Genomic DNA, 72,089 nt, shown 5'->3' on the forward strand with positions numbered 1-72,089 from the left:
CGCTCCTTTATTATCTTTGATGGTGATGTCAAATTCTTGCAAAAGTAAAATCCACCATATTAATCGCGCCTTAGCATCCTTCTTTGTAAGAAGGTACATAAGGGATGCATGATCTGTGAAAATAATAATAGGAGAACCAATCAAGTAAGCATGAAACTTATCCAAAGCAAACAATACAGCTAGCAACTCTTTTTCAGTGGTGGAGTAATTCATTCTTAGCACTATTGAGAGTTCTACTAGCATAGTAAATGACAAAAGGCTTCCCCTCCCTTCGCTATCTAAGAACATCACCTACAGCAAAATCACTAGCATCACACATGATATCAAAAGGTAAAGTCCAATTAGGTGACTGCATTATGGGTGCTGAGGTAAGCTTGCCAATTAGCGTTTTAAAGGCCTCTTGACAAACTTGTGTCCACTCAAATGGGGCATCTTTAGTTAGGAGATCACATAGTGGCCTAGTTATGGGGAAAAATTCTATATGAACCTCTTGTAAAAGTCTGCATGACCAAGAAAGGATCTCATATTCTTTACTATCAAAGGTGTAGGCAACTTAGAGATTAATTCACTTTTAGATTGATCAACCTCTATCTCCCTAGAAAAAATAATATGCCCTAAGATAATACCTGAAGATACCATAAAGTGGCATTTTTCCCAATTCTCCTACTCTTCACAACAAGTCAACACTCTCTTTAAGTTCAATAAGCATGCATCAAAAGAAGATGCAAAAACAGTCAAGTCATCTATAAAAACTTCCATGCAACTTTCAACCATGTCACTAAAAATGCTCATCATGCAACGTTGAAAAGTAGTAGGTGCATTACACAATCCAAATGGCATTCTATGAAAAACATAAGTACCAAAAGGACAAGTGAAAGTGGTTTTATCCTGGTCTTCTAATGCAATTTCAATTTGATAATAATTAGAATAACTATCCAAGAAACAATAGAAAGGATGACCAGCCACACGCTTAAGAATTTGATTGATAAAAGGGAGAGGAAAATGGTCTTTTTGGGTGGCAACATTCAATTTTATGTAATCAATACACATCTACCACTCAGTCACAAGTTTTATAGAAACTAACTCTTTCAGGTTATTCTTCACCACAGTAATAACACCTGACTTTTTAGGAACAACTTGTGTAGGACTTACCCATTTACTATCAGCAATAGGATATATCATTCCTACAACTAATAGTTTCAACACTTCATTTTTCACCACTTCTTTCATATTGAGAATAAGCCTACGATGGGGGTTTCTACGAGGGCTAGTTCCTTCCTCCAAATTAATTTTACGAGAACAAACCAAGAGACTAACACATTTTATATCAGCAATGCTCCAACCTAAGGTTGACTTATGCTCACATAGGGTCCGAATTAATTTCTCACCTTGAGACTCAGACAATTCAAATGAGATAATAATAGAAAAAGTATCACCTGGACCAAGGAAAGCATGCTTTAAACCCTTAGACAGAGGTTTCAATTCAACTTTGGGTGTTTCCACACTTGAAGGAATTTATTTTTCACTTCTCTCAGACAACTCCTCAAACTTCGGTTACCATGTTTGAGTGCCATAATCTTGAGTTCTATAAAAAATAGCACAAATATAAACTACATCAGATGGATCATTGATAGAATCAAACTCAGAATTAACAAAAAAAATACTTAAGGGGATCAAAATCATGAGCTATAGAAACTCCCTATCCATGAGTGAGTCAATCATGTATGTCTGGTGGCTCTCGTCATCATCTTCTGGATGTTTTGTAATATGAAAGATATTCACCTCGAGAGTCATGTTTTCAAAAGAAAACTTCATAAGCTCATTCCTGCAATTAATAAGAGTATTATCAGTGGCAAGGAAATGCCTACCTAAAATTAAAGGAATTTTAGAAGTAGTATCAACAACAGAGCTAGTGTCAAGGTTAGAAAATCAACAGGATAATAAAATTTGTCAATTTGAATTAGAACATCCTCTACCACACCCCGGGGTAAAAGTACCCCGGGGTACTTTTACTGAATGGTCAGCAAATTGCAATACCACAATGGTTAGTTTGATTTCTCCCAATCCCAACTGCAAATAAATAGAATATGGCATTAGATTCACGCTAGCTCCTAAATCTAGCAAAGCTTGCCCAAACTCATGATCTCCAATGCTGCATACAATAGTTGGACAACCAGGATCCTTGTACTTGGGAGGAATCCATTGCTCAATTGGAGCACTAACCTTCTCTGTCAGGAACGCTGTCTTCTTCACATGGTGCTTCCTCTTAACTATACACAAATCTTTGAGAACTTTTGTATAAGTAGAAACTTGTTTAATCACATACAAAAGACGAAGATTGATTTTTACCTACCTTAGATTCTCTAGGATTTCATTGTTAGGATCTAGAGTTCGCTTACTTAATTTTAAAACTTGAGGGAATGTACCGTAACAGGACTCTTTGTCACCTCAGGTTCCTTGAGCAGCTCGGTATCACTGCTATCTTGATCCTTTTTCACATCTTTTGATTTGTTCGTTGTTGGGATGTGTAATGATTTACCACTTCGTGTCATAATGACATTCACATCCTTCAAATTCTCTTGCGCCATGTGTTGACCATGGGGCACGGATTGAGCTTGAGAAGTGAACTTACCTTGCTTATTCACACTGAAGGAACTCATCAATTTGGATACTTGATTCTTTATCTCCTTGTTTTCTTAAACAACCTACATAATTAAAGATTCAAACTTTTAGTTAGTCTTATATTGTGCCTCAATAAAAGCATGCAAAGTATCTTCTAAATGACTCCTAAAAGATGAAGGTGCATGATATGGTGCAGGATATGATCTAGGAGGTTGTGCAGGCACCTGATTTTCAGACTTCTAGCTAAAATTGAGGTGATTGCACTGCCCCGAATTATAGGTATCGAAGAAAGGTGTAAAAGGCTTCTTGTACATACCTAAGGCATTACATTGTTCCTCATACATCCCTCTCATCTCAGCAAATGTGAGACACTCTTGGGCGAGGTGATCTACCCTGCCACACATAAAATATGGTCTAAAAGACTCTGCATGATTAGCCACTGTGTTGGTTTTAAGTCATTTGTCTTTAACACATCTAGCTCCCTAGTGAGCATCTCAACCTTAGCCTTTAGGTTATCCTCTTTCCTGAGATAGTAAATTCCACCACCATTTAGGTTTCTTGCAGGTCGTGACCTATTTGTGCTATCAGTAGCACTAGGTCAAGTCCAAGTGTGAGTTTTTTCAACAAGCTCATTGAGGTATTCTATGGCCTCATCAGAATCTTTCTGTAAAACCTCACCATTACACATCATCTCCACAAATTGGCACTCTCTAGGTGTAAGTCCCTCATAAAAATAGCTCACTAAACGTCAATTCTCATACCTATTGTCAAATAAAGGATTTAAAAATTTTGATTATGACTCTAGCACAGGCCTACAAGCAAATCTACCCAAAAATAAAAATACTATAAAAAATAAAAATAAAAATACTGTGCATGCAAGGTAAAAAATAAAAATACTCTTTCATCTCTTACTCTTTCAGTCTAGTTCTCCTCGTGCAACCCACCACCCCCCCCCCCCCCCCCCCCCCCCCCCCCCCCCCCCCCCCCCCCCCCCCCCCCCCCCGCGTCGCGTGTTGCGTCTCAAGCGTCCCAAATACACTTGGCCCAGGGTACGTCTCGCGTACAAGAGATTACCATCAGCTTCAAAGCTTTTTACCAAGTCAAAGTCTCCCATAAAATCAAAAGGGCCCCGCGTACAATCCTTTAATTCAAATAAGTGCCGTATTGCATGTTGATTCCTTCGTCTCTTTTTTGAGCGAAGCTACTCTGCCGTCCAATGGTATCGTTTGTTTCTATCACTTATTTATTTTTAATTTATTTTTATATTTTGTTAATATATTTAAATATTTTAAAAAATAAAAAAATATATATTAGTATATTTAAAATCACTTCTTTAATCATTAAATAAAAAATATAAAAAAAAAATTATAGCAATACACTAGATCAATACATTCTAAACGACATACAAACTTTTTCCTTTTTTTTATTTTTTAATCCTTCATTTCACGTCGTACGAGGATAGTTGGTAGAACAAGTCCAAGTCCTCGAAGTGATATACGGCTGCTCCAATTCTTTTCGCCTATATATATATATATATATATAATGTTGCCATGCATTTTGCTCCATACGGCTGCCATCAAAATAAAACCAAATATAAAAGCCGAATAATAAAGTTTCAAAAATGTCAAGTGTAAAATCCAATTGTAAATTATCTCTCACCAACCAATAATGTAATATTTGAGATTTAAAATATTATAAAATCATGCTCAAATATATCTCAATGTGAATAGATATTAAATTTAATAATATAAATTATATCTCATTATTTCTATTCATATTTTAACATTTTAATCTAATAATAAAAGTATTTAGAGTGTACTTTCGCACACTTATCAATGTGCATCTCATACGGTTGGTCTTGAAGGCCAGCCTTTAATTACTACAATAAAATAGTCGTTGCCACTTTTATTCACAAGCATGCGTTACATGCTGTGGCCCGTTATAACATAAGAGGGGTTTGCCCACATCCCTCCATCTTACATCCCCTACTCGCACACAGTGGGCATAACTTCATGTCTTGTATCTCTTTAAAGTTTCCAATATTGTTCATACAAGCAAATAGGTTGTGCGACCACCAAGCATGCCTGCAAAAAGAAATGTGGGAGCACTATACCGAATCTCTCCCAGAGAAGACCAACATAACAACATCCCTAAAATGTCTTGTCATGTCCTAGACTCATTCGATCGCATCAGATCAAGTATTTTCGAACCCTATTGAGTTCAAAAAAGAAACTCAGAATAATGCTTGACTACCTCAAAATCATTTCGATGTGTTCTCAACCTTAATCGCCACCAATGTATAGCGTCATAGTTTGACGTAAGCAAATACTATTGAAGATACGATATCGAACAGTCTTTCCTTTGCCCTCATGTCATTCAATTTTGGTCGAACCGTTTTCCTAGCAATGTCTCTTTAGATCATATCAATCATGGTCATAGACAGCACGCCATAGTAGCAAACATCACAACCTCCATCTTATGACATAATCAAAGGTAAATAAATTACACTTAATAAAATATAAAACTGACATAATGAGAAAGAAGGGAACCATTTACTCACTTGCTCATTTGGTCGAATAAGCACATGTATGAAATACATGCTACGGTGATTTACTCTTCCTCAAAGAGCATATGTCTATATTAACATCGTACAGATCTTAGTCTAGTCATTCTTCAAGCGTCTAACTCGAGGTCCTCCATTTGCTTGCGTCTAAGTCATCAAAGAGGATCTCCCATCTGGCTAACCACAGGCTATATGGATTGTGGGATACCCATGCATGGTCCTCTCAATACAATTGACCTCATCTTAGCTCTTACTAAGGTGACATGTCTTTGTGTCAACCAACTTATCTTCTTGGACAAATACCTAGGGACAGAATGTCTCATCTCTACTCACTATTCAAGCACCAGAGGCGATCGCTCATGTGAGTGAGCCGACCTAAGCTTGTTGACATAACTGTTGTGTGTGTATCTAGATAACAATACTATAAAGACAAGAACTGAATAAAATCATATTGCATTTATATCCCAAAAGAAAGTTTACATCTCAATGTCAACTGAAACACAAATTATATTCACAATCTATGCAGTCTTAGATTCCTAACATGAGCTACAAAAACATTTATTACTATAGGCTTTGCTAGGGGATCGGCAAATATGCAACTCGTAGAAAGGTGTTTCAGGACCACTTTCTTTTGTGCTTCCATGTCTTTGATATAATGATATCTGATATCTATGTGTTTGTTCTTTCATGATATTTTAAGTTCTTAGCATATGCGAGAGCTACCATGCTATCCCAGAATGTCGTCACCGGATCTGAAGTATCCGTGCCGATGTCTAAATGACTGAGGAACCTCTGTAACGAAACAGTTTCTTGAACTGCTGCTGAACAAGCTATGTATTATGCCTCCATGGTGGATAAGACTATACAGGATTCTTTTTTGTTGCTCCATGTAATGGCGTCATTATTGAGAAGAAAGACATACCCAGTGGTTGATTTGCACTCATCTAGGTCACTGCCCCAATCAGCATTGCTGTAACCTCTCAACTGCAAATCCGAGCCTTGATTGCACAACACATAGTTTGCAATTCTCTTGAGATAGCTCAGAATCCCCTTGACTACTTTCCAGTGGGCCAATCCAAGATTAGATTGAAATCTACTTATTAAGCCAAATTGCATAGCATATGTCTAGCCAAGTACACATAATTGGGTACATCATCCTGCCCACAACATTAGCATAAGGGACACGAGCCATCTTTTTCATTTCTCTTTGAGTCTTAGGACACATCTTTTTGGATAAGCTCTCGCCTCTAGCAATAGGAGTGTCAATGGGTTTACATTCACTCATTTTGAAGCGCTCAAGAACTTTCTTTATATAAGTCTATTGAGACAAATACAGAAGTTTCTTTGATCGATCTCTGTAGATCTTAACTCCCAAAATGTATTCTACCTCACCTATATACTTCATCTCAAAATTGAAGGATAACAACTTTTTTATGGCGACTATAAACTCTTTGTCATTTCCAACCAGTAATATGTCATCAACATACAATGACAACATAATGAAGCTCTTCTTGGACCTTTTGATATAGACACAATGGTCCACTGTGACCATTGTAAACCCATTCAAGAAAATGGCTCGATGGAATCTGAGATACCATTGTCTAGATGATTACTTTAGGTCATATATAGATCGTTTAAGTTTGCACAACTTGCGCTCTTGACCTTTGACCACAAAGTCCATGGGTTGATCCATATAGATCTCTTCATCTAGTTCTCTATTGAAAAATGTTGTCTTAATATCCATCCGATAGAGCTCCAAATCCATGTACACTATTATAGCTAGAATCAAGTGAATTGAGGCAAACCTCACCACTGGTGAAAAAAATTTCTCATAGTCTATACCCTCATGTTCGGTATATCTTTTCGCCCCAAAGCAAGTTTTGTATCTTTCTATTAATTCATCCGACTTGCGCTTCACCTTTAGAACCTATTTGTTCCCAATAACCTTGCATCCTGACAGGAGATCTACCAAATTCCAAACATGGTTAGTCCCCATAGACTGTATCTCATCATTTAGTACTTTCATCTACTCATCTTTAGTAAAAGACAAGAGAGCTTCATGAATTGTCTTAGACTCGTCATCATCTTACAAAACTACCATGAAAGCTTCTATTTTAGTCTCAAAACGACGACATGGAACACTTTCAAAAAAGGGCATGTATCTAAACAAATAAATCATGCAATTTTTTTTAATTTACTTTTAAAAAAATAAATGTATAATAAATACACGAGCCTATGACCCATGCAATGCGCAGACGATTATTTATGCTGAATTATATAACTCTAAATATTTCATTATACATAATCACTAGCACAACTATTAAAAAAATGTATATCAAATATATATATAATGGAGCATGCATATATAAAAGAGTTCATTTTACCAATAAATATTTCATGGTCAATTTACAATATTAAAAATGTAATACATATATATATATATATATATATGATTGTTCAATTTAAAACAATGTAAAAAAGATACAATTAGCATGAGACACGATTGTATATTTATATTTTACATTTATAAAAAATTATATCAATCTACTATTTTTTCTGGATTTTTTTCCTCTTGGATGTAGCCTGAGTTTTATGATTCTCTTCCTCTGTATTTGAGTTGATGTCGAGATCGATGTCTATAGTAGTTTCCTGAAATAAAATTAATATCGTTAATAAATATCTATATATAAAACATTTAATCATTATAAATATAAAATCTGATATAAAATATAATTAAATACTAAATCGTGTAATTTATTGTTACCTTTTTAATTGGCTTTGATTTTATAAATTCGGGATCAAGTATTCGCTAAATTGTGTAATTTTTCCATCAATATTTTAAGTTGTACTCATCAAGTCATAGTAGGAAGATGTATTCTTTGCCAACAATTTGTTGTAAATCATTTGGGAAACCATCATCATTCTAGTCCTACACAAATACAAATATATATGTTATAATAATGGTATATCTAATATTTAGTGTACTTATTATACTTTAAATATTCATTTTAACAATATCATATCGACTATTTTGTTACCTGATCTTGTTTTTCTGTAAGTTTTTTTGCAGTTTTATGTAAGATTTTCTCAGTCTCTTTGTCAAATGGTACCGACGACACTGATCCTAAATCATCAACCAACTCCATATTTATCTGATATATACCTAAATACTAAAATACTTATTAAATAAACTGCACATTTAATTAAAATATAGATGTTCGTGTTTGTGTGTGTGCGCGCACAAATGAAAATATACATGGAATTTATTTTGTAAAATTACCTTAGTATAATAAGTTTTGGTTCTGTCTTACATTGTTCACACCAAGAAGTTCATTCAATGAATTTAACTTTTGTTTTGCATATAAGACATGAACTATGATACCATCCAAATTTGTTATCTATCATATTAAATTCAAAACACAAAATCAATACCTTTGTCTCTGCAATCCATTTGAGTTCTTTAATTTCAGCAATTGTTTTCCTATTGTGGAATGAAAGTTCTGTATTAGATATCAACGGTTGCTCTGGTTTTATGGTTCTGACTTCCATTTGGAAGACATCATGCAACCTATTTCAATGAAAATAAGTTGATAGATATAAATAATATGATTGTTAAATATATAGAGAATAAAAAATAATAAATGTCATTACTACTTTTCCCGAATTCTTGATACGTCAGGAATCTCAAGATTTATATACAATTTTGTCGCATTTGTTGATGAGATATTAAACTCACCTAAAAAAAAAAACATTATTTCAAGTATATATGCAACCATAATATTAATTTTTTATGAAGATTTTCCATTTCAATAATGTAAATGTTACCTCTGAATGCTTTGATTATTGTTGAGGTAACTACCACCACAGATGGTTTTGGATTATTCTTATAAAAATCATCATTAATTTGCATTGTGGTAGACCCCCATAAAGTTTTCTGTATATATTTATTCCTAAAATTTAACATGCGCGAATTAGTCATTTTTATTAGTAATATTATTTAATAGTAAATTAATTTATCTATAATTTAACATTAAATAGATTGTACTTACTCTTCTAATAGTAACTGAATTGTTCGTAGCATGACAAGATGGCCCTTTGCATTTCTCTCCTCTATGGCTCCAACATATTCTAATATTCAAATTACATCTGATAATGAGATGATAATATTTCGTTATGTCGAAAATAGTATTTAAACTTAAATTTAATATATGAGATGATAAGAATTTATTACATAGAAAATAGAATACTTACCAATCAAATATGTTGGTCATAGCAACGTTTCGCTATAGTTTCATAATTTGCAAAATCAAACTGGAACTTAGGTACTAATTGACTTATCTCATTAAGCTTAGCGACCAAAGTCATTGATGTGAAGAGAATCTTATAGTTTGTAGTCATTGGACGATACTTGCCTTTACATTCTTCAACAACAAAATTCTTTATTGCATATGTAAACCCTTCATTCAACAATGGTCGAAATCACATAACCAAATTATTCTTTATACTTGTATAAATTAGAGTCCCCTTTAAATAGAAATGAAAAGATATATTACCTAAAATTTAGTACGATAAACTATTTAAAAACAACATACATTGGTATTTGTTAGTATCAAGTCAAGGCTAAAAAGTTCAAGTTGATTTGCTATATTTGTTGCATCCCACATATGTAATATTCTAACTTCAATATTCCATAATTCCTTTTCAGTTGATAATTTATTCAAAGGTGTGCAATTCATATTCATCTCAGTCATTCGTACCTACAGAAATTTTAAATTAAAACATGTTAGAAAGAATACAAATTATTATATATTGCAAGTATAAAATATATAAAGGTAATATAAGAAACAAATATAACTGAAAAATAGAAGAGAATTAAATACCTTTCGGTAGATTGTTGAAAATTTCATTATATACAATATTTTTTGTACAAAAACAACCATCGTAATTTCTAGATATTACGACATATAGTTGACCATGACTAAAAAATGGTTTTTCAAGAAAAAACCAGACATGTTCTAATGTTTGATCTTTACTTTTGTTGACTGTCAATGCAAAGCATACAGAGATTGGAAAATGTCTTCTTTTCAATATAAAAGCCAATTTAGAATCGGAAGGGGATAAAATGATGCGAGGAATAAATATTTTTTCTCCAACATGCATTTCAGTCATGATTTGTGCCTCAACAACCCATTTTGATAATGAATAACTATAAGTTGAGTGTCATTACAAAGACCATTACTCTGATTTAAATTTCGAAGTAGCATTATTGGTACCCCTACTTTCAATCTTAATTTATGATTTGGAATATTGAGAAATTTCAAAGAATTTAAAAGTTCTACTGGAAACATCGTTTGTTATTCTGAAATATTGTCTCTGGCTTTACATATCAAATCGACACTGAAAAATACTTGTTCATCCAAATAAATGAGTTAGTCTATTATGTAGTCATTGATATCCTGCACAACATCATTTGTAGATGCTAGAATTACTCTCTCTTAAGTATCTTAAATTATTACATTTATCTCTCAAATCTGGATAGGTAGCATTTACGATATCGGCAATATTAGGCTGAACAATCAAATCAGGTGATATCTCAATCATTCCTTCACTTTCAACACAACTCTAGTCACCATCACCCGTTCTTAAGATCCAATTTGCAAAATCTCTTGTAGCAACATCCCCCATATTTTGGTCGAGTCTCAAATTTTGAGTCATTGTAAAAACTACACAATTCCTCCACAATGAAGATCTGTTAATAGTTGCCTCAACTATTTGCTCTCTTTGACCTTTGGATACAACTGGTAATATTTGACGAAAATTATAGCCAAGAACAACTGTCTTCCCCCCAAATGGTTTTTCTACACTATTTACAGTAGTAAATCTTACAATATCTATCAATGAACAATCCACAGCTTCAAAACAATTTCGGTGAGCCATAGGAGCCTCATCCCAAGTTATGAGACTGGTTCTTACAATTAATTCTCCAAGTTGAAAGCCCTGTTTAAAAGCGCAAGTTGAATTATTTGGTACATTAATTGGTATTTGAAATCTTGAATGAGCAATTTGACCACCAGGCAATAATAGAGCCGCAATTCCAGATGAAGCACCTGCAAGTACTATTTTTCCTTCTGAACGTAATCGAAATATCAATGTTTTCCAAAGATATTTTTTTCCTATACCACCATGTCCGTATACAAAAAAGAAACCACAATTTTCACCATTACAGATTCAATGGCAGAGTCATATATTTTCCTCTGTTCAACATTAAGATTAACAAATAATTTGTTATGTTCCTCCTTTAACCCAACCCTATTATAGTCCAACTCCTCCTGTAGCAATCTGTTATTGCTTTCCCCTAGTAGTAATACATCTGGATACGACATATTTTCAAACTCTCTTAACTATCTTCCACTTCTTACCAACAACTGTTCAATTTCACAAAGTGCCTAAGTTTTTTATTTGTATCTCGGTAAGATGTAACTTTCACAATGTAAAACTCTTCTTTGGTGATGAATAATGTCTTCAAATAACAACTTCCAATTAGTAATTCAAAATTTATAAGGATCTACAACCTGACAAAAAATTAATATTATGACAAACAATTCACGTAGTTGCTTCCCAAATGCCCATTGTGAAGCATGATTTAGAGCTTCATGCCACTCCTTATCATCATCAAGTAAATCAAGGGTATAACATGCCGACTTGAAATATGGGTGCAATACATTATCTACTGTTCTTATTTCTTCAAAAGATCGAGGTCCTTTGACTATATTAAAAAGCATCCATAAATAAAGTCGTTCACCACTTCCAGGATGTGAGTAATATATTCGGCCTACACATCATCCTTGCTTTCTCATATTTCATTCGTTATTTCTATTATTCCAAACCCATTTACATGGGAAATCTGAATATGTTAAATTTCTTGCTTCCTCATACATGACATTTGCCTTCATCCATTCACTAAATTTTGTTTGTAAAATACTAGGTCGATATGAGTACATTATCTAATTCATCTAAGTCTTCAAATATGATTGACTGCCCATTTCCAAGATGGAAACTTAATCTCTCCACTGCCAGATCACGATAATGATTGTCAAACCAAAATATTCTCCAACATGCTTCCGTTGCAAATACATATCTGCAATCTGAAAACGATTTAATTTCATCAGTATTAGTAATATGTTGTGACCATATAGAACCATCTACATGAAGATTTTCTTCCAGAATTACAGTTGCACTGTCAAGTCCTTTATTGATGTATTTGAACAAATACTATATAGATCTTGAACAATTGTACCAGTCAACATTTATATGTGCTTGATATTTCACCAACAATTCCACGTTGTAAGGAACGATAAATCTGTTTTCCAACTTAAGACCATTCTTTTCAATATACATATCAAGATCATCTTTTCTCCTATATAATGCAAATCCATCTTCATCAATTGATGTCTCCTTACAAAATTTCTTCAAAAAATTTTTGCTACTCTTGTTATTAATCATACAACTTGCTTTTGGATTTATAAATCGACATGGACCATGAATCATATACTGCTTCACCACATCATAAGCATTTTTATCTCTGTTAACATCTAGGGTCTCTGTGGATATTATTCTATCTATTTCTATCGGGTTTGGATGCTTGTCATCATAATGTAAAAAAATGAGTATATGTGCATGAGGTAGTCCTCTCTTTTAGTACTAATAGTGTAGATAACTGAAAATACACAATATAAATTTAATTAGAACTGCACATATTTGTCTAGTTTAGGATACTAATGAATATAACAAATGATAAAGGAAGTATTACCCAAGCACCCTCCCGAAGTGTTGATCATATTTTAAGTCATGTAGAAGTTGGTCGAGTTTAATTTTTAAAACCCTTGTGACTATATCTAGTTGATCCATACTTTTTGTCCAGGGTTTTTAGATAGAAAGCTTTCAATTTCTGTCCATTTTGCATTGCATTTTGATAATTCTTAATCATATATCTTGGGCTTCCTGTGAAACTTGAAGGTAATATAATTCTCTTTTCAGTAGATGCAGTGGTTGTATCTTCTCTCAAAACTGCATCTCTCAATCCACTTAATTTATGTTGGTTTCTTCTCACCCACATCAGTCAGGTCTCTTCAATACATGTGTTTGTATCAACAAAAAATTGTTAGAATAAACATCTGCCATATATTAATGTGTGTCCTTCTCGTTCACGTTCTTGCAATTTGTATGCATAATATTCCCTCATAATAATGAATTATTTCTTTCTTAATGTACTTCTATTATTAGTCCTATGTAAAATACCAAGCCTAAATCCATCTTCCCCATATGCAAAAATAAGAGGATACTGTGGTGCCATATATGATGGATGCAACTCATTAATCCTTTTCAATTCACCTTCTTTATATTCGACAACAATATCTCGATGAACATCCTCAATAACAATATCACCAATAATAATTGTAGCAATCTCAGAACAGTTGGACAAATTATGTTCACTTCTATCTGTTGTTCTTGAACTAATAAGACGTCTCATATGATGAATATCATCCTCTGAGAAACGATCCCTTACCATACGAAAAGCTTTCACCAATTCATTCGTTTCATTAAGCATCTGGACCAATACAATTAGAATTGATGACTCAATATTTTTATTAGAGTTGTTGTGATTTAGGACACTCATTCGATTTTGTACTTCATTCTCAGAATTATAGAAGTATAACTGTGCAAATCGAGGATTAGAACTATCTATTGGATGTAAGGTTCCAATTTTATGATGATTTTGACCATTAATTCGAAAGATGTATGGACCGCCTCCATCATTGATATAATTGTCTACATTTCCACCCATTGAAGTCATTGCAAGAACAACATTATAACTTCATATTTGTGTCTTAAATCTTTTACAATTTTAACCACATATAGGACTTAACAGTTCTTCTAAGAGAGAATGTGAATTTTGAAGTAAAAGTAACACAACTTGACCCTCCATACGACAAAGAGAAAATCTTGGTTGAGTGGGCATCCTTGATTTTTGAGTTTTCTCTTCATATTATAATATTTCTCCACAATAATCACATTCATAAGATGGAGGACCAAAATTCTAAGGCTCTGTGTATTTTCCTAGAACATAGAAAACAAAACCAAAAAGTTTCATTACTATTAATCCTATTATAAAAAAATTTGTTATTATAAATTAATTATATAATTGAGTCATTTACTTGGTTGTTCAACAGTTGTACTTTCTTTGCTTCGTTCACCATGAACACACATCATTGCTCCACTTCTTATATCATCTATTATCATTCGTCTTCTACGTTGCTCAACTATGTCATTATTTATACTCTCACTACTTTGTTCATCATCAAGATGCATTCTTGCTCCATTCATTTTATCATTAATAATCGTTCGTCTTCTAATATGTGCTAGTCTAGCATTTTTCATTTTTTATTTTTTTGAAAAATAGAAATGGTCACAAACTCAAAAATGAATATAAATGCATCAAATAAATATCAATAGTGTAATTAATATAAGCAAATGAATTAAATCACGAATAAATGCATAGGAATGATCACCATGAAACAAATTATCTGAGACAAATTAAGAACAAAATAACTAAAGATCAGAAGTGAACATAAATGCATCAGATAAAAATCATTCGTTTAACTAAATGTATGCAAATTTTAATCAAATCATGAATAAACTAAATAGAAAAAAATGAACTCATCTCCTAGCAGTAAATAAAACCAAGCAAACATATTTTTTGTTAAGTTCACGTTGTCCATAACTCTCTAAGTTTTTTTTTTTTTAATAGAAAACAACTATCAATTTTTCGTTTTATTTAAAGAAAAATAATTAATCTGGTGTGAATGTTTTAGCTGTTTTTTTTTTTTAATATAAAGTAAGTTTATGTAATTGGCTTCTTTCTATTTTGACTTTTTCAAGGGGAGGGGAGTTGTAAAGTAGGATAATTCTACAGCCCACACTGCCCCCGTCCCTCTTGACATGGATGCCCATGTGGCATCCCTTTTAATATTAAAAAAAATGTAAACACGTTTTGAAACTTTCGTTTCGTTTCTGAAATCAAAAACTCGACCTCTCAGAACCTTTCCTGCTCCATCTCCATTTTAGAAAAGTCGCCTTCCTCCATCGCCTCCTCTCGCACGGGCATCAACTCCACGCGGCGAGCTAGCCCCTCATCCCCGTTGAGCATATCCCTTAACCGATTTTGGTCGCAGCGAACCCCCTCAAAGAGACGGAGTCCCAAACGCAGCATCTCAACCGCTGCTCCTCCTTCTTTTCTGTCGCCTCCTCCGGCACTGACATCGTGTCCGCGCTGCAAAAGCCTTTTTTTTTTCTTCTAGGAAAACCTCAACCTCAGCCTCTCCCAAAAAAAAAAAAATCCATTTCCGTCGCAGCCCCTATCAAAGAAAAACCCTAACTCCCAAAGAAAAAAAACCCTAACTCCACTCTCCACTTCGTAGCATTTTCCCCTGCCCTGCGCTAACCTCAGCTTCGAATCTTCCATCCCAACTCAGTTGGGCTACTCTTGTTGTTCTTCGAAGCTTCCATCTCAAGTCCACATCGTAGAAGGCTTCCCTGTTTTGTCTCTTCTATATCATCTCCTCCACCTCGCCAAAAACAGTGTCTCTACGGATGATCATTTGGTCACAACCCAAAGCCTCAGGTGAGAATCAACGTACTTTCCTTTGTTGGGTTTATTTTTCTACAATTCTGAATAATCCATGGGAATTCATTTAATTTTGGCTTATTGGGATTTTGTAAAGGTAATTTGCACAAAAACGACTGTTTTTTCTATGGGAATTAAGGTGGTTTTGTCTACTGCAATTCCTGAATTTTCTGTTGCTGCAATGGAATTTTCCAGGTCACGCGTTGAGGAATTATTCTTGTGGGATGGATTTGTATGGCTTGAGTTGATAAGTTATGCTTTTATTGGCACATATTCTATATTTTGTATATATATGCAATTTTTTTGGCACATATTCTATATTTTGTTTATACTATAGTTGATTTGTGTTTGCATTTGTATAGCTTTGTAAGTTCAAAATTATTGATATCCCATATTTGTTCAAACTATTTTTGCAATGAACCTCATAGTGTTGTTGCCCAAAAATTGAGATGCTTGTACCTTAAGGACAATTGAACTCTAGTTATATAGTTTGTAGATCTTATAATAGATCAAGAAGTTGCAGAGAGAGAATAGGCTAGATGACATTGTTGGGTATATTTTTTCTGCAATTCTGAATAATCCATAGGAAAGAAAAAAAGTTGCTAATATTATTCATACTAAAATATGGTTGGAAAATCGTATGAGTAATCTTTGTTTGCTAATATGTGTTGGTTGGTTTTGTAGCTTGGTCATTCTTGCAGGTTTGTTTGTTGGTATGACCTGGTAATACCACCATATGGTGAGAAGAGAATCAACCGTTTAAAAATCGAAATTCAAAAGATACAACTAGCAATGAATATCGAAACAACTCGACGTCAACTAGAAATAGAGACTGAGAGGCGCAAGAGAAAGTTTGAGAGGGTCAGTGTAGTTTTATTAATTTCAATGTCGTGGGTACTTTGCTTAGGCATTCTTGTTGGGAAATTCTAAAAAAAAAAAAAAGATGTCCGTTGCTTGGTATATGTAATATATGGTTAGTTGGTTACTTTTTGTATATGTAAAAAGTGACGAAGGATGTATAAACTTGTTGGAGCAGATATTATTTATTTTGGCTGGTTAAATGATATATAAATTTGGTTGGTTAATTGCTTTTTGTATTAGTAGAAAGTAAAAGATGTATAGTCTATGTTGGTTAATGGCTTTCAGTGGCTGGTTGATCTCATGCAATTTTTTTATAGGTGATACCGAAATTTTATTCATAGGAAAATGAGTTGGCCTAATCATTTTAAACATTTTACGACCCATGTATGTGGACTGCACACAATACCGAAATTGCTAAATTCTTTGTTCCTTAGCACCTGACAACACTGAAAGCCAAAGAAAATATTACCATTGGTCCCTCCAAAAATATACAAAATATTTCCATCAGTCCCTCCAAAATATACCAGTGGGAATAGAGTGACCAAACAACTGTAGTTTCATTACAAAAGCAACTAGTCTATCTTCCCAAAGCATGGCGTCTCCCAATCACCATATCTGCATAATGTATCATTAATTTCTCGGATCATTATCTTGGTTCAAGAAATTCAATCCCCTCCATTGTCCCTAAATGAACAAAAAATACTCCTATCAAGGGAAAAAAAATCATCACAACTAAATATGATATTTCATAAAATAGACTACCTGCATTATAAGAGCACTCGGTTTGATATTCAGAGCCTTCGTAGTGTATACTTGATCAGTTGTGTCCTAAGGGTGGCATAAAAAAATGTTAAAAGGGGCATAAAGATGTTTAAAAAAATAATACCAAAATAATATAATTCGTAGTGTGAATTACCTATGAGGGAGGAGCAATCTATCCAATACGAAAAAGATCTATAGAGTATATTTGATGAGGCATGTATTGTGAGTGGCATAAAATTGTTAAATGAACTATGTTAACAATTTCTGCATGCTAATGTTCTTTGAATTACCTATGAGGGAGGAGTAGACTCTCCAATGCCAGAATAATCCGTACCAATTGAATGAGTAGTAAAGAAATTTAGCGCATGTGTCCAAACTTGACTTTGTTGTATTTACGTTCTCATTGGATATCAATCCACATCCGAATAAGATTGACTACCCATGGTGGTTCACATCCACAAATGGTACAAAAGGTATCTTGTACGCATTAATCAGATATATTGTTTCAAAAGTAATCACATCTCTGAATGATTAATACGTAACACTACTTCAGGGGTCTGACCAAAACACATTCTTTAACCGCATCTCATGGTCAACGTCTATCTTATAATAAAAATCTAGATTTCTTTTTTGTATATCTTGAAAATAGTTACATAGAGCTGCATCACCTCCAACCCCGAGGCCGAAGTTGTCATGCTTTATCAATGTAGTTTTGACACACATTCTCTCCAAATGGCACAATCTCGTAACCCCATATCTCAACAACCATAGCCTTGAAATTTTTGAACAACTTTATTCCTGCCTCGTTATTTATTTCAAGCCTCTTAGCTACACAAGCATCAACCTTATTAAAACATCTGAAATGTATAGACTTTCCTGGACTATAAACATGTGTGTGATCCAAGGTCACTTTAGATAAGGTATATCCACTTTCATTATTCAATATTGCGTTAATCCTAACCATACACCACATCTTCTCTATCTATCTTGGTTTCATAACATTGGCAGCCTTACATCGTGAACTGCCTCCTCGCGCACATGCCAAGCATAACCATCTGATATTCCTATCGTCATCATGTCTAGAATTCTTTTTACACACCCCAAATCCCTTCAGCTGACCATACTTCAAATAGTAAGACTCACTTCTTCTACAAATGAAAATTTCATTCCGACCATAGGTTCTTCAATACTTTCATCACATTCAATCTCCTTATCAATTCTAACCTCATCACACTCATTATCTAAATGAAGCATGTCACCAACCATTGTCTCAATCCAATGTTCAAATTGTCTACAAAGATCCACTACGTTTGAATACAAGGGAAAGGAAATTCTCTACTTAAATAGAAGCAATAGATAAATGAGCATAATTTTTAATAAGACAGAAGGAAGGGCAGCGGGGTACTTCGATTGGGACTCGGATTTCTTCACCAGAGGCTACGACAGAAATGAGGGGAGGGGCTGTCGAGGGGGATGAAGGGCTACCTCGCAGCGCGGACTCGATGCTGGTGTTGGAGGAGGCAACGGAAAGGAATAAGGGGCAACGGTTGAGGTGCTGCGTTTGGGACTCCATTTCTGTAAGGGGTTGCGCTGCGACTGAAATGAGTTAAGGGATATGCTCGACAGGGATGAGGGGCTACCTCGCCACACAGAATTGATGCCCGTGCCAGAGGAGGCGACATTTCTGAAATGGAGATGGAGTAAGGAGGGTTTTGAGAGGTCGAGTTTTTTATTTCAAAAGCGAAACGAAAGTTTCAAAATGTGTTTTACGTTTTTTTTTTTTTAGTATTAAAAGGGATGCCACGTGGGCATCCATGTCAAAAGGGACGAGGGCAGCAAGACCGGCAGCAGGGGCTGTAGAATTATCCTTTTGGCTACAACCTCTATTGGACCGTTGGACCGTTGTAATCTAACCTGAAATAGTGGTTGTCAGTTTGCTGATTACTAGTTCTAGGAACTAAACATTTGTATTTGCTTAAAATAGTACTAATAGCCTTTGCAGTGATTGTTCTAAAGCACTTCTAAAAAGAATCCAAGTCTAATTCTACTTACTTTTTCTTTTCTTCTATTTTTTTTTTTACTTTTTTTAATTCTTTTATTAGGATTCTAGCATCTCTTTCTTTTCTGATGTGCTGAAAACCATCAGGCTATGTATGTATAACTCGTGATATGTTTGAGAACATTGTTTAACAATAGTTTGGGACAGTCTCTTTTTGGTGCTCGAATATCTTAAAACTGGTCCAACTATTCCTTTTTTCTTTTCCTTTCTTCTATGAATATGAAAGGAACTACTAAAACAATGAAGAAAGAATATGACTGTTTGAATACCACCCAGATGGTGTTGACTATGGGAAGAAAAAATTAAAGTGTCCAAGTAACCAACTTTCCAGATACCGTGGATGATGATGGATCATGAAGACAAAGACTAAATAGATAGATAGTTGGGTCTCAATCAAAATCAAAGATAGTCGGGCAGTTGTGGGACTTGTTCTCTCGTGTCTTTTTGACTGCTATCAATACTATTTTATTTCCACTTTTTTCCATCCTCCTGGTAAGTGTTTTCATGTGCATTATTTTCGAAAAGTTTATTGTTTTCATTGTTATTTATATATTTTTTTAATTTAATGTTGCAGGAGAACAACAAGGCCAAGTTCCTATGCATATGCATATTAGGCTTTATCTTGCTTTTTGTTATTCTTGGAGTACTCATCAGTCAAATAGAAATTTCACTTTCCATGAATTGGATGCTAACAAAGTTAGTTATGTGGGGAGAATGCATTTGCACTGATGAGTCTTAGGCGGGTGGTGTTCTACTACAAACATTGTTGAGCCGCAATTTAAAGCATGCACCTCGTTGTTTTTTACTTATTGAATTTTCTGACATTTATAGGCACCCAAGCAGAGTATGGAAAAATGTATAAACACATTTATAAAGTTGTTTCATAGAACAAGAAATACCAATGCATTTGCAGGTAAACAAAAATATCATTTTGGGAAACAAGAAATCACTAACCGTTATAGGATCTGAAACAAAATTCTTGAGCTGAGGTCACGACACCTCCACACCCGAAACACAATTTAATGCAGAAATATACAATGGCTTGGCCTCGTGATCGAAGTGGTATTGATTTGAGAGAGAACGAGCAAAGAAGAAAGTGAAACAAAAAAAGGTTTTTTTTTCAAAACATATATGGTTTTAAGCTGTTTTTTTTTTTCAATCAGTGTTGTTTCACTTGATACCATCTCAAATACATTTTCGAGAGAGTTTGAAATCTGCTTCTAGATGGTTACTGTCAGTTATTTTATCATGCACTCGGTGCCAATCACTCGATGCCATATAAACTTGGGTTACCTGGTTAACCCGTTGGGTGACATCGTTTGAATGGGCGCGCTCAACCTGCTAACTCACACACTGCTTCACCACTTTTGCCTCTCTTCTGTTCTGAATTGACGTGATTGTTTGTCTCATGTGTTTGAGAAGTTAACGCAATATATTCCTTTTGAGTAGGGTTTCACTTTCTCTATCTTTCGATAAAGATTCCTTGACCCCATGATCTCTCCATTTTTCTGATTCTTGGGGTCTTTGAGATTTCTTGCCTATCTTTGAAGCTCGAGGCTTTAATGGAAGCTCAAGTTGGTGTGGTTGTCGAATGAGAGCAGAGAGCTCTGAACTCTGCTCATGGTAGCGTCGTCAAAGTTTTTGCAGCAGCACAACCACACGAACCAATCACTGAAACAGAACTCTCAGATTAGCAATGTCCAACAGCTTCTCGCCGGTGGTATTGCGGGTGCTTTTCGAAAAACCACCTTTTTTTCTATATAATATGTCTTACACTACTGCAGGTTTTGGCTGACACGTGAATTTTCTTTTCCTTCATTTTCTTTTGATCTTCTTTTCGTTTCGTTTCATTTACTAAGTTTTCTAAGTGGAGGCTATCTTTTGGGTTTTGGGCTTTGTTTAACTGAAATGGTAGCGTGTAAAGCATTATGAATGCGGTATATGTGGAGGAACTTTAACACCGACTAATGCGTATGAATGCCAAGTCAGGAAGTCAAAACTTGGCTTTTATATAATTAAATAGATTTATAAACCCCACCTAAGCCAAGAAAAACTAGCAGCCCAGTGGTGCACCCAGCTCTTTGGTTTTAGGAGGTGATTAGGTTAAAAACTCAGGTGTGCCACATTTTTGTTTTATTTCAGTGTAAAAGGAAAAAAAAATGGGTTAATGAAAACAGTGGGCCACGAAATTCACCCAGCATTCCATTTTTTTTTTAAGAATAATGGGTCGAAAGGCCAAAGCCCATTTCATATGACTCATGTCATCTTTAACTTCTAGTTAGGGCATTGTTCACGTGAACAATGCCATTTCATAGTACAACACATAGTTGCCGCTACAGATACACTCACAAGCAGTCATTGCTGCCACCGCAGATGATAAACGACGTTTTTCCAACAACTGGATGGCATTGCACCACCTCTTTGGTGCGCGCAGCACCCCCAGAGTGTGCACAGTGCCACCACTGTGAGTGTTGCACCGTGTAGTAACTCCATGGTGGGCGCTACACTTCCATGGGTGTGAAGCGCTACTGTTGGTGCACGCAGCACCGCCATTACGGCACTGCTAGTTCTTACAGCGGCTTTGCCGACTCATGCATGAGTTTTTTCAAGCATGAAATAAAAACAAAAGAATGGCACCCATGCACAGTTTAAAAAAAAAGTACGACAAAAAAAAATAGGCTTTATAAACTGGAAGCAATTTAAATAATGCTCTGACACCAATGTTAGAAAACACAACAGAATACCTCAAGCACAACTTATTGAGTTTCTCCACAAGTCTATCCAGCCTGAACAAATAATCCAACAAGTCTCAAGTGTCTCCTTTTGATGGTAAAGTGTATTACATAGAATAAACTAGAGTAACACTCAACACATCCACATCCTAGATACTTTCTCAAGAGAGAACAAAAAAAGAAAGATTTTGTATTTTTTTTTAGAATGTCAGAAAATCATTTGAGGGAGGGCTATATATAGCACTCCATGAGCATCTCATATGGCTGGCCTTTAAGGCCAACCTTTAATCACTGCAATAAAGTGGTCATTGTCACTTTTATTCATGAGCATGTAATACATGTTGTGGCCCGTTACGGCATAAAAGAGGTTTGCCCATATGGTGCCCATCCATCTTATAAAAAAAAAATTTATATTTGAAAGAAAATGGAGCTCAAAAACATAAAAAGATGAAAATTAAAACTCTTGATTTCCTCTACATTTTTATATTAGTGTTTTTAATTTTTTTAATAAGTCACGTGATACCAAACTTAAATTAGAGAGCATAGTAGGGTTACTCTCAAGACATAACTTAAATTTTAAACCCAATTTAATAAATATGTTGGTGACTAAGATCTCCAACCAATCTAAACCAAATTTAATAAATACTAATAACTTCAATGAATCTATATTATAATCCGTATCTAAGATCTAGAATGTGGCAAACATCTTGAGAGTAACTCAATCACATTGAGCCATAACCTTATGTAGTGTGTCATATAATATTTATTTAAAGATTTGGATTCCTTATCAAATTCTTAGAGCTTAGAATGAGAGATAGACAAAAGAAATTAGTTTTAAAAAGAAAAATATTTTAATCAAACTCGCAAACATATTTTAGAAAGGATTGACTCTCTCTCTCTAGATGAGTCCTCTCTATCTCAACAATGAGTTAGGCCCCTCACAGTAGTCCCTTTGTTTCCAAAAATCACCCACTTTAGACTTTCCTTTTGAGGAAGCTTTTTAGTCAACCAGAGCCTTTACCCTTCGTATCCCAGAGAACAACCTATTTCCCATCCTTTTCCAGAGTACAACCTATTTCCCCTCATTACTCCGAGCCACCAACCAGATCCTCCCCTCACCATCCTTTTCCAGAAACCCTTGCATCGAGTGTCCTCTCTTCAAACAGAGAATTCACTATATCTGCAACAGAGGAAGAAACCAACAGTCTCATCAGTCAAGCACGGGCTCTTTCATGGGAAGATCTTCATCTAGAGCCGGAGATGGTTACGGCGAAAAAATTCTCCAATCTGTCCTTGATCGGTAAGCTTGTCTCTGCTAAGCCTCTCAATAAAAATACTTTCCATGTGATTATAAAGTTTGTATGGAGTTTCGTAATAGGGCTTATGATTCAGGATATTGAAACAAATATCTTCCTCTTTACTTTCCCGTCTCAACAAGATAAGGAAAGGGTACTAGAGAATAGACCCTGGAATTTCAAAGGGTTTCACATGGTCCTGAAAAACTGGACCCAGGACAGTTTGCAAACAATTTGTTCCTCATGCATCATTGCCACCAGTTCGGTTTAGGGAGCCCTCCATTAACATGTCTCAATCAAAAGCATCAACAGAGAAGACTTTTTTCAGTAAAGGGAAAGGAAAAATGTTCGTTGACAAAGTTAAATGTTATTCAAAGCTTCAGAATAGTGGTAACACAATAAACATTTTTGCTGGGGTCTCTAACGCATATGCATGGAGTAGTCAAGCACTTGGTAAAGCTCCAATGGAGTCTGTAAACCATCTGGAACAGTTGAAGCAAACCGGGAGAGAAGATGAATAGTGGGCTACAAAAATCTCTGCCAACCCAATTAATTTCCCACGCCCAAACTTAATTCACTCAAGACAACAAACCCATCTCGAGCCTACCCCAAGAGATCCCTGGACATTCAATTAATTCTCCAACGCAGCAGCCCTCCCATTTACTCCATCTCTACAACTACACGGCTTTACCACTGAAGCAGCCTGCTAGGAGCCTCTTAAAGTCCAATAAACCAGAGCCCGTGATGTTAAGTCAGAAGCCCACCCTACAGCCCTGTCAGAGCCCTTCGATCTACCAGCAGATACTGAGGAACTTCGATTTTTTACAAGGCCCAAATGGAAGTGAAATTGAGGAGCACACTATTCAGAACCGAGGGCCCACTTTCAAGAAAATGCAAATTCAGGTTACACTCTCTGACCCAACTCCACTGGGCCCAAAATTCTGGACCCAATCAGTCCCAAACAATACCTAGAATAATGAGCCCACCTTAGTCGTACCACCCCATTCCGAACCCTCTCATGTCCCAAATACTCTTAAGCCCAAGCACAAAGGTTCAAGCCAGTCCAAAACAAAGCCCAAGCTCAGAGGAAACCAATGATGGGTCTGGCCTAAAGAAAAGATACATTTCACCACCACTTGAAAACCTAACCCCAATCCCAAACCCTCTGGAATTCGATCTAAAAATCCCTTCCTCTCCTTTCACAAATGAAGAAGGAAAAACCCTACCCATTGCAACTAATCCTAAATCCCTCTTGGAAACATGTGGGAGGACTGCAAAAAGGAGCCTAACTCATTCGGAGGTGGAGATTCCACTAAAAAAAAAGGGCAACTGTGCTGCGTGTGATAGTAAATTGTCCCAAGCTGTAGACCGAAATTGGAGATATTGAAGATGCTGATTAGACTCTAGCAGCAATCATGAAATCGAGCGGTGTAAGGAAGCCTGTAAAACTAGAGAGAATGTCGGTGAAATCAGTTGAAGCAGTTTCAGATGGTTCTACAATGGTTGGTAAAAATTTCACTCACTCTGCTCAGAAAGATACTTGTGTCGGTTCAGTGATTAAGGTGGCGGGCCACAGCTTGTCACCTCCTCAGATATGAGGCTTTTATCATGGAATTGTATAGGTATTGCCCGACCTCTAGCAATTCGAAGTTTGAGGGCACAAATCAGGCAACATCACCCTGATTTAATATTCCTTTCTAAAACTCTGTTAAGTAATGGTAATACAGCTAGTATTGTTCATAGGTTTGGTTTCTCTATGTATATGCATGTCCCTCCCCCGAAGAAATGGGGAGGTCTATTATGTATGTGGCGTATGGGTAGGGATATGGAAACAATTTTTGTTAATAGTATTGTAATGGCTTTATTAGTGTACTCGGACCTGTACATGTGCCTTGGCTTCTTCTGTAAGTTTTCTGTCCAGTGCAACCTCTAGAAGTTAGGGGAAAACCTTTCGCTCCATCCTCGCAGCTTTCTGGTCATAGTCTTTTCATGAATCAGCATGGTTTAGGAGACTTAGGTTATGATGGTTCTAAATTCACTTGGACAAATAACAGATTTGGGAGGAGTCATATTAGGGAAAGATTAGATTGAGGGATAGCAAATTCTGATTGGACTCTTCTTTACAAAAATTATGCACCTTCCAATTCACACATCTGATCACGCTCCTCTCCTGCTTAATACCTCAGTTGCGAGAAAAGCTCCAAGTTCTTTTAAATCTGATGAATTTTGGGCCCGTGACCCAAATTGCCTCGAGGTTATCAAAAGAACTTGGGAGAAAGCCTTCACCGGTCCTCCTTTCTGTTTTCTCTCTCAAAAATTAAAAGTTGTGAGTATCGCACTCAAAATTTGGAATAGAGAAAGTGTTGGACATATTCAATCCTCCATTAAAAGTCTCAACCATCATTTGTCCCAAGTTCAGTCAGAAAATCCTTTTGAATCTTTGATCCTTCTTGAGCAACACCTGAAAACTTGTTTGTCTGAGCAATTGAAAAGGAAAGAGATTCTTTGGAGACAGAAGTGTAGACTTCAATGGTTAACAACTACGGGCTTCAACATGAAATTATTTCTTGTGACTTCCACTATGCATAGAAGGAGGAACGATATTCAATTTCTCAAGAACTCTTCCAATCAGTGGGAAAATAGTCCAGCCACCATTGAAACTATGGTCCTAGATCATTTCAGTAAGATATATTAATATTCCAATCCCAGTTTTCCGATTGATATATAACAGCTCTTCCCCCAAAAGATTTCTTCTGCTGATAATGATATTCTTTGTGGAATTCCTTCTGAAGAAGAAATCATGGCAACCATCAAGCAAATCCCTTCATCTAAATCCCCAGGTCTTGATGGGTTTACATGCTTCTTTTACAAGAATTACTGGGAAGTTATTCGTGAGGAGCTCATTCATGCTATAAGACACTTCTTCACTACGGTTCTCTTCTTGCAAGAGCTTAATCATATGCGTTAATTCCAAAGATTAATTTGCCTATCAATGTTCATCAGTTTAGGCCAATAAGTCTTTCAAATGCGTGTTATAAGTTTATTGCAAAAATCTTAGCAAATAGGCTCAAAATGGTCCTTAGAACCTTTATTTTTGTGGCAATCTGCTTTCATCCCCGGAAAAGTCATTCAAGAGAATACCATTGTGGCCCAGGAAAATTTTCATTTCAGGAAAAAAACTCGGACAAAACAGGGATTGATGGCCATTAAAATTGACATGGAAAAAGCCTTTGATTTTATGAAATGGAACTTTCTCCTAGAAGTCCTAAAGTGTCTAGGTTTCCACCCAACTTGGATTAATTGTATTCGAACCTACATCACAACTATTTCATTCTCCATTCTTATCAATGGGAAGCCATGTGGGAGATTTCAACCTGTTAGGGGTTTGAGGCAAAGAGACCCCCTTTTTTCTTTCCTCTTCATAATAGAAAGCGAAGTTTTGTCTAAATTGATCACTAGAGAGGAGAATATGGGGAATATAAAAGGCATCAAGATTGGTAGACAAGGACCTCAAATATCTTATCTTCTTTTTGCGGATGACTTAATTCTTTTTGGATCTGCCTCAAGTAGAAATGCAACTTCATTTCTGAGATGCCTTGATGAATATTCTGATTGGTCTAGCCAAAAGGTTAACAAAGGAAAATCTTTGATCCATTTCTGCAACTTTACTCCCCCTTCCATAGTTAGGGAAATCAGAAATTTCTTGGATCTTAAGTTGTCTCCTAATAAACTCAAGTATCTTGGCCTTCATCTGAATTGGGATAGAAGTAACAAAAATCCTTTCGAGGAAATTCAGGAGAAAATCAATAAAAAGTTGGCGGGTTGGAAAGCAAAGCTTCTCTCACAGGCAGGTAGAACCACCTAGCAAAATCCCTGCTTATACAATGTCAAGCATTCTCCTTCCCAAGACTGTTGCTAGCAGTATTGATAAATCTTTTAAGAGATTTTGGTGGGGGTTTGATCCAAAGAAAACTCATAACTTCACCCCCCCCCCCCCCCCCCCCAAGGCTTGGATCTCTATTTGTAAGCCTAAATTGATTGGAAGATTAGGCTTGAGACTTAGTGCTAACTTTAATAAGGCTCATATGTGCAAGCTTGGTTGGTCCCTTCTCAACTCCGACACTAGTTTATGGAAGTCAGTGCTTTCCAGTAAATATCTCCTCATCAATTCTTGGCTTCAAACTTCCATTAAGCCAAGTGATTCCAAATTCTAGACAGGTCTGGCAAAACAAAGGAGTTGTCTGGCTACTAGCTACTGTAATCAAGTTAACAATGGCTCTAATACAGTTGTCTAGCTAGATCCTTGGATTCCCTCCATTCCATCTCATATCCCTATTCCTTCCTCTACAAGTATCATCAAAGACCCTACTTTAAAAGTTTATGAGTTGGCCAAGGAAGAACCAAGAAGATGTAATTCTCTTCTTCTTCAGACCCTATTCTTCGAGGACGTAGTTAGAGAGATTGATAAGATTCCTCTTGCTCAATACAATTTCCAAAAACTCTATAACAAGATTAAGTGGCTCCACCATTCGAGCGGCAACTTCTCAGTCAAGTCAGCTTATGATGCCTTAATCTCCCTAGCCTCCCAATCCAGTCAATCTTCATCCTCCACAAACTTGGAAGAATCTTTGGGCACTAAGGATTCAAGATCGCCTCAAGCTATTTACTTGGAAGGTAATAAACAATATTTTGCCTACTTACTCCCTGCTTATGTAACGTTCATCCTTGTGGTGAGACTTTTATAAAATGATTTTAGAAATGACGACGGAAATTACTGTTCGTTTTAAAACTTTTTACTTCCATATCCAGGGTGCAAGACTCTACGTTATAAAATAAAATGTGATTTGAGAATAAAAGAGGTTTATAGCTAAAAACATCAATCTTAGAATAAGAAGGTCTCTCATACAATTAAAACTCTCATGCTTAGACTTCCATGCTCTTCCCCTTGGGTCATGTTTGTCTTGACATATACTACTCATTTAGTTCCTGTGAGGGGAGGGGCACACATAAAAACTAAAATGAGTCGAATACTCAATAAGCATTACTTCATACAGTTAAAATATACTAACATAAGTTTTCATTCATGCATTCATCACTGCATACATACTATACATACATGAGGCATACATTCGTTTTGAAAATATCACTAGGCAGGGTTTTTCTTTAAAAATGGTTTTCTTTTCGTAAAACGTTTCTCCCGTCAGTGCCTTCATTTTTCAAATGGTTCGATACATTCATACATTTTCTCTTATCACTTTCTTTGGCCGGTACACACTTTTACACCCCGTGTGTTGGGGTTAGGAGTCTTCCTTTGGACCTGGATTCCGCCCGTGGCCACGGGTTGAGAATCTCTTTCAGTCAGAGGGCAGCACTACGTGCACTACTAGTACTACTTACCTGGCATTGCAATCTGCCCAGTCCTTTAGTACCCTTTCATTCAGTCATGGCCGTTACGGATTTTCATGCATTGAAACGTTCATTTCCTTTCAGTCAGTCCTTTTCTTTTCAGTTCTTTTCATTTAACGGTTCATTCATGGAAAAACGTCATTTAAAAGCATGAGCTTAAACATCGTCTTTCATGGCATCCATAAAGCATCACTTCATAGGGGCATTTTAACATCAGTTCATAGGGACGTTTAAAACACTTTCTTCACATCATTTAAAGCATCACTTAAAGCACAAGGCATAAGCCTCACATCTCATTTCATGAAAATATATACAATAGATACTGCATATAGTTATCCATTCACATGCATACAATTAATACTTTGGTTGTATAAAAAGGGCCTGCCAAGAAAGGTCATATATACATATACCTTTAAACACTTAACATGCTTTCATAAAACATCATTCCATTTCGTTGCGTAAAGTATCGTAAAATAAAAGCATTTCATTTTCATTTCATACCTTTTAGAAAACTCTAGAAGAGTATGAACATAATATTTACACGGACTCCATGCTATACTCATTTCATGCAGTCCATTCATGTGCATGTCAGATGGCAACCTACATGCATACACAATCTTAGTGTCATTTTCTATCTAGTGCATAAGCAACAAAGCTAGAAATAGAACTACACTTCACTTGAAACACTCCCTTTTATCTCGTGTTCTTACGTCTCCCTTACTATGCTAAAACCTTCGGGGACCCACTTATGATCACTACCTCTTCCAAACTCAACATTTTACCTCGAGTGCTCATCCACTAAAATGAACCCATGATTCACATTAGGGGTTAAGACACTAAGACCTTCGTCTTACTCTTCCTATTGACCACATTCTGATGCATGATTCCGACCGACTGAGTCACGCATCCCAATTCTAGACAATACACCCGTCACTACCTTTATGCATCTTAGCTCACAATAAATCATCATTTCCATCCATACACGCCACACGATGTTAAGCCAACTTTGAGGCTTAAGCACCGTGTAACCATGCTTAGGACAGATTACTCATTACATATGGTGAATCCGTCTGGCATATGTCTAACCAGATTACACACGTACCCTACCTCGTTATCACTTAAGATCAACATATAACACATTGATCACCTGCTTGTATAAACAAGCCCATATTCCGAAACCAACCTTCTTTTAACTCAGCTAGGATGACTCTTCATGCTACCTATCCCTCGTGACAGTTCATCACAACACTTGACACGACAAGACTCTATTCATAATTGCACCTTACGTCATGTCATATAGCTCGAGACTACTTCCAATCTACATCATGACCTTGTCACGTCACTTGACTTCCCGCTACGTCATTCTTACACTGACTCCTAACTCATCATGAGTATGGTCCCTCACGTACTCCTGTCACATCGTGACATCTCATCAAGTTCCCATTGCGCCATTCTTACACTAACTCCTCACTCATCACAAGCACGACTTTTTGTTTAACCATGTCACTTCGTGACATTCCCACATCATGTTTCCGCTGCGCTACTCTTATACTATTATGCCACTTCACACATACTCTCAGCCATAAGTCAACTACACAGTGACATCTGTCACCTCCAACTACAGGCCACATCATAGCTACTTCGGGACACTGTTCCACAGTTCCCGACACTTCATATCACGCACTACGCTTATTATCTACGCAATCATCCTTATCTTCATGACACACCACACCGTGTATCGCTTCACCTCATGGAGTACACTCTACGTGTACTCTCTTCATGCACATTACGCCGCATCACCACTACGGCATACATGTCATACGGTGCATCACTCCATCACATGGAGTACACTCCACGTATACTCCTTTCATAACATGCTACGCCACATCACCACTAAAACATACACTTCACACCCACACTTCACAACACAGTCCACAACACTTCACATCACGCTACACAGTTACGCTTAACACTTCACATAGACAACACATCACATCTCCACACTACACAGCAAACTCCATAATACAATGAATTCCACAATTACCAACAGCATAGTCCACAACCTAACCAACCAACTAACATAATAACGAGGATAAAAAGGAAAGAGAGTTATACCATCAACAAGATAACCCGTGTGTTGCTCGCTGTCAGGCATGGCCAGTGGCATCGGAAGCCACTAGCTTAGGCGATAGCAATCACTATCGTGACCTTACGACATGACTATCTCGAGGGTGGCCGACATGGTGGGAAGTTCGTGAGTGGCGGCTAAGGCCGTGTACAGTGGTGGTTAGCCATGTACAGTGGTTGTTCACCATGTATGGTGGTTGTCCACCACATAAAGTGGTGGTTTGGGCTTAGGGCTAGGCTAGGGAAGGTCAAGGGAGGCTGAGCGTGGTCTCATGGTGGCTGGGGTGGTGGAGCACTACGGAGCCGTGGGTTTCCAAAGGGAATCTGTGTGTCTCAAATAGGGCAAATGGAGGGGGGCTCAGCTGGTCGTTAGCTGGCCATGAAGGGCTTAGGGGGTTGTTGGTGGAGCTATGGTGGTGAGGTGGAGGTGGCCTACGGTGGCAGATCTGTGCCAAATGGGTGGAGAGGAGCCGTGGGAGAGAGAGAGAGGGCTTGAGAGAGGTGGAGGGCTTGGCTGGCATGGAGGAGTCGTGGTGGTCATGGGTGGTGCTCGGTGGGGCTAGAACCGATGCATGGCAGCGCTAGGGCATTCGGTGGTGGTGAAGCCGTGTCAAAAGAGAGGCTGTTGGTGGCTGTGTGGTGGCCTGAGTGGCTGCATACGGGGGCGTAGAGGGAGAGAAATGGGTGAAACCCATTTCAATTGGGCTACAGCAGGAGGAGAGAGAGAGTTGTGCGTGGGGGGGCTCAGTGGTGGCTGGCTTGGTCGTCGGCGTGAGGGGGAGTCATCGGTGGTGGCGGTGAGGCTGAGTGGCGCACGGCGGTGCCGAATTAAGCTGAAGGAGATTCGGCTAGGGGAGAGGGGGTTTGTGCAGCGTAAGCTGAGAGAGAGAGAGAGAGAGAGAGAGAGAGAGAGAGAGAGGAAAGGGAAAAGTGAGGGAAAAGAGAGAGGGGACTGAGTTTTTAATCCTAACCTTTTAACTCGGAAGTCTTCAAAACGATCTAACCGTGGGCTTTAAATATTGATTTGAAAATGCCTAAATATTAGGTTAACCAAAAACACTGAGAGGAATTAAGATAGAAATATTATTTAAACTAAAATTTAGTTTATAAAATAATATTCCTTCATCATTAATAAAATGATGAAGTTTTGCTAATTACTTTAACAGAATAAAACCATCTAATTAATTAGAGTTTTCAACATAATTTAAATTCCATAATATTTTAAATAACTAAAATCACATTGACAAAATGATTTTCTACAATTATAATATTTTTGGAGCTCTTCAAAAATATTATAATTGTCTTACTTAAAATCAAGTTTAGTCAAATAACACTAGGAACATCCCATTTAAAATACTCGTGACTTTAAAATACTAAGCTAGCTTTAGAAATCACATAATATCTTTAAAAACACGCCATCGAGATTTGGCACACATAATGAGACTCACAGTCGTTAGAGAGAAGGGGCGGACTGTTACTTCCTCTCCTCCTTGTAATAAATTTCGTCCTCAACATTTACTCACGTCAGAAAGAAAGAGTGGGGTGTTACAGCTTAGGCCGTGCATTGCTCTTAATGATGATAAAGCCCTTTTATCCTATCTGTAATTATGAGGAGGAAACTGTTTCTCCTCTTTTTCTTAGATGCTTTTACTCAATGATTCTTTGGCGTCAGTCCCCTTGGCCCTTAAATATCGAAAGATTAGTGGGGCATGATATCACTAGTTGGATAATAGCTATTCTAGAGCCGATTACTAAGTTGCAAATCTAGTCCCAATATTCTCAAAATTTCCAAATCTTTTCAATCTTAGCTATGGATTGTCTTTGATTTTACAAAAATCAAGTTGTCCATGGTTCTCCAACCGTTCCTATAGACCACTTCATTAAGAATGTTCTTAAGCTTTATCAAGAACACAATAGGGCTTGGGGCGAGAAAATCAATAGTGAGGTTAGCCCTTGGATACCACTTGCTGGAGGTAAGATTGCTATTTCATTTGATGTAGCTGTTAGACCTTCTGGTAGTACTATAGCCGCGGTATGTAAGGACCATTTAGGGATTATAGTAGCATGTGCAACCGATTTCACTTGCAATTGTAACCCCACTAGTGGTGAGGCCTTAGCAGCTTTGTTAGGCATCTATTTGGCAACAGAAAAGGAATGGAAGAGCATCAACATTGAAGGTGACTCGCAAGTAGTGATTTCAGTGTTGAATAATCCTCTCAACAATACAGACTGGGCAATAGAAGGGACAATTCAAGACTCAAGAGTGCTACTCAACAACTTTGAAGACTGGGAGGCAACAAAAATACATCGGGCTCAGAACCGATGCGTGCATCAAATTGCACAATGGGCATCCTCCAAATCGGTATTTGGAGAAATACCCAGTAACTGGATTCATCAATGTCTTTTAGAGTTTCATAGTGGGAAGGACCCACCCCTTTGTAGATTTTAGTTTTTATTTGTTTCCTTTAATTTGGACCTTCTACAATATGTGGATCTTTTGTTTGAATGAAGTATCTTTGGAAGGAAAAAAAAAAACATATTTTAGAAAGTAAAGTCAATATTATGATTGCATAAATACATACATACATATTCGTTCGAATGGATGAATATAATATTCGAACCATTGTATATTTCATGGATTTGGCACCAAGTTTCCCGCCTAACACATTCTACAAGACAAAAACATTCGAATAATGTCTCATGCACTACACTAACTATTCGAACAACATACTATTTCGTTCAAACAGTATATTAGTATTATATATTATACTATATAATATATAATACTAATATACTATATATATACACTATATAATTCATATATTTCTACTATATATATACTATTATCTATACTATATACTATATATATACTTCATATAATATATATATATATATATACTATATATACTTGAAGCATTCGAACAGGTCAAGGTACGTTCAAATAATTTATTACCCCGTTCGAACAACATTCTTGTCTGTTCGAACTTATTTAATGCATACAACATCTGTTCGAACCCTACTTTTATTGTTCGAACGAGACTGTTCCATACAAATACCCAGTTCGAATATAGAACGACATAAACACATCTTCCAAAGTTTCCAGTTCTAACCCACAAGCTCCTCACTTCCAATATGTTGCTCATCGTCGTTGCCACCAACTCCGCCATAGTTTCTAGTTCGAACCCACAAGCTCCTCACTTCCAATATGTTGCTCGTCGTCGCCACCACTAACTCCACCATTGAAAGCCCTATCTTCTAAGAGATATGCCCTCAATCATCTTCTACATTGTTAGTGTATCTGTGAAGGATGTTTGAGATCTGTAAAGGGGGTCGGATGTCGAATCAATCCAACCCCATTTTGGTGTTTTCCTGTAGAAATAATAGGTAGAAATGATTAGACTTCACTCCTTAATTATTTGTATCGATTTAAATGAAGGATTCGAAGGGTTTTTATATGTTGCACGTTTGGTGCCGAGTTGACTAAGTCATGGCTGTTTGGCAAGTTTACGTTCGAACGGCCTCAAGATCGTTCAAACGCTTAATTTTCAAACAACTATTGCAGTGTTCGAATATGATATTGTTTGTTCGAATACGTATGATTTACATTAAGAATAGTTTGGATAGATATAATTTATGTTTGAACTTAGATATCATTTTGGCCAAACAGTCAAGATTTAGTATTGTTGGGCCAAAATAGAACAAATAATTTTACTGTTCGAATGTGACTCTTACCCGTTCGAACATATGTGTGTTTAGTTTGAACTTAGTGGTTAGCTTTCATATTGTAATTATGTTGTTCGAACGGATTGTTTCTTTAATATAATATAACTACAATGTTATTAATATTTTATTTATATTCCTTATGGTTTTATGATCAACTGTGAACTAATGACAACTAGTGGAAGAAAACGTGAGAAAGAAGCCGACCAACCTAGCAGAGAACCTAGCGCTCAGTCACGTAGACTGATATTGGTTGAGCGGGAGATTATTCTAGAAGACTTCCGCGATATTGTTTGGGATGGACGGAGCATATACTCCATCATCACCGACTGGGGATGTGCACCAATCTGTCAGCAGAGGGGTCTTGCCTATCCAAACATAGTCGGTGAGTTCTATCGTACCATGGGAGAGATGGAGGCTGATGCGGATACATTCACCTTTACTGTTTGGGGAGTGAGTATTACTATCTCACCCTCTATTATTTCTGATTTTATTGGTATCCCGCACATGATGGGTGCATACCCTGCACTGCCTGCACCAGGTGTAGGGACAGATGGCGAGGGTGATAGTGAGGACGATGCTTCGGCAGATGATGGTCTCATAGACTAAAAATCTTATTTAACATAAAAGAACTAATTCAAATATTTTTAAATTAATTACTTAAAATTAATTTATGAATATGAAATATTTTAATTCACCATAAATAATACTATATAATATATCTATATTATATTTTTTATATTTTGAAAATGATAACTAATAAATTAAAAAATATATTTATTTGTAATGTACTTTGGATGCCTTTACCCGTTCGAACATTTTTCTAATTTTTAGACGATATATTTCGTCACAGAGAATATAGTTCGAACGGATATTTATTTGTCCGAACGCTTTGAGAACCTCATATATGTTTTGAGATGCCACAGATAATAAGATAAGTGCTTTTAGGGATGAAATTAAATTCGTCCCAAATAAATTTCATCTCTAAATGTAAAATTTGTTGTAATGTAAAAGAATCATTAACGACATAATGATCATTTAATATCGATTATGATATTCACATGAATAATAATAAATATTATATAGTTCATTGATGTTCCGATTTTTCTCATATTATAAACCCTATCCAACTTCAAAAAAATCTTAATTCCCAAACCTTTATCTTGTTCGAAAACAAATTATAAGGTCACCAACCATATAACTCTACCATGTGTTAAATGTTTGTAAAATTAATACCATCCAAAAAATTTTAATTATAACAAAAATAATACATAGAATATTTGTAACTCTAAGGTGTACAAGTTTCATGTACTCATTTTGTAAAAAGTAATAATACATTTGAGACCCATATAAAAATAAAAAAAAATTATTTTTTTAATGATAAACTCTACTTTTTTTTAAAAGAATGTACAAGATTTATACACACTAAAATTATATCCGACCTTACTATAATACATAATATATGATTTATCTTTTTTCTCGATTTAGCTTAGAGAATTTGACACAATCTCTTAAAGAAATCTTACCCAAAGCATTGATTAAGATAGAAACAATAAACCCATTATTATTTTTTATATTTTTAAAAAGGGTCACTATCTGTGTAATTTCACCATGTGCACGCACTTTATAAATCAAATCATTTATATTCCATTCTGGATACTTTTATAAAGTTTCCGTCCAGAAACCATGAGGGTGACCTCTATCCAGAGAAAGGAACTGTACTGCCAGTGTGTTTAAAATGATGTGTGTTTAACATTTTTTAATGATTTAATTGGGGTGGCTATTGGTTGGTTATCGTGCTTAAAAGCATACAACTTCCTTTTCCACGCCAACCCACGTGACATTTTCCTTTTTCTTTTTTTTTAGAGACATTTTCTTATTATATCCAAACAAATTGTACAAATTCTTTTTTTTTTTTTAAATAAAAAAAAAAAAATGTGATACCCTATAAGATATGGATAAATATAGATGGTGTATGAGATTCCACATTATTTAGAAATAAAAAGTTTTTACTCTTTATAAGGTTCCAATAGAACTCCAATTGTATCATTTATAAATCATTTTAGAGTATAAGTCATGTAGTTTAAACCTTCCATTGAGACGTTACAAATGGTATAAGAGTTTATTCCAATCAGAAATGTGGGACTTGAGTCGTGCCACTTATAATGGACATGCTCGATGAGGACGTCAAGAATTTAAGAGAGGTAGATTGTGATACCCCATGTGATATAAATAAGAATAAGTGGTATATGAAATCCCACATTGTTTAAAAATGAGAAATTCTTGCTCTTTATAAAATTTCAATAAAATTAATTATATTATTAATTAATTCTTTTAGAATATATACCATATAATTTAGACCTCCCGTTTAGACGTTACATGAACTCTTTCTTTCTTTATTTGCTACCAATCGATATCTCTCGAGAATTCTCAAAATATTCTGTGGTGTAAAATTCTTGCTACTTATCAATACCTTTTCAGAATTACCCAAACAATCATGTGAAAATTGTGTATTGGTTTCAGCTCAAACATCAATTCTCTCTGTCCCCATTGTCTCTTGCCTATTTTCTTAGAATTTCAAAATACCTATTATCTTTTTTTTCTCCTCACAAAATATCCCAAGGTCAAAAACAAACATAAGGCAAAATGGAAAAAGAAAAGAAAATTTTTATTCATTATCCTCACATACAACACTTATTTTTATTTTTTTTATTTTTTTTCTTATCAAATGTATTATATAGATGATAAGTAGAAAAATTCAATTAGTTTAAAAATAATAAAATCAAAAAAATAAATAAATAAAAGTGTGGTATCTAGTGTATGGGATGATGAGTAATAAAACTCGAAAAATGTTTTAAGTGTAACAAACCTAACTAGAATCATTGCAAAGTTCATTTGGCTATTGTCATTAGTATATACTCTTAAGAGCACTTATATCGGTTTCTTCAAAATAGAGTAATCTTAAAATTTGAATGGTTTGTGGTTAAAAATGTTGCATTGGATTCGGTAAACAATCAAAACTCTAACTTTGAGCAACATTGTATTTACTTTTATCTCCATATTTAAAGACGCATTGTTCATGGTCTATTCCCATTTTATTACAAAATCACTTCTTCCAACTTTCAAATTAATGTCACCACGGTTTAAGTATTAATCAAGATTAATTGGGTTGAGAAAAAAATTAGTTGGAAAAAAATAATTTAAATATCAAATTAAATTATTAATTAACATATAGTTAACATAATTGTAAAATATGAAAAAAAATAAATTAAAAATATTATTACTAAAAAATAATATTATATTATAATTCTGGCTAATCCAATGACTAATCCAATGTGGGGTTATGGTTAAGGAAGTTTTAGATTTATGAAAAATATGTACATTTTATCAAATTTTAAAAATGATTTTGACAAAGTTAATACCAATGCTCTTGTCTTAGTGTGTCTTTGATATATGTTTTATTAAAAACCATATCCATTATTTTTATATTTAAGTAAGAAATTCTCTACATAATTAGTATCATATCATTTTGTTTTGATTTAATTATTTTAATTAGATTTTCAGTTAGCTGCAAACAAATTCGTGGTTTTGACTATGTTGACGAAGAATGATAAATTGAAAACCCAAATACATTTTAACAAAGCATAATTAGATACATGATGTGTAAATTCTACGTATTTTATTTTAAAAAAATGTGACCTAATATTTAAAATTAGATTTTTTCATGAATAATCTAAATTTTCTAACTTTTTAAAAAATAATACTCGAGACTTACAAATTTTAAAACTGTATTATATTATATATATATATATATATATAACAAAGATTTAGTTTGCATTGAATAGATTCACATTTGGAAGCAAAAATAATAATAACATTTGTTGTCATAGATTATATAAGTATTGTGTATTTTTTGAAAAAAATAAATATAAAATTTATATAAAAAATAAATTCTTTAATAATATATGATGCTTTTTTTAAAAAAGAGTACACAATAATGAATAATTACATCATTATCATTAATTATATGTGTCGCTCCACCGCAACTGATTTTAGTAACCTATCTGCTGCATATACATTCTAAACAAACAGATAATTGAAAATTGAGAAGGCCGAAACAACTTCGGAAAAGTAGTCCTGTTCCGAAAGATCAAAAGCTCGCTCTTTTGAGAGAAGTAAAGTTGACGGAGGCCCCCAACGGCGACGTACCGATTTCGATCTCGAACGAATCATATCGGCGAAACAGCTCCACCACGAGAAGCCGAGATACCAGCACCACGAAGTCCTTTCCGGCGCACTGCTTGTTTCCGACCGTCGGAGTCTCGTTCTCCGGCCCGTTTGACCATAAAACGTGCTTGAGCAATCTCTCACCATCTCCGACGAACCGGTCCGGAACGAACTCTTCGGGTTTGTCGAATATTTTCGGGTCCTTGGTGGCGAATGGCTGGAACCCGAAGATCATTTCGCCTTCCTTGACTTTGAAAGCCGCGTCGTGGCTCTCGATGATGAGGTCACGCTTTGCTCTTCCGTATTGTAGCGGTACTGGAGGTTCGATCCGGAGCGACTCGTACACGACGGACTTCATCAGCGGCATCTGTTCCATGGCGGCCATCGTGACTCTTCCTCCATTGGCTTTAACGACTGATCTGATCTCCTTGGCCAACTGGGTGTGGAGTTTGACCCCAGCTCGGCCGATCAACTTCACCACGTTGGGGAAAAAGATCTTCATGCCTCCGAAGGAGTTAAAGCAAGTGGCAAATACCAAGTTGTGGCAAGCTTCATCTCTGGAAATGCCCAATCTTTCGGCCTCGTCGAGTACGGGCCCGGAGGACTCGTAGAAGAAGTCGTAGAGCTTCTGGTAGTCGGATTTGACCAGAAATGGAGGGAGAGGGAAGGTGTGGATGAGGAGTTCCTCGACTTGCTTTGGGAGGCCGAGTGTGAGCAGAGGGCTGAGCTGGAACAGTATCCACTTCGCGATCAGCGATGGCCCGTTGGTCCCTATCTTGGACTCAGCCGGGTTCGTGCCATACAGTGCACGTGTCAAGAAGTTAAAAGCGGCTTGATCGCTGGGATCTCCGAAAGCGGCTTTCCCGTTGGTGGCGAGCTCCTGCTCAAGTCCCTCGAAGAGCTCGGCGTAGCTGGAATGGAACTCGGGTATGACATGCTCGCGACGGTACTTGAGGAGGAAGAACATGAGGCGCTTGAGCTTCTCGTGACTCGGCTCGGACGGGTCGAGATACGAGAGAATCCGGTAACCACCGGTGAGTTCGGTGGAGGGCATGTATGTTCCAGTGAAAAGGTCTTTCTTTTCAACCTTGGTGACGTCGAACAGCACTGGAAAGCTCTTGCCGTCTAGTAAAACGACGACTCGCGAGTCCGGAGCAATAAAAGGACCGGGTGGCATGTTAGCTCTGAACACCGTTGAACTGTACTTCTGGACGCGTGACTTGAAGAACTCCTCACGACCTTGGTTATAAAAATAATCAACGCGATCTTTTATCGCCCCAAAGAAAGGGACGCCATAGTTTCCTGGAATTTTACGGATGGGGAGCTCGGCAGGCTCAGGGGGAGGCAGCGTTACCGGAGAAACCGGCACTGGTGGCATCTCAGACACTGACGCAGAGATCGGACCGAAAAAAACTCGACGAGAGGAGGGCTTCGAAGATGACAATCTCCTGGATGACTGAAAGTTTGGATGGAGAGAAGGAAAAGATAGAGAGATAGTGGAAGCCATTGCTGTGGGTATAACTGAATCGTTGAAGGGAATTTGACCAGATCAGGACCTTTGTTGCAGATGTGTTTGTGTTTAAAGAAAAGAGGTAATGGAATAGTAGATCTCCGATTGGTCTGAGATGAAAGTGTGAGGAGACGATCCAATATATTTATAGTAAAATAGGGCATGAGTTGAATGGTGCGGTCTGACTCCCTCTCCCCTTCCACAGCCCAAAAAAATTGAATATTAATAGTCCTGAAAAGTGTGCAGCTTTTACTTTTACTATAGTTTTTTGAGTTTTCGGACCTTTAGAATCTCGACCGACGACATTAGTAAAATGACAGGCGTGATTGATTAGAGATCGTGCGTACATATTCGTTTTCAAACCAACGAAATGTACAAAGAAAAAAACTATAAAGATTGGGAAACATATAACAAGATAATATGTAGTGACCACTGACCACAACTATATATTTTCATATACTCATTACATAAATTCATAGCGGAGGTCAAGCTGAAAAAACTCTACACGTATTGTACTCTAATTTTTTTATTTTAATATATTGAGTAGTGTTGTTCATCAGCTTTTTTTTTTTTTTTTTTGTTATTTTAATATAACCTTGAAGATAATGAAAAAGTATTATATTTATAAAGTGATAATCTAGTTTCGTTTGTTTTTGCATATGAAATGAATTGAGATAAAAGTTAAAAGTTGAATAAAATATTATTAAAATATATTTTTTTAATATTATTTTTATTTTGAGATTTTGAAACAGTTGAATTGTTTATTTTATTTTACGTAAAAATTTGATAAAATTGTAATGATAAGATGAGAATGATTGTGAAAATACAAGGTTTAAAGTGTGATAGTAGTGTAGTATATAGCATTGAGTAATGATAAGCATGTATAAGATGTGTACTATTTTTAAAAAAAATGGGGATTCATTAAGAAAAAATTAATTTTTTCATATGGGTTTAAGACTCTTCTGATTTTTTTACGAAAAAATAAGTGAGAATTATATACTTTAAGACTATACAATTTATTTTTATGTAGCATTACTATTTTTTATATGATAAATATTTTTCATCTTATATAATTTTTATCATTAAAATCGGAAATTAATAATGTGATACATTTTTTTTTTATCAAAATAATGTGATACATTGTAAATAAGTTTATAGATCTACTTGTTAAATTTACCGTTACTTAAAATATATTATATAAACGAAAATATATTCTCATGTCGGTGTACCGATTAGTTTTTTTTTTCAAAGCATCCATGTATGGTTTAGTATTTAGTGTTTACTTTTTTTTTTTAGCATTTTTTTAAATACACAAAAATGCTTTTAAAAAAATTGCTTTAACAATTATTGTCTAGCATCATTTTTATATAAAAATATAATTATTAAAGCGAAGAAGTTTAAAATAATTATTTGTATTTTATATTTAATTTTTTGAATTTTTTTTTACTCGTAAATGTTGTTAGAATAATGAATTGAGATTAAATAAGTTGAAATAAAAATTAAATAAAATATTATTATAATATAATTTTTTAATATTATTATTATTTAAAAATTTAAAAAATTTAAATTATTTATTATATTTTATATAAGAATTTTAAAAAATTATAATAATGTAATGAAAGAAACACTTTATCCAAATCGCCTAACTATTCTTCTAATTTTGCTCGTTTCCTAATAAAATTCGCCCCATAAGAAAAGACCATCATGTGAGCTGCACGTTCACCTAAGCTCAGCTTATCAGCTTTATGTTGCAAAATTTGACATGGTCAAGAGCCACACACAGCACGTGGTGACATGCGCACATGGGGGGGGGCCTTGTGAACGGAAGTCGATGCTCCGGATGCTGCCGCGTGGGGAGTAAAGAAAATCTGTAGCACCTAAACGGGTCAAAGCAACAATATAGAACGGCGTTTAAAATCATACCCGTTGGCCTTTACGGAACCGAGGTCAGAACGAAACTTCCGCACGTTTGAATTTGGAATGTGCCGTCCACGCACGCGCTCCTTGTTCTCACTACCGGCCTTCAAAGCGCCGTCGCTATAATATTATATCATAAGAAAACGACGTCGTATCTATATGACGGCTTGCGGGCGGGAATTCAGGAACGTGAGAATCGTTATGGTGGGGGACGGAAGCTAGTGTTCCATTATTTTATGGAAAGCACACGTGTCACATGTGGATGATGACTGTTCTATCTGGCCTTTTATATTTCTTCTTTTACTTACCTACAATCTATCAACGATGGACTTCGGACGCAAATCTTCTTATGGATTCGTTGAAATTTGTTTGCAGCACTGACAGAGGTCAATGGTGTCGTGTCACTTTTGTTTCGATTTTATGCATGTTTTTTTTTTTTCTTTTTTATTTGTACTACCTATCATGCAGACAATTTTTTACCTGCATCTTGGTTACGGCTGGATGATCAATTTATTTTAATTAATTATTATAATTTTTTTAAATTTTAATATAAAATATAATAAATAATTTAATTTTTTTAAATTTTAAAATAATAATAATATTACAAAATAATATTCTAACAATATTTTATCATATCTACTCAGTTTAACATCTAAACACAACCTTAACCATATTCTCCATCATATAATATTGTGCAATCATTTTAAAAAATAATAGAATTTACTATTAAAAAATTATTTTTTTTCATTTTAATCCCTTATATATTTATATTTTTCAAAATGATCGGGCAGTATTTACGTACTCACGACTGCAACTATCATTTTTCATTTATAGAACATAAATGTATCTCATAGGAAGTATCCTCCAAGAACTAGTCTCTCGTAAGAGGTGCCCTATTAAAGAGATAATGATAGGCTTACTGTCTTCCTACTATTATTTTATTACTATATAATATATATATATATTTTTTTAATCTTATTTTATTTTATTTTCTTTTAAGTATTTTTTTAACATTCTTAATCATTAAGAAAAAAAAATTAAAAAATATATATATAACTTTACTAATAATAATTTCATTAACTATTAAGTAAAAAAATTAAAAATAAAATAAAAAGAATAGTAAATAGATAGTAAGAAATAATAAATCTATTATTATTTTTAATTAAATAAGTTAAAGTTATAAACGACTTGGATGGGATTAGACACTATCCATATCTAAGTTTGACACGAGTCATCTAAAATATTGTAATTTTTGTCATAAATTCAAACTACATCATTCATTTCACGTGGTATTTTCTGTTTTTAGTTTTTTTACATTTCCAACGTTTCCGTCCAAGTGCTGCCATGCTTCATGAAACCCAACCCATATATCGAATGTGCGCAGCCACTATTCACTTGACCCACGTTTTGGTTATCTTTGGTGGTAGTCATGATCATTATTCGAATAATTGAGAAGAACTGTGGGGCTATTCGCTGCATTTAGGTGGCCAAACCCTATGTGTACGTTTTTGTGTGTGTGTTCCTAATTAATTTGGTTTGTGGACTATGTACTTATTCCTCTCTCATTTTCTTTATTTTCCTCCTTTCTTTTTCTTGTTTGTCTTAGGTTCGAGCAAAAATTTTAAAATTTGACTCCGCTTTGGCTTTGCTCTAAGTTGATTTTTTTTTTCTAAAAAATTAGAGTCAGAGGTGGAGTCATACTGACTCCGACTCCGACTCTGATTTTACCCTCCGACTTCGACTTCGACTCCGACTCCAACTCCAATATTGTACATCTGTTATAAAAAAAAAAAATATATGTATTTTTCTATACATTCATCATTATAACTTATATAGTTGGTTAGATTCAGTAATAATGTGAGCTAATTATTATAAACTAATATATTTATACTATAATATAAATTGACTAATAATAGTTTAGTATATGACATATGTAAACATCATACTAATGTAATAACTTGTAATTTTAATGTATAAAGACTAATTGTAATACTAATGTATGAACACTAATCTATAAATTTATAAGAACATATAATACTATTATACTAATGTATAATACTATAAAGACAAATGTATAAACTTATAATAACATGTAATACTAAATAATAATAACATATTAACATGTATAATAATGTATAATAACACTAGAACAATAATATATAATACTAAGTCTAGAATATCATTAAGTTAGAAATAAGTTAGAAATAAATATAATAATATGCAATTAATCATTATAGTACAAGTCTATAGACTATCATAGGAATAAGTTAGACACTACTAGTCTAGTTTAGTACAAGTATGATGAGTTAATAATATGTAATTTTCAATAATCAAATATATACTACAACTAAAAATACTAACAATTGTATTTAAACCCTATAGACTATAGGCTATAGTACAAGTCTATTTATAATAATGTATAAACTTATAGTACATGTAATACCAATTATAATAATACTACTATAAAAATTCTATTTAAATTTTAAATAATATAGTACAAATCGATTTAAATAATAATTGTCGTTAATCAATATTAACAATTAAATTGAGTGATGTATAAAGACTAATGTATAATAACATGTAATACTAATGTATAATAACTAATATATAATAACATGTAATATTATTGTATAATAACACAAGTATAATAACACGTAATAGTTTTTTTAAAAAATAATATGTAATACTAATGTATAATAACACTAGTAAATAACATATAATACTAAGTCTAGTATATAATTAAGGTAGAAACTAATATAATACCGTGTAGTACTTTAAGTTTAGTATAATAACATGTAATTAAATACTATAGTAAAAGTTTATAATAGGAATAATTTAGAAAATAGTATAAAATATTATAATGAGTTAATAACATGTAATTAGACATTAGTTAAATAGTCATTGTTAATAAAAAAAATTATAGCTTATTGATAATCAATATTAAGAATTAAACTTAGTGAAAAAAAATTATAAAACCCATAAATAAAAATAATTATGGCCAAAATAAAGATTAAAATTGGTATTGGGCTTGATATAGGATTTAGGAAAAACAAAAGGCCCAAAACAAGATTTAAGGAGAAAAAAAGGGTTTAAAAGCCCAAAACCCTTGCAACCCAACCCAAAAGGCCCAAAAATGAGTCAAAACGACGTCGTTTTGACTTTGTAAACCTAGCCACATCCCAGCTATTACGTAAATGGCGTTGTTTTCATAGGATAAAATGACATTGTTTCACATGTTTAGGAACATAACACCCTCGTCCCCCGTTCGATCTCATTAGTCATCAGTTCTCACTTCCGTCTTCCAAAGTTTAGCCCCCCCTCCCTGGGGATCTCTTCTAAGAAACCCTAGGTCCCCCAACTTGTCGTCGCAGTTCACCCATCCCATCGCTGTCCCTCTCTCTCTCTTGGGGTAGTGCCTCTACCGTTCACAACCTCACTCTCTCGTCATCATCCACGTGTTCCCCTGCCTTTTGCCGTCGCCACACATGCCCCTTGCTATCGGATCCTTGTCTTGAGTTCCTCCCCCTCTGCCTCTCGGTCTCTATCTTTCCTAAGTCCTTCACGCTTAATCTCCATCTCTCACACGATCTCTGTCAATTTGTTGATTTTAGTTTGAGTGTACATATGCATTTTGGGTTGATTTTTGGGTGATTTTGCTACCATATTTTGGGGTTTGTGATTTCGGAGATTTTGCATTTGGGCGAATTAGTGATTTTGCTTGTTGTGATTTGGGTATTTTACTTCTTGTGATTTTCGGGTGATTTTCCCCTTGTGAATCTGTGATTTTGTTGATTTTTGGATAGTTGTGGCTCTGACTCCACTCCCGCTACGCTCCGATTACGATGGTCGGAGTCACAGCAGAGTCTACAGTGGTCGGAGTCGGAGTATAGAGTCAAACTCCAACAAAATCGGAGTTCGGAGTCGAACGAGTCGGAATTAAGGCATTCCGACTTCAATTGAGTTAGTGCTTGGCCCTAGTTTGCCCCCAAAGTTAGTCATGATAACTGACAAGATAAAGACAAATGCATATATGTAATTTGATATAATCTTAAAGATTTACAGCTTGTCATAGTACTTTTGTGCGTACGTACCATAAAATAATGGAAGATCCTACGTACTTTAGATCGATCAATGGGAAATGTAATTGTCTCTTTGTTTTAACATTGAGCAATACTACTCATTATCTCAATTTTTATCATCATCTCATCATCCTATGATGTGGCATTAGATGATTATAGACTATTTATTATATTTCACTTGTAAGCCTATCATTTAATGCCACATCATAGGATGATGAGAGGATGATGAGAATTAGGATGATGAATATATTTTTTCTTTAACATTATTAAAGGATTTTGAAGGCTTTATTGGGAGATATTTTAACCAATTTCATGCATGATGCTTGGCAGTAGTACTGTATATCAAAAGTCTATTTTTTTTTTTTCAGAAAGAATTGAGAGTATTTCCCAAATCTAAACTCTCCAAAAATGGAATTATAGTATTTATTTGTGGTGGGCAATAACAATGCTAGTCAAGATTTATTTTTTGAAGCGGCCAAGCTATTCCCTATTTTAAGATATAGCTGGTCCATTTCACTGTAAGAACTTATAAATTGTTACAAGCAATCTAAAGGAAAACCAACATGTCATGGTTACAACGTACATGAATTTTTAAATAACTATCTGAGTAATGTAGTCTAAAGATGAAGGTGAAGGTAAACACATGAATTTTGACTTTATGCATGGTTTTTGTTCTCATATTTGCCTGTCAAACTGCGTAGTTGTTACCCAAATTCTAATTGTCCTGGTGTTTTGCCTCCATATGCATGAATCTCTGTAATTGAAATATGGAAATTTTGTTTTCTCATCCATGGTTGGGTGTTTCGTTGATGAAATATGGTAGACCTGTTAGTCGATTCTTGGTTAGGCGTTTCATTTTTATATGATTAAACCTAGGGATGAAAATTTATGACAAGATCGATCCATGAATCCAATACAAATACGATACGAAATAGGAAAATTTGAGTTTGATATAAATGTGTTTGGATCAAAACGGGTTGATCTAATAATACATGATTAATAAACAGGTCAATTTCGAGTCAAGTCTCGAAACATACAATCAACCAGTATAACATGAATATTATTTTCAAATTCTATAAATGTTTAGTCTTAATTATAAGTTGTATTTGGTTGTTGAACCAAATTCAATCATCTCAAACCAATCATTAATGAGACCTACTACTTTTTCAACTTCTCATATAAAAGTTAAACTCATCTCAACCTACTTCATACATTTTAATCTAAAAAGTTAAACTCATATCAATCTACTTCATACATTTTAATCTAAAAAGTTAAACTCATCTCAACCTAAAAAAGTTAAACCCATCTCAATGGGACCCCCAAAATACTACTATTCACAACTCAACTCAACTCATATCAACATCCAAATGTAGTCAAACGTAAATGTTAGGTTTGTGGAACTTAGTTCGTGACTTAAGCAGAGGCAAGTGAAAAGTTCACTCAACTTTCACTCGACATAGCGCTTGAGTGAATTTCAGACACAGAGTTAGCTTGAAGCTCCCTTATCAGTTCGAAGATCAAACAAAGAGTTTGCTCGAGGCTTTCTCGACGCTCACTCGAGTGAATATATCAATAATTGTGAAATTAAGATCTCCACAGTATAACTCGATATATATGTTTATTATGAATAATATAGTCATCCTGAACATTGTATTCTCCCCTAGTGTATTTTGACATTTCTCAAGAGAATACAATCATCTATAGCTCCCTGGACATACGCACGTTGCTGAACAACATAAATTTTGTGTCGTGTGTGATTGATTATTATCTTGCTTTACATTTATGTTATCATTTTTCCAACAACTAGTATCAAGAGCCAATGTTTGGGTCTAAGGGAGAACAATGGCAGGAGAAGAAGGTTTGTGGGCGCCTTTCCTGGTGTCATCTCTTGGAGGTTCTCAGTTCTACCTCACCTTCATCGGCGACTACAACAAAAAGGTTTGAGTTTCTTTCTTGAAATTGAAATATGATATATTTGATATATTCAAGAAATGGAAACCCTTGATTGAGATAAAGACAAACTTTAAGCTGAAATGCTTGAGCTTTAACAATGGTGGAAAGGACATTGATGGAGGATTGAAGGAGTGCTGTGCAGTGCATGATATCATAATGGAGAAGGCCATTCTTGGGACCCTACAATAGAATGGTGTTGCTGAGCGTATGAGCAAGACCATCAATGAGCATGCTAAGAGCATGAGGTTGCATATTGGGTTACCATTGATATTCTGGGCAGATGCACTTAGCACTGTAGTTTATCTGATCAATCGAGGGCCATCAGTTCCATTGAAGTGCAGACTACCTGAAGAGGTTTGGAATGGAAAAGATGTGAAATTTTTTCATCTTAGAAATTTTGGTCATGTTTCTTACGTTCACATTGATTCTGATGCTCGTAGTAAGCTTGATGCCAAATCAAGAAAGCGTTATTTCATTGGTTATAAAGATAAGTTGTTTGGTTATTGCTTCTAGGATGAGTAGCGTTGGATAATCATCAAGAGTAGGAACGTGATTTTTAATGAAAAAGTTATGGACAATGATAGGTCTAGTATAATAGCAGATGTATCTCCTCAAAATTGAGTTTGTGAACCTAGATGGAATTCCTGAAATCATAGTGAATGATAAAGGTGTGAATGATGGGGAAAGTGAGCCTAGTGCGTCCATTCCTATTGTTTCATAGTCAGATATAGATTCGTCTACACCTACCACTGTTGTTGGTAGGTCTTCCAGGACATTCAGACCCCCACAGTGGTTCTCATCCACCTTGAACTACATTATGCTGACTAATGGTTGAGCCGTCGGGTTACAAATAAATCTTTCAAGATGAGAATTCGAGCAAGTAGGAGTCAACTATGAAGGATAAGATGGATTCTATGTTGTTGTGAAAGGATTTTAGCAGAAAAAAGACATTGACTACTTTGAGATTTTCTCTCCAATTATGAAAATCACAACTATCAGATTGGTACTGGGATTGGTGGCTACCGAAAATTTACATCTTGAGCATATAGATGTAAAAACATCTTTTCTTCATGGTGATCTAGAAGAAGACATCTACATGCACCAGCCTAAAGTATTCGCAGGATAAGATAATGAGAGTTTAGTCTACAAACTGAAGAAGAGTTTGTATGGCCTAAAACACACTTTCATACAGTGGTGCAAGAAATTTGACAACTTTTTGTGCAGCTCATAAAACACCAAATGTCATGTAGACCACTACAGTTATGTTAGGTATTTTGAAAACTCATATATCATTCTGCTACTGTATATATTTCTTAGTAGATTCAATATGAACAAAGCCAAACAAGTGGGTATACCTTTGGGCAGTCACTTCAGACTAAGGAAATATTAGTCACCCAAGTCAAATGAGGAGCATGACTACATGAGTAAGGTTCCCTATGCCTCATATGTTAATTCTCTCATGTATATTATGGTTTGGACGGGACCACATATTGCCCATGCAGTGAGAATTGTGAGCAGTAACATGAGTAACTCAGGAAAGTAACATTGAGAGGCATTAAAGTGTATTTTGAGGTACTTTAGGGGTTGCCCATATATGTGTCTTTACTTTACTAGAGCAAATATGAAACTATAGGGTAATGTTTATGCTTATTTGGCTAGTGACATCGATAACCGAAAGAGTACCATAAGTTCTGTATAACTCTGGGTGGTACTACCTTGTCATGAGGTTAGAACTTGCGGAAGACTATTGAACTGTTTGCCATTGTAACTGAGTATGTTGATGTATCATAAGCCTCAAAGGAAATGATTTGGTTAGAAAGTTTCTTGGAGGAGTTGGGTAAGAAAAATAAGAAAGACACTCTCTACCATGACAGTTAGAGTATCATATTCCTTGCTAAGAATCTTATATTTCATTCTAGAACCAAACAGATTGAAATCAGGTATCATTTTATTTGATCTCTACTTGATAATGGTCAGTTGATACTTGAGAAGAGTTGTGGAAGTAAGAACCCTGCTAATATGCTAACAAAGGATGTTACACTTGACAAATTGAAGTTATACACAACTCTAGTTGTTCTTCTAGCTTGAAGACAGGTGTTATGAGATGCAGAGATGGAGGATTTCCATTTTAGAGGCAGGTGCTAATACTTTGGTAGTACCAGTCTCCAAGTGGGAGAATTGTTAGGCTTATTATGAATAGTATGGCCATCCTGAAATTTGTATTTTTCCCTACAGTGTATTTTGACATTCATCAAGAGAATAAAATCATCTGCAGCTCTATGAACATAAGCACATTGTCGAAGCAAGTAAATTTTGCGTCATGTATAATTTATTCTTGTCTTACTTTACTTATCTGTTATCGTTTTCCCAACAATAAGGGTTAGCTTAACCCATTTATTATGAAACAGGTTAAATAGGTCGCATTTAGATTAATTTAATAAAATTTAATTACTAAACGGATAATGCGGGTTGTGTTGCGTAACTTGTTATTTATATAAGCCATGTTAAGATTTTAGGGTCTGACCTGTTTAGTTAAATAGGCTATATTTGGATTAACTAATAAGTTATATCGTCTAATACTCATGACCAACTGTTCATTTATTTCATGGATTGGTCACGAGCATCGCCTAAATATTTTAAATCTCAAATATTATTTTAAGTATAGTGGATGGTTTTAAATTGAGCCAAGTGTTTTAAAATTTTTTAAATATTTTTATGAGCCCAAAATTATTTTAATGCGGTATTTTTAGTGTTATTGAACTAAACCTAATTTTTAAAGTAAGCTTCTTTAATTTTGAAGCCCCGAAAATAAAATAGAGTTTTAGTAGTTCATTTATTTATATGATTTTAATTCCTTAGAAATTTTTATTAGGATTCTTCATTCGGATTTATGTTAAAAATTCTCTTTACCTAGATGAATTTATTTCTCTTAGAAATATTTACTAAAACTCATCATTTTATTTGATGATGAAAAATATTATTTTTGGATCAAGAAAAACAAAGTTTGATTTATTTTTCACTCATTTAATTTGTCATCCTATTTTATGTTCATCTTTCTTTCTCGTTGTTCATTTTTATTTCTCAAGAAGTGATCTCCACCCTTAGATGAAAGTGAGGTACAAATGTAGGGATAAGATTAGTTTTTCAAAATCCTAATTCACTTTTCTTTCTTTCCCTATTTTTCCTTTTCTCCCCCCCTCCCCACCTGTGTCATTCCCCAGCTCGTGACCCTTGCACATTTTTTCTCCCTTATCTCACATCGACCATAGCCAGCAGCCAGCAGCCAGCAGTAATGAAGCCGTCATGAACAATAGCCACTGCAAGGTATACCTAGGCCAACCAAACTCCACCTAGCCACTATCGACAACTGAAAGCCTCTCGTATCACACACGACTCCCAGGACCTCAGTGCCCAGCGGCCACCATCGTGAGTTTCTCTCTTCCTATCTCAACTCTTCTCTCTCCATTTCTTCATCTGACAGTCTCCACCTCTCCGTATCTCACTCTCTCTATTTCTCTCTTCCTCTCTCTCGATAATCAATAAAGCGTTGCCGTAGCCACTCCTTCATGACACGACACTACCGCTACCCATAACCAACACCTTCTACCGTCACATAAACCTTCATCATGGAAGTCTAATAGCTGCAGTCAACGGTTGTTCCATCGCCACCTCATGAGCAGCCACCCCTGCTCAGCCTAACTCAGCCGTAGTGAAGCTTAGCCTCAGATTCCTAGCCACATCGTGATCCCAGCCCCTTTGTCAGCGCCTCCAGTCATGGAATTGTTTTGCATCACCCGGAATAACTCCACTTGTCCACAGCGATGGCAACCATTGCCTCCAAGCCCCCATCTCACATCGAAAACCACTCAATTCCACTATAACAGTAATTGTGAAGTTAACCCCGATCAAACCTCTTTCGTCTCCAAACACAGTTCAACAACACTAGAGGCAACATTCTTCATTGTCCCTTTGTGTGAGAAACCCTCAACTCCAAACCAACAATTCCCTCATGCTCGGCCACAAGTAGTGACACCGAGCTCCACCTTGGTCATCCCAAAGCCCTTGTAGCGTAGCCTGAAATAGTAGTAACACATACAATCACGACCAAGGAACAATCGCCGCCTAAAACAACGTCAAGCCTATTCTATGCGACCAAGCAACAACCACTCAGTTTTGGTATATCTCTCATACGTGTTTAATCTAAATTATGCTATTAATTGTTGATGGAATTGTGAACTTTGTATTGTTGTGTAAATTGTGAAATGTGTTTCGTTGTTGTGGACTGTGAATGGTGTAATTGTGATGCGGTCGTGCATCGTATGAAGTTATGAGATTATTGTGCAGTTTGTGTGAAGTGATAGGATGATTGTGTAGTTTGTGAAGTGACAAAATGTCATGCGAAATATTGGGATTGTGGAGGTTGGAAAATTGTGAAGTATGATGATTGTATTAGTTTGAGAATTGGTGAAACCATTTGTATGTTGGTTTGTTGTATATTAGGTTTAAATCTCCATTTTTATACGTCAAACCATTAGAAGTCAGTGTGTACTCATGAGCCATCTTCTCAAGCTTAAACCAAAATGAACAACCATGCATGGATTACATTAAACCAGTAAAATCTTATTGCAGTAGCAAAATAAATATTTAAGCTTCTTTTTTTTTCAACACCCACCACCTTAGTCATTGATTTACATTGTTCTAGACATATCAAAAAGGGATATAGCCACTGTAGCAATAATAGAAAATAGATACACATCCATTTACTTCAGAAAATCTATGCATCTCATACTTCATTCTCTCAATAGCAACTTTTTTCACCTTTTTCTCAACTCCTCAACTCAAGTCTCTTGTAGCTATTGAACTTGTCTCATTCTAGACCACCTCAAGAGGTAGTTCAATCACCATAGAAGCCACCAAAGAAGTAGGTAAAACCCTCTTTCAATTTTGTCCAAAACTGAAGCACAACATCAAATAATTTATGCAACATGTGTTTCCTCCTCTGAATTTCTACAATTATTAATTCCCTCTTACTAGTTTATGTTTGGTCGACTCCTTAGCTTGTTTATCTCCATTTTATCACTTCTAAATCCTTATTTGTGTAATTATTAATGTATTAAAAAGATGGAAGATTTGGAAAAAAAAAATGCACAAGTTGTTGGCAATCCAACTAGTGCAGAAAAATCAACAACTTTACCCCTCAATTCCTCTTAAGTTTTGAATGTTTAGTTTTCTTTTATTTCATCTATTCAACTCAACCTCAATATGTGACTTTAGAAGTACCATATGACCATAAACTGTTAGACAAAAACTAGCTCTAAGTCGCTACAATCAAGGTGGACAACAACACATAGCAGAAGCAAAACTGTAGCAAGTTGGCTCTTTCCTTAACTACTATTAGGTGGTAATGCTTCATCAACGCCACCACCTCTCTTCAACCACCAACCCACGTTAGTTTCCTCTCCCATATACTCTTTGTTTTTGTCCCTAGCTCTCACCAAAATCTATGCCTTGGCATGGTACTAGGAGAAGCTACCTTAAACTGAATAGGAGATACTGATAGTTCTCCACCATTCTCCTCCAGCTATGCAACACTCAATAAGCTTTTAAAAAACTCTCTGTCTTGAACATCAACTTGTCTATTCAATATCTTGAATTATTTCATTAATGTGTGAGATCTATAGGTATAAAGTATATGTTTTCCACAAAGTATGTAGTGGGGAATGAATGGGATGCTATGAAATACTTAGCAATGTAAGTTTGTACAATTATCAATGTTATGAGGAAGTATGCAAGTAGATAGCTGAAAGAGGTTTAAGTGAAAAATAAATTTAAGGCTAAGACCATGGAGAAGAGAAGGCACTGAGGGTTGAGAGTACTCTTATTATACAAATTCTAAGTTTAAGTTGCATATGTAAATGAAAAGGAACTGACGTAAAGTTATGAATGCATGTAGGTTTCCATCTGACACGAATGCATCGCATGAAATAAAAATGGCATAGAGTCCAGACAAGTATTATGTTCATACTCTTATAGAGTTTTCTAATGATATGAAAATGAAAATGAAAAATTTCTCTTTATGATCATGCTTTTGGAAAAAGAAATGATGCTATATGAATCTATGATAATACATTAATGTTTAAAGTATATGTATATAATGACATTTTTTTTCAGTCACTTTTTATGCATCTCAAAAATAGTTGTATGCATGTGAAATCGATGTTATATGTAGTACAATTGTCTTTATGTTCAATGAAATGAAATGATGACATTTATGTTTGAGGCTATGAAATGATGTTTAAATGAGGCTATGAAATTATGTTTATTCGAAACTATGAAATAATGTTTAAATGATATTATGAAATGATGTTTAAATGATGATGTTTATGTTTATGCTATGAAATGATGTTTTATGAAATGAAATGAACTAATGAATGAAATGAAACGGAAATGAGATGAAAGGAAAGGAAAGGAAATACAATGAATGTTTTAATATATGAAGCTACATAACGGCCATGAGAAAATGAAAGATGTACGAAGGGGAGAAGTAGATTGCAATGTTGATCGGTTCCATTTGTAGTGCATCCAGTGATTCCATCCTAGCGGAAATGGTTTCCTAACTTGTGGCCACGGGCGGAGCTCAGGTACAAAAAGATTGCTAACTCTAACACAGATGACGTAACAGTATATATCAGCCAAATGAAAGTAATAAGAGTTAATTGAGTGTATGAAATGTTTTATCTCTTTGTAAAGGAATGTACAAGGAATGGAAAATGTTTTATGATGAAAGAAAATATTTTTTAAAAAAACCTCCACCTTGTAATGTTTTCAAAGGAAAATAAATATTTTATATAAAGTACATAGATGAATGATAAATGTATGAATGAAAACTTATGTTAGTATATTTTTACAGTATAATGTAATACTTATTGAATATTCAACTCATTTTATTTCTATGTATGTCCCTCAACCTCCTAGGAACAAAATGAGGATGAAGCGTTAGGACAGACATGACCCAAGAGAAAGGTGACAGAAGTCTAAGCACATTTTATGTAATATATAAAAGCATATTCTGTAAAAAGATTTTTTATTTTTAATCTAATGAGTACCGCCACAAACTCTCTTTTAATTTACAAAGCAGGTTTTTATTTGAAAAGTAGAATATTTTATATCCTGAAGAAGAAAGGCGAAAGTTTTAAAAAGTTCAATAATTCCCGTCTTTTTTGAAACGTAGACTCTCTTTATGAAGGAATGTGTTATCTCTTTATGAAGGAATGTATAAGGTGTGAAAAATGTTTTATGAGGAATGAAAACATTTTTAAAGAAAAACCTCCACCTTGTAATGTTTTCAAAAGAAAATAAATATTTTATGTAAAGTATGTAACTGAATGATAAATGCATGAATGAAAAACTATGTTAGTATATTTTTAGAGTATGAAGTAATGTTTACTGAGTATTTGACTCATATTGCTTTTATGTATGTCCCTCTCCCTCCTAGAAACAACATGAGGATGAAATGTCAGAACAGACATGGTCCAAGAGAAAGGTGATAGAAGCCTAGACACATTTTATGTAATGTATAAAAGCATATTCTGTAAAAGGACTTTGTATTTTTAATCTAATGAGTAATGCTGCAAACTCTTTTTAAATTTATAAAGTTGGGTTTAATTTGAAACAAAGAATCTTTTATATCTTGGGGAGGAAAGGAAAAAATTTTAAAAAGTTCAATAATTCTTATATCTTTTTCTAAAACTATTTCCTAAAGTTCCACCACAAGGACGGGTGTAAGTTGTAACAGTCTAATACTTATAATTTGACACAACATGAATACGACCCGCAAACATTAATTATCGCTCCTAGTTAAACCTTTACTGCTAGATGGGGCTCATATGAAACTATTACCCAATCAACCTATAAGGCATGTGTTGGGCTTCTTTATCTACTTTATGTGGATTGTGTATGGTGTAAAGAATTTCAAATAGAATTAGTCATTTTATGTTGGTTCACTTTACGATTTTTTCAGACTAATCCTTTTGTCTTATTCACAATTCTGTGGGTGTTGCCTTTATGCCACACATGGGCGAGCTAAATAAGTTTGGCAAATCTTTGCTAGCTCAAATTGCTAACTGGATAAAGGTTAGCAAAATTGAAAAATAATTTGCACGATTTTAGGTTGTACAAGTCTCATGCAGTCAATTTGAAAAAAAATAGAGCACACTTAGAACCCACATAGAAAAACTAACTATTTCATAGTGGGCCCTACTTTTTTCAAAATAATTGTATGATATTTGCATGCTTTAGGACTGTATCTAGCATTATTTTGTAAAATTTTTTCATTTTATGTTGAATCACTTGCTTTTGTCTTATTCGTCATTCTGTGGATGCTGCATGTTCCCTTTCGATCACCACGTGGGCAAAAGCTAAATAAGGTTGGCAAAATTTTAGCTAGCAGAGCATTCACATTGGATTAGGTAAATGCCAACTTTAGCTAAAGTTTAGCTAATACTCCCATTAAAATCTCTACATTTGATTAGGCATTGGTGTGTAAATTTGATTATCAAATGGGTTTTATATTATTTCTCTCTCCAAGTGGATTTTATGTTTGATATATGTAACACCCCGTCCCCGAGGGTCCGAAGAGTTAACTCATGTCGCTAAAAATCATTTTTCATCCACATAGTACATAATCAAATTTTTCTCTATCTCACAAACTACTCATTAATTCACATCAAATACTCCAGTATAATTAATCCAAGACAATACAAAGTCTTAATAAAAACATCAACCTCCCAACAATTCATATTATCATAATGCAACAAACTTACTGAATAACAAAATCCTCAATACTCATGTAAACCTCCTATGCTTAAACCACTATTCTTAACTCCTCTTACCTATGTTCCATATTCTTGATCCTCAACTGGAATATTCAAATCATCTGAAAATATTAGAGATAAGAAGGAGAGGGTTATCAACAACTCAGTAAGCAGAGAACATATACTAGCGTGCAAGCATGAGTCTTTTCAGAAAGTTCAGTATGCAGAAGCAAAACATTATATTTTTATATGCAGATCTCATAAATATGTTATCAGAAAATCAGAGCGACTTTTCAATCTTTTCATACTCCAAAAGAGTCAAATGTTCATATTTAAAGATCCATTTCATATTCAAAAACACTTTAGCATAACATAACTTGAGCATCTCCGTCATATCGAAACAGAGCATCTTATAGAGCAGAGACCATGTTTCACCCCCGTGGTGGGGTTGTGCTATCCCCAGTGGCCAAACCGGACAGAGACAGATGTGAAATATTTCCATTATTCTTCTCGGAGCCCCAAGTGTGCATACATGAAAGACCACAATAAAACCACTTTGTTTCCAAAGTGGGTGCACCTAGAGGCAGAGAAGTTGGTACCAACTCAAACAGAGCAGAGACAGAGTCAGATACAAAATCAGTACACCATGCCAAAGGTTTTCAGATGCCGTATCAAAATAAAACAGAGTACCAAAACATACCAAAACATAATCAGATCATTCTCACATACTGAAAATAAAAGTCGGAGCATCTTTCTAAATAAATGCACAATTTTTCAGATTCTCAATATCGCTATTTTTCAGATTTCAGAAACAATATGACAAAATTTAGCTCATGTCTACACAATGCATGTCAGAAAATATTTTCTCTTTTTCATACAAATTCCATGAGTAATCCAAATAAGTGACCGAGGTTGGTTTTTCCCAAGTTCTCATTTCATCACAAAAATATACAAAGTTTTCATAAAGTCAACATCAGTCTCACTAATTTGTGTAAGGTCTAGCATAGGAACTCCGCTTACTTGCAATTCTTAGCTTTTCCAGAATTTTCCTCAAAATGTCGAGTCGACTATAAATCGTCACCTATAAAAATAATCACGTAATTTCCGTAAGTTTCCAATCAATCACATATTTCGATATTTAAACCTAAACTTCTAAAATAACCTATTTTAATTCCTCAAAACTTAAAACCCTCGTAATTCTAAAATATATCACAACTTTCTAAAATCATCAAATCTACCGTAACCAACGTCAAACTCAAAACACCAATATTTAAACCCGAAACCGCCAATAAATCTCACATCATAAACCAATCACACAAACAACTCCATAATCCAATCCAACCGATCCCCTTACTCCTCGGACTCAGTCCGGCACAACCAACCAATCCACAATAAATATGAGTTAGCGTAAAATACATTTAAATCTCAAAAGTTCTTTGAGAAAATACTTACAATGCTATAATATAATTTTTGAAAGATCACGGAGGTACTAGAAGTGGCGGCACAGCAACAGAATAGTGCAAAATGCACTGTGGCCGTGGGTCTCAAAAATTCACTTTTGAACGGGGACAAACCAAGACCCGAAATTGATAAGGTAGGGCTTAGAGATATCAGTGAAGCTAGTGGTGGTGGTGGTTTGCCATGGGCGGCGGCGTAAGAGGCGGTTTTAGGTCAAAAATGCCCAAAACGGAAATGTGGATGGTGGAGCTTTACCGGTGACAGATCGGAGCTAGGGATGAGTGGGTTAGGTTGCTAGGAGGTCGATGATGAAGTGGTGAAGAGATGGTTGCCGGAGGTGGCATGATGGCGGGGCGGGAGCTCAAGAGGTGCCGCGGCTTGGTGAAGGGCGTGGGGGCTAAGGTCGGCGAGTTAGGGGCCGAGCTTGGTGGGGGATGATGGTCGGCGGGAGGGGCAGCTATGGTGGTGGACGGTGATGCTGGGCGGTGGCGCACGGCGCCGGGCTGGGGAAGAGACGCACGGACGGAGAAGGTAGAGGGGAGGCGTCGCGCGCGGAAGAAGGCTGGGGGAAAAAGAAAAATAAAGAAGAAAAAGAAAGAGGAAAGAGAAAAAGAAAAGAGGAAAAAGAAAAATGGAGGGAAAGAAATGAGGTCCAATCCTCACATCTTGGGTCACCAAAAATGATCAAACGAAAAATATTTCAAAACAACAAGTCAATTAAAATAATTTAAACGTAATGATAAAATAAAAATAAAATAATTAAATCCAACAATCAATTAATTTAAAATAAAGAACAATTTAAATGCATCACAATAATAAATATTAAGAAAACATAACTAATTAATTTTCACAATTTAAAGATCATAAAATAAACTATTTAAAAATATCTGACAATTTTAAAACAAGAGGATAAATTTTTGAATTAATAAAAATAATCTTTCAATAAAAATACACTAAAATGTGGGGTGTTACAATATATGTTTGTATTGGTTGTTTGATATGCAAAGACATTTCTTCTTTTTGACATTGTTTTCTTAATGTAATTTGACGAGAATGTCAATTTAATTCAATTTGATGCTTTGTATTTTTTTGGATGTACTTTGATTTGTAGGTGGTTATTTTCTAAAATAATGAAAATGAAAATGAAGCTAATTTGATGGGTTTAATATATGCATTAAAAAATAGATTAAAATATTTTTTTTAAAATAATACTTTATTATTATGGAGAGCATGATAACTAATCTAACACTGATTTGATTTTGAATACATAACCTACTATACAAAAAGTGACATCTTTAGCCCAAAAAATGCCTAATTTAATGTCTAAACCAATCCTAATGCTTTAAGATTACTTATTAGATAAAAGGTTGGCAAATTTGAAAAATGGTTTGGACAACTTTAGTCTGTGCAAGCTCTATACAGTCCTTTTAAAAAAAAGTGAGGTACACTTAGAATCTACATAGACAAATCAACTATTTTATAGTGGATATTATTTTTTTTTCAAAATGGCTTAACAATGATTGCATGCTCTAGAATTATATATAACATTATTTTCTAAAATTTGTCGTATTGGAACCACCATGAACTCTATTTATTCCTTTCTAGTTTGTTTGTTTTTTTTCCTTATAAAATAAAAAAAGTTACAACATAAATAAGGGCTTTTGTTGCCGAGAAAGAAAGAAAGAAAGAAAGAAAGAAGAAGAATAAGGGCTTTTATTAATATTTTCTTTTTCACTTATTTGTCATTGGTTCCACTGAACTTGTGCTTAATGTAAGCCCTTTCAACCCCAATTCAAGATGCCTCAAATTAACTAAAACGGTTTAATTTATGAAAAACTCTACCTACCGTCCTCTTAATTAACAACTACTCACCATTTTCTTACATGGCATTCAATAATTAGAAGATAAGTAATGAATGATAAATAATTTTTTAATCATTTATGGTCATATTAGAAGAATCTATAAGGATGATGACAATGACACTTATCACTTTGCTTAATTAATTGTTCGGCTCGTCAGTAGAGATGCAAAATAGCCCTTAACATTGCTAGTTAATACTTTCCCAAACTTAACAATGTTTTTTGTGATACATGTATCACTCTCTTAGTAAATTCTTTTTTATAAGACATTCATTGGGTGAGTACAAAATTGATGAAATCGTTACTTTTTTCCATTTGCAAAAGAAATAAAAAGATAATAGCGGCCAGATTAGGGGTGTAACTGGTTCGGTTCGATTTAGTTTTAGACATATTTTAGAACAGAACTGATATATACCGATTTGAAGAACCGATACCGCACAGATTACGCCCCGAAATTGATACTTCTGGTTTAACCAGTTTCGATCCAGTTCAGTCAGATTTTTTCAGTATATTATATATATATATATATATAGTATAGATAATAGTGTATATATATATATATTATAGTATATAATAATATAGTGATAATATATATTATAATTGTATTATAGACTATAGTGATATATTATAGTATATTATAATATATTGTGATATAGTATCAGTATAACTGCTAATGCTATAGACTTTAGTGATAATATATAGTTATTTATATATGACTTTAAATTTTAATGTTATATTTATTAATAATTTATCATATAATACAAAATTATTTTATATATAATTATATATTATATAAAAAAATATTTTATACAATGTAAAAAATTAAAATATATATATATAAACCGGTCCTATGTTAGAAAAAGAAAAATTGAAATTGGACCGATTTTCAAAAAAAAAAAACCAGTACCAGACGAAACCAACTGGTCCGGTTTGTGGGTTCACTAATTATTATTATTATTATTATTATTATTTATTTATTTTTATTTTTTATTTTTTAACCTCTATTGGTGGCCAATGGGTTGTGGCCTAATGGCACAAGACCTACATCTCCAAAATGGAGATCATGAGTTCGACCCCATCCCACAATGTATAAAAAAAAAATAATGGCACCAATGAACTAGTGAGAAAATGGCCAACAATGTACTTATATTTTATTTGCTTATTTTATATGTGAACATCATACAAGAACAATTTTTGCTTTTAAAGTTTGAAAATGTTTTTGGCGATTGATCAATAAAAGTAAGTGAGTTTTATATATTATGAGTAATTCTATATACAACTATGAAATGTATAAATACTACGTAATCGTTTTAAAAAAGAGTGAAATTTATTATTAAAAAATTAATTTTTTTTTCTTATAGGTCTTATATTTTATTTAATTTTTTCAAAACAAATACGTAGTAATTGCACAATTTATAATTAGATGTTATATTATTATTATTATTAAAAGGGGCTAGCTACACCCATTGAGATTCTCTATCGAGACGGTGAAATCTTTGTTTTTATCTTTTTTTCCATACATTTTTTAACTCCTTTAAATATTTAAAAAAAAAATCATAACATTATTAACAAAATATTTTTTTAATCTTTAAATAAAATAAAAATGAACGATCGACAGAATTCATCGGACCTATTCTGGGTAACTTTATAGTTTTTTTCCTTATTAAAATTGGTTCCCAACCTTAGAGAGAGTGCTGCAGGATTTTTTTTTTTTTTTTTTTTTTTTTTTTTTTTTTTTTTTTTTTTTTTATCTAGAGGGTTTTAGCCGGCATATTGGATAAAACGGGGCCGAAATCTGCTAAAACCCTAAACCCCCGAAAATGGAACTGCAATCAGTTTGTCGTGGGCTTCCCACCCCGAAGTTGGGGTTTTCCACATACCGATTGCTTTCTCATCAATCTGTAAGTAACTATAGTGTTTCTTTCGGCAATGATTTCTCCTGGATTTCACTCCGAAATTTCTCTCACTCTATAGTCTCTTACTTACATCATTTTATTATTTCTCTTTGTTCGCTCCTTTTAGGTTTCAGCAAATCAGGGTGGATTGAGGGATCAAAAGGTTCCGGTTGGTATTGCGTCGAAATGTAAGTTTTTTTTTGCTAAAGTATATATTTACCTCCGGCTTGGTTGCTCGGAAAACCATGGCTAGAGATATAAGTTTTGTTTGTTTTCGGTATTATCTCGTTGTTTTCTTTTTCGTTATCTTCAAATGTTTACCTCTTCAACTAATAGGCTGTGCTGAATGGACCTCTGCCGTTTTTGTCCAAACTTGTAAAACTCTTTTCTTCCCGTGTCCCAGCACATTTGATGCTTGGTTTGAAGAGGGTGTTTAAGAAATCTTCGGTGCTGGGCTCAGAAAGAAGAGTTATTGTATTTGCTGCTAAATATAACCCAGACGAGAAGTTGCAATTTTCGGGCAGGGAAAATTCTGATTCTGGCGTTGCTGCTAGTGGAATTGATGGGGCAGAGCCTTTTCGGGGTAAATCGGGTTCAATTTCATTTTATGGGTTGACTCACCAGTCTGTAGAGGAAGGCAAATTGCAGTCAGCCCCTTTTAACGAGGGGAAGGGCTCGTTTCTTTGGGTGTTAGCCCCCGTCGCATTGATTTCATCATTGATTCTTCCGCAGTTCTTCTTCTCTGAGGCAATTGAGTATATCCTAGGGGACGTGCTGTTAGTAGGTATTTGTATTCAACTAAGTACTTTCTACGAGTGTTATCTACCTTTGAACTTGTGAGTGACTGTGCTTGTGTGGTGGATCATGGACAACACTATCATGTTAGGCAAATCAATTGTAGATAAAATGACATAAATAAACATTTGTCGTAAGTTGCTTTTGTATAATGCTTGATTAATGGCTAAGTGATGTATGCTTGTTTGCTTTTCTCAGCTAACTTTTAATATGTTTTCACCACTTGTAGAAGATTATGTTTTGTGGCATGTTTCAGATTTCAATAATTGATTATTTTCAAGTTAAATGTGATACTGAGTAACTTTTATTCTTTTACGATATATAATTAGTGGCTGCTGTTGAACATCAAATTATCAACTAACTTCTTAACTTGCGTCTTCTAAGGCAAGGAGATAGCGTGTTATGAGTGGATGCAATGGTGAAGAAAAGGCCTTGTAGACATCTTAGGAGGTGCTTAGATGAAAAGATTTGGGTGGTGCCTATAATGAGGATTTTTCATCCTTAAAGAGGCTGTCCTTTTTATGAGTGCATCTTTTCATACCTATTAAAAAAATGAGTGCATCTTTTCTACTTATTATACAATGCTTGTAAAATTTTAGTTATGGAGTGGTGGTAGCTGGATTTAAGCAACCTTAAACATTTTTTTGAAAATGGTTAACCAAGAAAAATAAAGTTATCAGACTGTGAATGGGGGTGTGTTGCAAGAAACCTTTCCACTGCCTGGTTAAGTGATAATTTACTGCAATGGGCTAGAAGTTGATTATTGTTGGGAGATTGGTTTGGTGTAAAGAACTTTTTGAAGTCCTGCTCCCCCACTTCCACTTTGTGATTTACCTCCCGAACACAACCAAAAATAATATAAAGGAAAAATAAAATTGATAGATCAGGAAATTTACTTACTCCTTTTTTGTCTAAAGCTCCTTTTGTCTTCTTGAAGATGATTAATATTGAAACTTCTCCATCATTGTGCTCTTATATATGTCCCGTGTACCTAGGCTATGCCTATCTATATCTTCAGCAAAAAATCTTGTATACTGATCAAAAGAAAAGAATGATTAATGTTGAAACTCATTATTGGATCAATGAGGATATCAATTTATAATCTTATTCGATAGTATAATTTGAAAGACCACATAGTTCTCCCAAATGATGTTATTGATTTACCTAACCATGTGAAATAGCTTCTTATTTTTTTTCACCAAAGTTGTGTCTTTTGCTAAAAGGAATATTCTTTCTATGCACAACACAAACATGCTTCTATTTTTAAATCCAATGTTAAGCTAGATTAAAAAATTGTCTTAATCTCTCTTTGATAAAAAAGTATGCGTGGATGCGTGGTTTCTATGAAAAAGATTGGGTAAAATTCATCTAATTGTTTCCATGTAATTTTTATGCAGAACTTGTGACTTCTTTATTATTCGAGGTCCTGTTTTACATTGGTATTTCAATATTCCTGCTTGTAACTGACCGAGTTCAAAGGCCATATTTGCAATTTAGTCCAAAGAGGTGGGGTCTCATCACAGGTCTCCGAGGGTACTTAGCAAGTGCTTTCTTCACAATGGGCTTCAAGGTCATTGCCCCTATCTTAGCTGTCGCTGTCAACTGGCCGATTATTGGCCTGCCAAGCCTGATTGCAGTGGTTCCTTTTCTATTCGGCTGTCTTGTACAACTTACATTTGAGAAGTTTGTGGACATGAGTGGATCGTCTTGTTGGCCTTTGGTTCCTATAATTTTTGAGGTATATGGCTTCTATTAATTAAAATGTTTCATTATGTAGCCAAAGCTGCGGTTTTGATGGGTTGAATTAGTTTTGCAGGTCTATAGACTCTATCAGTTGACAAAAGCTTCTCATTTCATTGAAAAGTTGATGCTCACATTGAAGGGGCGCCCCTCTTCTCCAGAATTGCTAGAAAGGAGTGGTGCCCTGTTTTCCATGATATCGACTTTCCAAGTTCTCGGCATTGTCTGCCTCTGGTCCTTACTGACATTTCTTTTAAGGCTTTTCCCTTCTAGACCTGTAGCAGAGAAGTACTAATGTGTGTATGAGGTCAGTATAGTTTTTCTAGCGATGCGGTTTTTGTGCTTATTTCGAGGTCTGTGCAATCTCACATTTGGAGTCTTAGGCAAGTTTTTAGGTTTTTCTTTTTCCTTAAGCAGTCCTGTTGTAGATCTAAATTAGGTAAGTAGGCCTGATGCATGTTTGTTCTCCTCAAGACTCTGAAAAAACACTTATTTAGTGACCACCATTGATGGTGATTATCTATTGGCGTGTTTATTGCATTTAACCTTTTGAAGTTTGGTAGGTTACCTGAACACGTAATGAATAGAAGAATACATGCTTTTTCTATTCGTATATCAGGAATTTTAAAACCTGCTATGAATTTTGTGAAACTACATAAACTTCTACCTTGACACTTAAAAAACAGGGGATTTGACCATTTTTCTCACTTTTCAAACTTGTTAAAATTTCGTGTTCTCTGTCTAGAGTGCTTAGTTGGTTCAAATTTACTTAAAAAAAAAAAAAAAAATTGGAGTATGCAGTACTGTTGAATTCTCTCTAACCAAAGTAATATTGTTTGATCGAAATGGTTGGATTATTTAATTTTCTTTAGGTAAATGATATGTGTTTTTATAGTCTGATTTTCAAGAGGCCTGTAACTAGGGTTGTAAATGATCCAAGTTCGGGTGAGTTGAGGCTGTCCAAACTCATCTTGAATATCTCAAAACACGGTTTGAGCTCGGCTCGTATAAAAATCGCTATTTAAAATCTGGCTCGAGCTCTGTTTGATTTATTGAAAATTCATCTCAAATTTGGCTCGAAGCTCGAGTTCTAATAATTGAGTCGAGTGCTTGGCTCGATCGAAGAATATTTTTAGGCTTTTTATTTTCTCAATTTAAAAAATAATAAATAACAATATAATGACACATACACATGTTAATGCATATATTTTTAATATATATTGTTTACTCCATATCTAATGTACTACATGCATATAATACCTATATTTGTAAAATATATTTATTATATTATAATATATACGTGCAAGCTTATGTGTCGAGTTAAGTTTGATACGAGCTTGTTTGAGATTATTAACTGAGTCGAGTGAAGTTTTATACAAGTTGTATCATTTAATAACCGACCATGATTTCTTGTTCACAGACATGTTCATTTAATAAGCATCTTGATCTTCATCCATAGGAATGAATCTAGCCATTGAAAACCTGAAAGGGAGAGCAGCAGAAGCGATTTCCCAGAGGAGTAATGAGCCTCTCATACATGTTAGATGACCACAACGTGTTCCCCTCCCTCCTTAACGTCAATGGCGCTATGAGTTTGCAGAAGAGATGCTTGGTCGAACCTGTAAGCAGTCATGATGGAGAACTTTTCTCTTTGTTAAGGGCTCATTTTAGTTCATCTTGATCGGTAACCTGTAGAATTTAATTCTGAGGATTTTGTTTGTCGAATCACTATCAAAGGTGTGACGGATCTTAGACTTGTTACATCGCCTTGTATGGGACAAAATAAAGTCAGCTACTTTTACATTTTATCCTATACCAAATGATCTAGAGTTGAATGAATAATGTTAGGTACAAACTTCAAATGTATAAGCATTGTACAAACTTTTTGTAAAAATGTGGGGCCCAATTAAGAAAAGTGAGTTTTTCACACTTTTCCATGACAAGATCACTACTAGTACAATGCTTACTCTAATGATAGTGTACTTATTTCTTTTATCATTTACTCTATCGTTTTTCTATTAGAATAGTAGGTAGGTAGTAACGTTATTATTTTCTTATTAGAGTAAATGATAAAAAAAATAAGTACATTATAAGTAGTAAATCGGTAGTAACTCTATTACTATCCTTTCTAATATGGGCATGGTGTATTTTTATATACATTCAGTATACTTGGTTACTTCTATTAATATATATATATATATAATATTTTTACTTATAAAAAAAAAAAAAAGAAAAAAAAAGAGAGCCTGACCAGATTTGGCCAATGAAAATAATGAAAGCTAAAATTACTGTTCATTTATTAAGTTCATTATAGTGGATTATTGTGCAACCTAGCTAAACCTTAGCCAAAATTTGGCTAAGTGGAGTCCACTACTAGTACTCTAAAATCTAACTTGTTTATAAAGGGCTTGTGTGATATTTGTATATTTGTGACGTGTATATATCATTTTTAGGATTTGGAATTATCCAGTCCATGTACACAAGGGTCCTTGTAATCAACTCTCTTGTAAATGTTGTTGTAATAAGGAAATGGTATGGAGATGGAAGATGGTTGCTATGATGAATAAACTGAGTTACACACAAGATGTTTGATAAAATGAGAAAGAGAATCACAGTAAGGAAGAATGATAGAAATAGCTACGCTTTAGGGTATTCGAGGTCCCCAATTCCTCTCAAAGAAAATACAAACGTTTTCTGCAATAATGTTCAAATCCACTACAACGACCCTTTTTCCTCTACATATAATGGAAGATGATGATTTAATTCAGCAAAATCCAACTTAGGCCAAGGGCAAATTCTAACTAAATCTTAACTAGGCCCATGGGCCACTAAACAACTTAAAACAAAAGGATACTAACAAGTAGGAGGCCCATCCAGCCTGGCCGAATTTAGTTGGGTTCATAACAAATCCTCCTCCTTTAAAGAACCTTGTTCTCAAGGTTCAGATATTGAAGCTACTCTACCAACTGTTACCAAGGAGTATGCTATAGCTTGCCCGAACAGTGAATGCATTTTCCACCCAATGAATGACAAGGCTAAGTATGCTAACAAGCTTGTAAAAAGCATGCTCCCCCCAATATACCTTGGTCTGCTGGAGAAACTTGGGAATAGACCTTGTAACATCTTTAGACGCACCTTGTCTTATTGTCATAGTATAGGCAAATGCTAGAAGTGGAAAACAGCAGTAGAGAGCAAAGAAAATGATAGTAAAGGCGTGGAAAATCTTGAAAAAGAACTCGGCTGCCTATAACAATCCAATAGATGATCTCATTGTATTTATTGGGAGGTTGACTTCTGGAGAGGGATGAAGTAGTAGTTCAATGAGTCGGGGGTGGACACTTGCGTCAATAACTGCTTGGATTTTATCGTCGGTGCCATCTAAAAGATACGATAGTGCCCAGCAGGCATCGGTGAAGACTTTTTCATCATTTGAATGTATAAGACGTCCTAGAGCTAGGATAGAAAGCTTTGTCTGGTCAAAATGCAGGCGGTGGGCTGCCCCGACAGGAGTCTGATAACGTCCACGTCGCATTTCTCAACATAAAAAGTTTTGTAAGATCACTGTGCCAACAAGGGCATTAAGACCCCATGATTAAGGACAAGGTCATGACATTTGGGTGAGTCACCAGCCACATTTCCTAACGCCCAAACAGCCTGTTCATGAACATCATCACTTGGAAATTCTAGAAGTTTGATGAATATTGGAATGGCTCCATGATCAATTACAACCCTGGTGTTTTCCAAAGTACCGAAAGCAATATTTGTATTTATTGATTCTACCATTTGTAAAATGTTGCCGTAAATGAGAGAGGATGAAAAAGGATGATGGGCGGCATTAACACGCCCCTTTAGAGAAGAAATCTGCTTGCGATACTCTAGGTAGACGAACACGACACCCTTGTCAGCATAGGACTTGAGATAGACACTGGCATTTTGGAAGGCAATTGCGTTCAATGTTTTCCCATCTCCGACAGCCCAAAGTTTCAAGATGGACACACTGTGCGGTCTGTATCCAAAGATCTCTTGTAATTGCATTGTTCATTATTTTCCTCACCAGCATGTTTGATATCAACGCAAGGATCTGAAATTTTATATTCCATAACATCCAGACCATCACAATCTATTCCAACAAGGTTTCCTTCCCTTCCTCTATCAAAAGGCTCAAAAACCACTTTAAGTGGCAGTATGTCAAATAGATAGTGAGCAACAAATTTCTTCCCCTTACATTTTTCAGCAAACTCACCTACGTTGCCTTCTTCATCAAAGTTCCTCCACCCAAATGCAGAGTCACAAATATCCTTACATACCACCCCATGAACCGATTCAATCTTCTCCATCCATCTAAAAAATTCATGCAGACCCATATAATGAGCAACAGTGACGAACAACTCTCTCGCATCAAATAAACACCCCATTACACTTTTATATCAAAAATTCATCCATGGGATCCACCGATAGACAAGCGAGGCTCTACCCGAATCACACCCAACTCACCACGAAAAATTCAAGGAATTAGAGATTACCCAAAATTTGGTTGATCCCTCCCACTTGTATTTGCGGTTGTCATAAAGTCGAGTATATTCATCAGAGCCAGCAACTACAAAGAGATTCAGATTCCTTGGATCAATAGAAATGGCATGCAAAGGGATAACTGACATGTAATTCCTTTTGTCGTCAATAAGTTGGCATGTGAAGAGTTCTGTGGCAGCCTGAGTTCTCAAATCAAAATGCGGCACCAATCCATCTTCACCACAGGTATAAAATATATGAGGCCTCCCAGCTTCAATAGCCAGCTTATGAGCTCGTGCTTGGTGTTTAGCAATGTAAAGATATTTTTCAGCAATGGACTTCCTGTCTTCATTGTGCATGAAGACCCTATGTTACTTCAGACGAGGTGGCTCTCCCATGGCTATGGAACTTAACTCAAGAACAAAGAGTCCCTCCATCTGCAGCTTCTCGGCCTCCAAGGCCACCGAAGATTTTCTTTCAGTGTCAAGGAGGACAACTCAATTAGTAGGTTGCGGAGGCACGAAGTAGAGCTTCTTGTTGTGAGAGCAGAATTGCTTGGGGAGGCGACTGTTGGTGAGGAACCCACCCGTTCGCCAGAGTGCGTTCTGGTTAGAGTTGTAGAGCTTGATCTTCTTGGTCACCTTGTCGAAGATCTCGTCACACAGTGGGTTGGTGTTCACGAACATGAAATGACCTTTCTGATTGGCTAGGGAGCCGATGATGGCCATGCCGTTGCGGATGCCGTAAGTGTAGGCCTTGAAGTGGTGGACGGCAGAGAAGAACCTAGTTCCCGCGACACCGTTTGCGACAGATGGACCCGATGAGCCAAAACGATCAACGAGTCCTTGCGCCATGAGCCACTGTGGATTGAAACTGGCCTTTAAATCCAAAGTGTCATCGAGCGTCAATCGAAGCAGTCGTTGGCCGGCAGTGGTGGTGATAGTAGCGATGATGCGAATGCCAGGATCAAAATTCCAAAACCCAGTAACTAATTTGCCCAAGAATGAGAGGGGATGGGTAAGATCTTCAGGGATGCCTTTGAATATAGACCTGAAAATGGAGGAGGTAATGACGTTTAGGCTAGTGAAAAGCATTATTTTGGGGTTAGGGATTTGAGGTTGGACATGGAAAGGATGGAGGAAAATTTCGTTAGAGTAAACTCTCGTGGTTACCGCAATAAGCTTATCCATTTCCATAGCATTTTCAACGGTGACCACTGTATTCCCATTGGAAATATTGTTGCGATCCAATACAATTTCACGAAGATTCTTTGGAATGGTGGTGTGGACAATTTCTTCCATCTCTGTTGGAATATTTTTCTCTTCTGCTATAACTTCTCCGCCATCCTCCATAGACTCTACTGCCTCTTCTTCATCCTCCCTGTCGTGCCACTGTATGAGAGATTCTTGCACCCTTTTGGGATTTTGTTGCATCCTGTCGAGTATTTCACTCATATGGTCTAATTTTTCAAAAATAATTTCCAACAACAATAATTGTTGTTTATTTAGTCGTACCACACCCATGAAAAATCGGTAACTCTAGATACCAATTGTAATGAACTCTCTTGTAAATACTGTTGTAATAAGGAAATGGTATGGAGATGGAAGATGGTTGCTGTGACGAATAAACTTGAGTTACACATAAGATGTTTGATAAAATAAGAAAGAGAATCACAGTAAGGAAGAACAATAGAAATAGCTACGCCTTGGGGTACTCAAGGTCCCCAATTCCTCCCATAGAAAATACAAATGTTTTCTGCAATAATGTTCAAGATCTCCTACAACGATCCTCCTTCCTCTACGTATAATGGAAGACGATGATTTAATTCAGCAACATCCAACTTAGACCATGGGCGAATTCTAACTAAACCTTAACTAGGCCCATGGGCCACTAAACAACTTAAAACAAAAGGATACTAACAAGTAGGAGGCCCATCCAGCCCGGCCCAATTTAGTTGGGTTCATAACCGTCCTCCTAGGCTCTTACAAAGTTCCCATATGAAGTGTTGAAGCTTGTTTTTTTTATCAGGTCACTACAAGCTACAATGCTTTTCCAAATCCACGAGATTGAGGGATCTCTCCTAGTTTCTCGGAATGTATTAGTCGTGGAAAAATTATATTTATCATTTTCACGTATCACACATTATATTTTTTTTTTATTTTTTTTTTACAAAATGTGTGGTGTAAATGATGAGTAGAATAATTTAATAAGTTAAAAAAAAATAAAATAAAAAAAAATTTAAAAAAATATAATATATAGTGTGTATAAATGATAAATAGTAAAGATAATTAGTCGTGACATGTTTATTCTTCAAGATTTTGACCCATAGGAGGCTCGAACTGTTCAATGTCTTCTATCCCAACTTTGCGATCAGAGCCCTATTGACGTTATACATTCTTCTCAATGTCCTTTACATGTCGAATTCATTCCAAATCTTATTAGATTAGGAGGGAATGATTTGTACCAGTCTCAAATAAATAAGTTTTACATAATTTTTTTATAA

At 35.2% G+C, this 72,089-nt stretch overlaps 2 protein-coding genes and 1 pseudogene across 6 annotated transcripts; 1 reads left to right on the forward strand and 2 right to left on the reverse strand.

The window, feature by feature from the left end:
• Positions 1 to 38,772: 38,772 nt before the first annotated feature.
• Positions 38,773 to 40,697, reverse strand: LOC121243675 (allene oxide synthase 1, chloroplastic-like). The gene has a single exon (XM_041141791.1). It carries the CDS (start codon positions 40,563 to 40,565, stop codon positions 38,982 to 38,984), a length of 1,584 nt encoding a protein of 527 aa, XP_040997725.1. The 5' UTR covers positions 40,566 to 40,697; the 3' UTR covers positions 38,773 to 38,981.
• Positions 40,698 to 62,402: 21,705 nt separating this feature from the next.
• LOC121243484 lies at positions 62,403 to 66,851 on the forward strand. Of its 5 annotated transcripts, none has more exons than XM_041141597.1 (6): positions 62,403 to 62,554; positions 62,670 to 62,730; positions 62,946 to 63,326; positions 64,735 to 65,075; positions 65,154 to 65,384; positions 66,498 to 66,851. In XM_041141597.1, the coding sequence occupies exons 1-5, from the start codon at positions 62,468 to 62,470 to the stop codon at positions 65,370 to 65,372; spliced, it is 1,089 nt and encodes a 362-aa protein (XP_040997531.1). In that variant the 5' UTR covers positions 62,403 to 62,467; the 3' UTR covers positions 65,373 to 65,384; positions 66,498 to 66,851. The 5 variants fall into 5 exon arrangements, with proteins under 5 accessions (XP_040997531.1, XP_040997529.1, XP_040997530.1 ...); XM_041141595.1 differs by having other exon boundaries at positions 66,537 to 66,851; XM_041141596.1 differs by having other exon boundaries at positions 66,567 to 66,851.
• A 1,470-nt stretch (positions 66,852 to 68,321) lies between these two features.
• On the reverse strand, positions 68,322 to 69,112 carry LOC121242211 (annotated as a pseudogene).
• Between the last annotated feature and the right edge of the window lie 2,977 nt (positions 69,113 to 72,089).

This window comes from Juglans microcarpa x Juglans regia, chromosome 8D, assembly GCF_004785595.1.
Source record: "Juglans microcarpa x Juglans regia isolate MS1-56 chromosome 8D, Jm3101_v1.0, whole genome shotgun sequence".
NCBI classification, from domain to species: domain Eukaryota; kingdom Viridiplantae; phylum Streptophyta; class Magnoliopsida; order Fagales; family Juglandaceae; genus Juglans; species Juglans microcarpa x Juglans regia.

Excerpts from the sequence above, each read along its gene's own strand:
- LOC121243675 (XM_041141791.1), bottom strand. The coding sequence starts at position 40,565 with ATGGCTTCCACTATCTCTCTATCTTTTCCTTCTCTCCATCCAAACTTT.
- LOC121243484 (XM_041141597.1), top strand. The coding sequence starts at position 62,468 with ATGGAACTGCAATCAGTTTGTCGTGGGCTTCCCACCCCGAAGTTGGGG. Across the intron at positions 62,555-62,669 it reads TTTCTCATCAATCTGTAAGT|GTTTCAGCAAATCAGGGTGG; the intron begins AACTATAGTGTT and ends CGCTCCTTTTAG. Across the intron at positions 62,731-62,945 it reads GGTTGGTATTGCGTCGAAAT|CACATTTGATGCTTGGTTTG; the intron begins GTAAGTTTTTTT and ends CCCGTGTCCCAG.